At 43.4% G+C, this 72,089-nt stretch overlaps 2 protein-coding genes across 2 annotated transcripts; one reads left to right on the top strand and one right to left on the bottom strand.

Moving 5' to 3' along the window:
* The first annotated feature begins 47,083 nt into the window (after positions 1 to 47,083).
* SOX11 (SRY-box transcription factor 11) lies at positions 47,084 to 56,056 on the top strand. The gene has a single exon (XM_033176642.1). The coding sequence runs from the start codon at positions 47,416 to 47,418 to the stop codon at positions 48,739 to 48,741; it is 1,326 nt and encodes a 441-aa protein (XP_033032533.1). The 5' UTR covers positions 47,084 to 47,415; the 3' UTR covers positions 48,742 to 56,056.
* Positions 50,934 to 52,422, bottom strand: LOC117062876 (translation initiation factor IF-2-like). The gene is made up of 3 exons (XM_033176754.1): positions 52,394 to 52,422; positions 52,131 to 52,310; positions 50,934 to 51,708 (listed from the first exon to the last, which is right to left on the bottom strand). Exons 1-3 carry the CDS (start codon positions 52,420 to 52,422, stop codon positions 50,943 to 50,945), a joined length of 975 nt encoding a protein of 324 aa, XP_033032645.1. The 3' UTR covers positions 50,934 to 50,942.
* Positions 56,057 to 72,089: the final 16,033 nt, after the last annotated feature.

The following is a 72,089-nucleotide window of genomic DNA, read 5'->3' as shown; positions in this document are numbered from 1 at the left end:
TTGGCGGGAACGTAAATTAGTTCAACCTCTATGGAAAATAGTATGAAGATTTCTCAAAGAACTGAAAACAGAACTACCATTTGCCCAGAAATATTCATAACTGGACACCTACCCAAAGGAAAACAAATCATTATACGACAATACCATGACAATAGCAAAGTCATGGAACCAACCTAAGTCCAACCTATGTGTCCATCAATAATTGATTGGATAAAGAAAATATGATATGTATACACACCATGTAATACTACACCACTATAAAAAAGAATGAAATCATGTTCGTTGAAGCAACATGGATGGAGGTGGAGACCATTATTCTAAGTGAATTAACTCAAACAGAAAATAAAATACTGCAAGTTCTCACCTACAAGTGGGAGATAAATAATTGGTACCCATGGGCATAAAAATGGAAATAATAGACACTGAGGTTCCCCAAAGGGGAGAGGATGTGAGGGTTGAAAAACTATCTATTAGGTACCATATTCATTATTTGGGTAATGGGTGAACCAGGAGCCCAGTCCTCACCAGTATGCAGTATACCCATGTAACAAACATTCACATGTACCCTTGAATCTAAAATAAAATAAATATTTTTTAAATGACTGGAATGTATGAAAAAGGAAACAAAGAACATTTCTAAAGAAAGATGCAAAAAATAAATTTTTAAATGCTATGGCTGTTCACTGTTTTGAAATAGCTAAAGTAGGTATTAGTGAATCCAAAGATCAGTCAGAAGAAATTATGCAGAATGCATCACAGCGAAACACAGAGGTAGTGAGACATTTTACCATATTTTTACTTGGATTCCTAAACAAAGAGGAGAAAAAACGTAGAACAGAGACGATATTTGTAAGTAATATTTTAAGATAATGACTGATTCCCTACATCAAGGGAAAGCCAGTGGGAAGTTCCTAAATCTACAGAGGTTAAACAAACATAAAACTACACTTGAACATGTCATGGTGAGTTGGATGAACCAAAAATAAAGGTAAAACGAAAGAAACAACCACACACATGCATAAATCCACAAGGTAGTGAATAAAACAGCTTACTTTCAAGGTGGCAGAATGGCATTGACCACCAGGTACTCAACAGAAATGATGAAAGACGGATGCCAGAAGAATGAGATCTCCAAAGTGCTAATAAAAAATAATTGCCAACCTAGCATTTCTAGGACCCACTTTTTAAGGGTAGGATGAAATGGAGACATTCTTGGGCAAACAAAAAAAGAGAGTTTATCTGCAGCATAACTTCAGAAAAAATGTAATTAAATCAGAGAAAAAGATGAGGATCAAGAAGGTAGGAAACATGCAAAAATCATGACAAATAGCTTTTGCCATTAAGAAAAAGATGAAACTAATCAATTCCACAAAGCAAGTCAAGAATAACTCGTGAATTAGAGGGAGCAGAAAAGGAGTCGCCATCTTCAAAGGTACTCGTTTTCAGGAGATGTATACAATTTTTGGAAAAACTTGTATTTGAAAAGTTAAGTATGCATTTCGCAATTTTCAGAGAATAAAAGAACAGCAGCAAAATACTTATAAACTAGGGAAGGAAGAATATTGAATAAGAAAATAATCTGTACCAAAAATGCCACATTTAAGTACTATGTTTATTTTGTTAAATTAATTTAAATTTAAAAAATTTATCTTCAGTCTATGCAATAATATTTGTGAAATTTTGACTCTGGTGTGTAAATTAAATTGTTTACTCCATTGAATGCTTTGTCATTTTTGTAATACTTTGATTATCTTCATCTAAATATTCAAACATCACCTCTTAACACAACCGGTGGTACACTCTCCATGATTTAGATACGGTGATGTGACTGGGGTTGAAACTTGAGAGAAACTAGCCTCAATAACAGGACCCAGGGATAACCATCTAGTTCTTCAAAGAAGAGCCTTAAGCCCTCTGGGGGTCCACACTGTTGGTTGCTCACTAATCAAAGATGTGCCCTGCCCCTAGTTTTCTCCTCCCTGACTCAAGTTCATGTCATTCAACTCACTGCCGGGTTCACGGACTCAAGGTGTTCTGCCCTGCTTGTGCTGATTGGCTGTCCACCAGTTACCAAAAGCTGAAGTTGATTCAACCACGTGAAATTTCTACAAGACCCTACCCCTCTTTGGGTTCCCATCACATTGTCACTACCGCCAGATGTCATCAGCTTGAGAGAATCAGTGGTGGTCCACAGGAGCATCTTGTTGTCCCTTCCTAAATGACACCAAGACCACTCTTCTCCCTAAATCAGTGCTCCCAACCACAATACCCGCCTTGGCTTCACTTGTGTTCCTAGCAAGCCATCAAAACTAGCACCAAGGCTCTCTCGAGGAAGCTATAAATATATATGTTTTCCTTTTTTTCTGTCTTTAAAGGATGAGTTCACACAAACAGACCTGTGTACACCCGACCCCAAGGTATCAATCTGGATCCCTTCCCAGGATCCTTTGAAATTTTCCATTCGTAGTACTAAGGAAAAAAAAGCAAACTCTGAAGCCCGGCCCTTCCCTCTTCTATTCTGGAGCAGGCAGTTGATGGGCTGCAAATGGGGCTGCTGAGCTTCAGGGTGGAAATGAAAGCCAGTGCCTTGTGCTCCTTGTGATGTGAAACCTGTTGAAGTTGCACAGGGAAATGAGAGTTTTCATTGGACACAGGGCAAAAAGCAAGCAGGATGCTTTTCATGGACAGAAGCTGCATCTGTCTAAACTTCAGCCATTCAATTAACAAACATTTCATGATCATCAGTTATTGCTATGAAAGGTAGATTCTGAGGGTAAAACAAGGAACAGAATGAGAATGCCCCACTCCCATATGGCACATATAAAAGCATGAAAGTCCATATGAATCGTTTTTGAAACAGAAGGCCCATGACATTGTCTGCTGAGTCCACATTGGCCCTCGTTTGTGGATACCAGCACATCTTAAAATTATCTGAAATGTTCAGTTGTGAGCCCCCTCCCCCGATGTGGTTAGGCTTTGTGTCCCCACCCGAATCTCATCTTGAATTGTAATCCCTATAATCCCTATAATCCCTATTTGTCAAAGGAGAGACCAGGTGGAGGTAGTTGAATCATGGGGGTGGTTTCCCCCATGCTGTTCTCATGATAGTGAGTGAGTTCTCACAAGATCTGATGGTTTTATAAGGAGCTCTTTCCCCTTTGCTGGGCACTTCTCCTTCCTGCCGCCTTGTGAAGAAGGTGCCTTGCTTCCCCTTCACCTTCCACCATGATTGTAAGTTTCCTGAGGCCTCCCCAGCCATGCTGAACTGTGAGTCAATTGAAACTCTCTCTCTTATAAATTATCCTGTCTCAGGCAGCTCTTTATTGCAGTATGAAAATGGACTAATACAGTGAGAAAAAATAGCTCTGGAGGGCTGGGTTACATTCAGGACATGTACTAAATATTTTAATGCATTTTTTTAGCAAGCATGTAAAATGCCTCCCCCAAGGCTTTAAACTGTCTTTCTACTTCCCTAGAAGTTTCCCCATCAAAAGAGGAAATAAATATTGAAGCTAGAAAAGGGTTGTCCCCTTCAAAGTAAGTAAGGGCATGCTTCATGACAGGCATATCTTTCTTTAGACAGTGGGGGAGGACACATAATTCTTTCACCTAAAAAAAATGTTACAAAACAGCAACCTATGGAACAAAAACATGGAATTAATGCATCTCCTGAAATAACTTCTCTGTAGTCCTGAGGGTGGTGTTTTGTTTGGCTTGTTGTCCTTCGCACCTTTTTATACCCTCCAAGGATCCTCCTCATTCTGTCACAGCCAGGGCTCCTGGAGAAGGCTGTCAACATTGAAGGGCCCAGATCCCTTCTACCACTTTTTCTTGTGCTTCCCATGTGTTTGTAACTGTGAATCTTCTGCTTTTCAAACAACTCTTCTGCCTTTTGTATGGGTATACATCAAAGGGGAAAATCAGGGCCTCTTCACACTACTCTGGCAAAATCAACCTGAACTGCTGGATTATAGGTCTTGACATCTGGAGCTGCCTGCTTGAGCCCTGGCAGATCTGGAGGCTTGGGGCTATTTCTTTGACTCAGGAAGTATTTCTGCTTCCCACGCAGGACCTCTGTTGTCTCCTCCCCACTCCTCCTCCCCTGATCTCAGGACTCTTAGATGTAGCCCAGGTTTGCTTCCACACAACTGACATTGGCAGTGCACGGTCTTCTCCCATCTAAGCCCTCAGATCTCCACGCCTGTGCCTATGACAGGTGCCACCTACACCTATGTTGCCAAGCCTGACTCCTCCTCCATGGCCCCTCCTGCCCCCGCAACCTGTCGGTTCTGCCTCCTTTTTGCCTGCCTCCTGCCTATCTTTACTTCACTGATTTCTTTGGCTGGAAAATATTTCTACAACTTTCCCTCCCACACTCACCTGGGGCTATGACATCAATGTGGGCACTGGTTGGGCCTCGCCCCTGTCCTCCTAACAAGGACAACCTACAGGCCCAGGAGGCCATTATCTGTGGTTTTGAATTTCTAGTGTCTCGCACTGTACTGGCCCAGAGAGGAACTCAAATATGGAAAACTGAAGTGATTGCTTTCTGCATGTGTTATCTATGCACCCATGCATAAGTCAGTCAAACTTACTGAATCTTCATTTACTCTTCTGTAAAAGGGGAAGTAATCAAAGAAATGCACCTTTATTAACAACAAGAGGATAGCATAGTTTGTCTTTTAAGCTGATCAAGATATTCTGAAATAAAAATAATAATCTCTGTTTTCAAGGGTACAGGACTTGAGTAGTTACACCAAGACAGTAAAGATGCATATTTTAGGAACTTAGTGGAGGATAATTTGACAATACACATCTAAATGTTTACATTGTACATACCCTTTGACTGACACTCTACTGTTAGAAATTTGTACTAAGGAAATAATCAGACACACAACATAAGCATTTAGCTATAGGAATACCGGTCAAAGAATTGGTGATCATACTCAAAAATTAGAAACAATCTAAATATGCAATAAGAAAATATTTAAAATAAATTATATTGCATTCATCTGATGTAATATTACACAGACATTTAGAAAACTCTTGTAGTCAAAGGATAAGTAGGTTATCTTTGGCACATTAAATGAGTAAGACTGATACTAAGTTGATATACCGATTGTGATATAATTTTCTTTGGTTTTTAAACATTTTTATATACATAAGGAAAAAGATTGAAAACTTATGAAACCAAAATATTCACAGTTTGGTTATCACAGTCTAGTGTGATTGTGGGTATTTTTTATTGTTTTAATTTTATATTTTTCTGTTCAAAGTTCCATTGCTTATTTAATTAAAAAAAAACCTTTAAAATCATATGACCATCACAGAAAAAAATATCATTAGGCAATATTGCCATGACTATAGACCTTTCTCCCTACAACTGTTGTTTCTAAATGCCATGAAGGAATTTAGACTCTCAAGCTATTTCTGGCCTGGGCAGTGCCGGGCTATATCTTACTCTCTGTGGGAGGACGAGTGTGTGAGTTCCATGGTATTTAGGAACCCAGATATCATTCTTTTGCAGCCTCTCCATCAGCACGAAGGCCACGTTTGTGCTGTGACAGGAATTTGAAATATGAGTTATTTCTTATTACTTGTGTATTGGATTTCAAAAATGCACAAGCTCCACACCGCATGCATTTAAAGAACCTCTTTCAAGATATCTTGCACTCAAAAAACATCGGAGCTCAAAATGTCCATTAAGAAAGAGAAACTATCCACGTCCATGGCATTTTTGGGTTTAAAATACTTTTCACATGAATGTAAAGACAAAATTACAAATTCTTGTCTATTCAAATTGAATGGAGTAACTCTGTCCACAGAAGAAAGTGGTCAGGCCACACTCAGAAGAGGCTGAGTTCTCCTGTGGGATGTGGAGCTGCCAGTCTCAGTGACCCCACAGGCCATGGGCTCCTCTGTGCGGCACACATGTCCCACACCAACTCCCTGTTTTCCTGACAAGGAAGCTAAACTTTTGATGAGTCCAAAATCACGCAGAGAGGAATCAGGAGGATGTCCCTCTATCTCCAAAACCATGCTCACTCTAAAGATGGGGAAATTAAATTACAGCATGCATAAGTAAAATGTATTGAATATTACTGGCAATAATTACAGATTTCCATCCCTCAAAGGAAGCCATGTCCATCCATATGCAAAACTGACACCATTAGGAAAAGAATGTGATTAAGCCAAATTATACTATGGGAAGATTGTCACGATGCATAACCAAGTACCTCTGCATCATCAACGCCAATCTCAGGGCAGGGAGCCGTGAGGCTATACACAGGGCAAATCACACCATGGAAACTCCCTCGATAACCCCTATCATTGAATCCCACCCCGAACTGCTCCTGCAAGACTCTGCTTGCCTCCTGTGCCTCTACCCACCTCCAAACCCTTCCCATTGCCCCGACCAGCACTGAGCTTCTTTGCAGTTCTTCCTCTGCTCTGCACCCTTCAGACAGGATCTTTCCTTCATCTCCTTCTTTCCTGCCTGATGCTCCAAAGAGCCCTTGTTACAATATTAGATACTAATAGCAATGTCTCAGGGAAGTCGCATACATGGCATGCCAAAATAGAGAAAGTAAATTGAGATAATAAAGTCAGGCCGGGCGCGGTGGCTCATGCCTGCAATTCCAGCACTTTGGGAGGCCGAGGCGGGCGGATCACGAGATCGGGAGATCGAGCCCATCCTGGCTAAAACGTGAAACCCCGTCTCTACTAAAAACTGAAAAAATTAGCCGGGCATGGTGGCGGGCGCCTGTAGTCCCAGCTACTCGGGAGGCTGAGGCAGGAGAATGGCGTGAACCCGGGAGGCGGAGCTTGCAATGAACCGAGATCGCGCCACTGCACTCCAGTCTGGGCGACAGAGACGCCATCTCAAAATACTACTACTACTACTACTAATCAAGTTAAAACAACAGAAACCTCTAAATAGCCTTTAAAATATAGTAAAATCAGTGCACGAAGCTTCAAATTTTGCTCTTTAGGAAGCGCCTCAAATCCTTATTCAGAAACTATGTATTTTTACTTTAAATGCAATGTTTTAGGTCCTCATTTTCCCCTTTAATGTTTAACATAATTGCATTGAACCTTATAGTCTTGTGAAAAAAAACAAGCAATTCTTTACCTTTCTTTTGTCTATAATACATTTGATGTGTATATGAATTTTTATAGATAGCTGGATCTGAAATTTTGTGAAGCAATACTATTTAAATATTTGTGCTAAAATCTTTCTACAGATTTCCTTTCTTTATAAATTTTACTTCAGTTAATTCTCATAGTATTTCATACTATATAAGAAATCATATGCATATAGCTCATATTACATATTCAAATACACATATGTATATGCTTTTGAGTAGTGTGTGTAAAATAAAAAATAAAAAAATTACTCCCACTATTATTTCTTATTTAATAGCATGTATAAATGCATTTTTCCGATTTATATTTCTTCTTTATATTTAAATTATATTTTTTGGTGCTGAGATAACTGGCTACCCATATACAGATTAAAACTGAACCCCTTCAGGCCGGGTGTGGTAGCTCAAGCCTATAATCCCAGCACTTTGGGAGGCTGACGTCAGTGGATCATGAGGTCAGGAGATCGAGACCATCCTGGCTAACATGGTAAAACCCTGTCTCTACTAAAAATACAAAAAATTAGCCAGGTGTGGTGGCAAGTGCCTGTAGTCCCAGCTACTCGGGAGGCTGAGGCAGGAGAATGCCATGAACCTGGGACACGGAGCTTGCAGTGAGCTGAGATCGTGCCACTGCACTCTACCCCGGGCAACAGAGTGAGACTCTGTCTCAAAAACAAACAAACAAACAAATAAACCAAAAAAACTGAACCCCTTCCTTACACCATATACAAAAACTAATTCAAGATGAATTAAAGACTTAAATGTAAAACCCAAAACTATGACTAAACTAGAAGACAATCTAGGCAATCCCATTCAGGACACAGGCACAAGTAAAGATTTCATGATGAAGACACCAAAAGCAATTGCAACAAAGGAAAAATTTGACAAATGGGACCTAATTAAACTAAAGAGCTTCTGCACAGCAAAAGAAGCTATCAACAGAGAAACAGACAACCTACAGAATGGGAGAAAATATTTATAAACCATGTATCCAACAAAAATCTATTTTCCAGAATCTATAAAGAACTTAAACAAATTTACAAGAAATCAAACAATCTCAAGACATACATGTGGCCAGCAATCATATGACAAGAAGCTCAACATCACTGATCATTAGAGACCTGCAAGTCAAAACCACAGTGAGATATGCCATCTTACACCAGTCAGAATGGCTATTACTAAAAAGTCAAAAAATAACAGATGCTGGCAAGGTTGTGGAGAAAAACAAATGCTTATATACTGTTGGTAGGAGTGTTAATTAGTTCAACCATTATGGAAGACAATGTGGCAATTCCTCAAAGACCTAAAGACAGAACTACCATTGTACCCAGCAATTCCATTACTGGGTATATACCCAAAGAAATAGAAATCATTTTATTATGAAGACACATGGATGCGTATGTTCATTACAGCACTATTCACAATGACAACGACATGGAATCAACCTAAATGCCCATCAATGATAGCCTGGATAAAGAAAATGTGGCACATACACACCATGGAATAGTATGCAGCCATTAAAAAGAAGGAGATCGTGTCCTTTGCAGGGACATGGATGAAGCTGGAGGCCATCATCCTCAGCAAACTAACACAGGAACCAAAAACCAGACACCATATGTTCTCACTTAGAATGGGGAGCTAAATGATGAGAACACATGGAGACATGGGGGGAAACAACACACACTGGGGCCTGTCGGAGGATGGAGGGTGGGAGGAGGGAGAGAATCACACAAAATAACTAACAAGTAATTGGCTTAATACCTGGGTGACGAAATAATCTGTACAAAAAACCCCCATGACACAAATTTACCTATGTAACAAACCTGCAGATGTACCCCGAATTTAAGTGACACTACATTAAAAAGTTAAATAACAATTAAAAGTTACATGAACTAAAATATTATCAATTATTTCAATGATAGTTTTCTTAAATCCTGTATATATCCCAGGGAGTCAGAGCTATACAGTAGCTACAATAGGGTGGGAAGCATTTCTTTTTCAGACAAAAATAACAAAAATCTCTTTCTTAGTTACTGGTAGTTGCATTTATTATAATTAGGGGAATACTAAGAAGAGTTCATGCACCATCCACACCACCCACTCTTCTTCCTGCACAGATTCTTCAGGGCTCCATGTTTCTGAAATGGGAACAATGCCTTCCATGTACACGAGGGGACAGAGTTCAACGGCAGTAACCACAGTAGCTGAATGCAAGAGGTGCAAATACTGCCAGTGCAAATACTGCCAGCAGCTCTTCTCTCGAAAAGAGTTGTAGTGAAGAAGAGAGAGGAGAAAACAAAAGCCGCCCTGTTGCAAGGACAGAGGAGAAGGACACAGTTATTTCTGCTTTAAAGACTGGTGACTCATGCCTGTAATCTCAGCACTTTGGAGACCAAAGTGGGCAGATCACTTGAGGTCAAGAGTTCAAGACCAGCCTTGGCCAACATGGTGAAACCCTGTCTCTACTAAAAACACAAACATTACCCAGGCATGGTGGTAGGAGTGCAAATTAATTCAATCATTGTGGAAGACAATGTGGCAATTCCTCAAAGACCCAAAGACAGAACTACAAATGGACCTAGCAATCCCATTACTGTGTACACACCCAAAGGAATGGAAATCATTTTATTATGAAGACACATGGATGCGTATGTTCATTACAGCACTATTCACAATGACAACGACATGGAATCAACCTAAATGCCCATCAATGATAGCCTGGATAAAGAAAATGTGGCACATACACACCATGGAATAGTATGCAGCCATTAAAAAGAAGGAGATCGTGTCCTTTGCAGGGACATGGATGAAGCTGGAGGCCATCATCCTCAGCAAACTAACACAGGAACCAAAAACCAGACACCATATGTTCTCACTTAGAATGGGGAGCTAAATGATGAGAACACATGGAGACATGGGGGGAAACAACACACACTGGGGCCTGTCGGAGGATGGAGGGTGGGAGGAGGGAGAGAATCACACAAAATAACTAACAAGTAATTGGCTTAATACCTGGGTGACGAAATAATCTGTACAAAAAACCCCCATGACACAATTTACCTATGTAACAAACCTGCAGATGTACCCCGAATTTAAGTGACACTACATTAAAAAGTTAAATAACAATTTAAAAGTTACATGAACTAAAATATTATCAATTATTTCAATGATAGTTTTCTTAAATCCTGTATATATCCCAGGGAGTCAGAGCTATACAGTAGCTACAATAGGGTGGGAAGCATTTCTTTTTCAGACAAAAATAACAAAAATCTCTTTCTTAGTTACTGGTAGTTGCATTTATTATAATTAGGGGAATACTAAGAAGAGTTCATGCACCATCCACACCACCCACTCTTCTTCCTGCACAGATTCTTCAGGGCTCCATGTTTCTGAAATGGGAACAATGCCTTCCATGTACACGAGGGGACAGAGTTCAACGGCAGTAACCACAGTAGCTGAATGCAAGAGGTGCAAATACTGCCAGTGCAAATACTGCCAGTGCAAATACTGCCAGTGCAAATACTGCCAGTGCAAATACTGCCAGTGCAAATACTGCCAGTGCAAATACTGCCAGTGCAAATACTGCCAGCAGCTCTTCTCTCGAAAAGAGTTGTAGTGAAGAAGAGAGAGGAGAAAACAAAAGCCGCCCTGTTGCAAGGACAGAGGAGAAGGACACAGTTATTTCTGCTTTAAAGACTGGTGACTCATGCCTGTAATCTCAGCACTTTGGAGACCAAAGTGGGCAGATCACTTGAGGTCAAGAGTTCAAGACCAGCCTTGGCCAACATGGTGAAACCCTGTCTCTACTAAAAACACAAACATTACCCAGGCATGGTGGTAGGAGTGCAAATTAATTCAATCATTGTGGAAGACAATGTGGCAATTCCTCAAAGACCCAAAGACAGAACTACAAATGGACCTAGCAATCCCATTACTGTGTACACACCCAAAGGAATGGAAATCATTTTATTATGAAAACACATGGACACGTATGTACATGCCTATAGTCCCAGCTACTCAAAAGGCTGAGGCAGGATAATCACTTGAACCCGAGAGGCAGAGATTGCAGTGAGTCAAGATTGTGTCACTGTACTTCAGCCCAGCTGACAGAGCAATATTCCATCTAAAAAGAGACAGAGAGAAAAAAGAAAGAAGAAATGATGAAATAAAGAAAAAAAAGAAAGAAATTAGTTCCCATTCAGCTGTATTTCCTTACTAGAAAGTCAAGAATTAACTAGAATAAGCATACTGAGGTTGACGTTGCAAAAAGCAAACAACAAAAAAAGAACAGCCTAAATCGACCTTCAGTACACCCTGAGGGTTTCTTTCTAATTAATGAGCGCATTTCTTCACCCTCTTTTTTAGAGACAGAGTCTTGCTTTGTGGCCCAGGCGACAGTGCAGTGGCATAATCTTGGCTCACTGCAACCTCCAGCTCCTGTGTTCAAGGGATCTTCCCACCTCAGCTTCTGGAGTAGCGGGAACCACAGGTATGCACCACCACAGTTGGCTAGTTTTTGTAATTTTTGTTGGGATAGTGTTTTGCCATGTGGCCCAGGGTGGTCTTGAACTCCTGGGCTCAAGTGATTCACCCATCTTGGCCTCCCAAAGTGCTGGGATTACAGGCGTGAGCCACTGTGACCAGCCTCTATTATTGTTAACAATTAAACGTGCAACTGATAGCCTTCTGCTAGACCTGGAAATTTTACCATAGTCTGCTTTTCCACTCCAAACAAAAACCCTCCAAATTTTACATTTCTACAACCATGAAACGCTGGAAGGTTTTTTTTTTTTTTTTTGACATGTAGCCAAACAGGCAGACGGTTATTATGAACATTGCTTTTAAGCTGCTCCTGCTCCCTTATACAAATCATTTATCCTAATTTTATTATAAACCACCATATGATATATAGCTTGTTTGCCACAAAACATGCATTTTTCATACACATACACCTTTTCTGTAAATATAGCCCTACAATTTAAAGCACTCTGTAAGTCCTGGAGTTAATGATTTTAGGGGCCAATTATGTGTCTATTTCTTACTTTGATCCAAAATTCATACCAGTCATGTCTTGCTAAATCCTTCCTAAAAGTTAAAAGAAAATCACCTCTTTCCTCCTCATTTTTATAAGTCACACTACAATCTTCTTGATTGTCAGTAATCAAAACTTTGGGTCCTATGGTCACTCATGTCCTTCCCCTACACACCAGTTTTCTCAAAGTCTGTGCACTTCAGTCTTGCATCTGGTGTCCCATTCCTGGCACAGGTCTTGATCATCTCTCAATGGAAATAGCATGTTGACTTCCTATGTGCCTTACACCGCTTTTTAAATTTTTTATTGAAGCATAATAGTTGTACATCGTTTGGGGGTGCATGCGATAATTTGAACATTGATATAATTTGCAAAGATCAAATCAGTGTACCTGCTATATCCATCACCTTAAATATTTGTCCTTTCTTTATGCTAGATATGTTCAAATTATTCTCTTGTATTTTGAAATGTATGTTTGATTACTGTAAACTCTACTCATCCTAAATCTATCTAATGCTAGGTCTTATTTCTTCTCTCAAACTGTACAGTTTTACCCATTAATCAGCTGATCTTCTTCCTCCTTCCCCTCTACCCTTCCTGGCCTCTGATAACCACCAATCTACTCTCTGTCTTCATGAAATTTACCATTTTAGTTCCTACATATGAGTGAGAACATGAAGTATTTGTCCTTTCGTGTCTAGCTTATCTCACTTAACATGACCTCCTGTTCCATCCAACTTGCTACAAATTATAAAATTTTATTCTTTTTATGGCTGAATAATATTCCATTGTGCATATTTACCACATTTTCTCTATTCATTTGTCCAGTGATGGGCACTTAATTTGGTTTCATGTTTTGGCTGTTGTGAATAGTGCTGTGATAAACATGGGAGTGCAGGCATCTCTGCCACATATTGATTTCCTTTCTTTTGGATATATATTCAGTAACAGAAATGCTGGGTCATATGGTAGTTTTTTTGTTTTAGTTTTTGGATGAACCTCCGTACTGTTCTCCATAGTGGTTTTACTCATTTACGTTTTCACCAGTAGTGCTCAAGCAATCCCCTTTCTCTGCATTCTCACCAGTGTCTGTTATTGCCTGTCTTTTTTGATAAAAGCTATTCTAACTGGGCTGAGATCATATCTCATTGTGGTTTTGATTTGCATTTCTCTGATAACTAGTGATGTTGAACATTACTTCATATACCCTTTGAATATTCGTATGTCTTCTTTGGAAAAATTCTATTCAGATTTTCCCCCATTTTTTAATCTGATTTTCCTATTGAGTTTTGAGTTTTTTATATTAAATATATTCTGGTTATTAATCCCTTGTCAGATGGGTAATTTGCAAATATTTTCTCCCATTCTGAGGGTTGTCTCTTCACCTTATCATTTTCTTTGTTCTGCAAAAGTTTTTCAGCTTAATGTAATCCCATTTGTCTAGTTTTGCTTTGGTTGTCTGTACATTTGAGGTCTTACATAGAAAATCTTTGCCCAGACCAATGTCCTGGAGCATTTCCCCAAAGTTTTATTCTAGTAGTTTCACAGTTTGGGCTTCTAGATGTAAGGGTTAAATACATTTTGATTTTATTTTTGTATATGGTGAGAGATAGGGTTTCATTCTCCTGCATATAGTGATCCAGTTTTCCCAGCACCATTTGGTGAAGACCGTCCTTTCCCATTGTATGTTCTTGGTGGGTTCATCCAAGATGAGTTGGCTGTAAATTCTTGGATTTATATCTGGGTTCAAAGTCATCCACAAAGGTTAGAATTAACTTCTTCCAAATTTCTGTTAGTGTGGATATTTTAACTTACTCTTAAGAATTACTGATGTTTTTAATGGCAATTGGAATGAGGAATCCTTTCCAGAAGGTTTTCAACTGACTTTGCCCAGGTCCATCAGAGGAATCCCTATGAACAGCAGCTATAGCCTTACAAAATGTGTTCCTTAAATAGTAAGACTTCAATGCCAAAATTATGTCTTGTTACCTGGGCCACAGAGTAAATGTTGTGTCAGAGGCAGGAAAACAACATCAGGGACCTTGCACATCTATGTTGTAGACCTTAAGTGACCAGGTGCCCTGCCAATGAGCAGTTATGTTTTGAAAGGAATCTATATCTCAGAGCAGCAGGTCTCAACAGCGGGCTTATAATATTCACTAAACCATACTGTAAAGAGATGTGCTGATATATAGGCCTTTTGTTCCATTTCCAGAGGACAAGAGGGTTGATTTAGCATAATTCTTAAGGAACCCTAAGGTTTTCAGAATGTTAAATGAGCCTCGGTTACAACTTATAGTCACCAGATGCATTAGCCTCTAACAAGAGAGTCAGCCTGTGCTTTGAAGATTTGAAGCCAGGTATTGACTTCTCCTCTCTAGCTACTAAAGTCTTAGATGTTATCTTCTTCCAAAAGGAGGCTGTTTCATCCACACCAAAAATCAGTGATTGATGTAGCCACCTTCACCAATTATCTTAAGTAGATCTCCTGGATAACTTGCCACAGCTTCTACATTAGCACTTGCTGTTTCACCTTGCACTTTTATGTCCTGGAAACAGATTCATTCCTTAAACCTCATGAACCAATCTTGCTAGCTTCAAACGTTTCTTCTGTGGCTTCCTCACCTCTCTCAGCCTTCATAGAATTGAAGAAAGTTAGGGCCTTGCTCTGGATTAGGCTTTGGTTTAAGGGACATGTATTAGGCCATTACTATAAAGAAATACCTAATGATGGGAAATGTACAAAGAAAAGAGATTTAATTGGCTCATGGTTCTGCAGGCTGTACAGGAAGCATAGCACTGGCACCTGCTTCTAGGGAGGCCTCAGGAAGCTTGTCATTATGGCAGAAGGTGAATGGGGAATAGGCTGATCACACAGAACTGAAGCAAGAGCATGGCATGGGAGGTGTCATATACTTTTAAACAACCAGATCTTATAAGAAGTTGCTATCACAAGGAGAGCACCAAGTGGGTGGTGCTGAACCATTCATGAGAAACCTGCTCCCATGATCCAGTCATCTCCTACCAGGCCCCACCTCCAATACCGGGGATTATAATATTCAGCATGAGACTGCATCTTCAACATGAGACTGGGGCAGGGACACATATCCCAACTATAATACGAAGGCTGAGGCTTGTTTGATCTTCCATCCAGGCCACTAGAGCTTGCTTCATGTCAGCAATGAGGCTGTTTCACTTTCTTATCTTTCCTATGTGCACTGGAGTAGCATTTTTAATTTACCTTAAGAATTTTTTTCCTTTGCAGCCAGGTACAGAAGCACGTGCCTGTAGCCCAGGCTACTTGGGAGGCTGAGGGGGGAGGATCACTTGAGCCCAGGAATTTGAGGCCAGCCTGGACAACATAGCAATACTCCATCTCCAAAACAAAGACAAAACAAAAAAACCTTTTTCTTTTTATTCAAAACTTGGCTGTTTGTCACAAGAGGCCTAGCCTTTGCTCTCTCTTGGTTTTCAACATGCCTTCCTTACTAAGCTAATCATTTCTAGCTTTTGATTTAAAATGAGACACATGCAACTCTTCCTTTCACTTGGAGACCTAGAGGCAACTATAGAATAACAATTGGCCTGATTTTAATATCGCTATGTTTCAACAAATAGAGAGGCCCAAGGGAAGGGAGGGAAATGGGGGAGCAGCCTGTAAGTGGACTAGTCACAATGTACAGATGTATCAATTACATTTGCTGAATGATACAGGCACAGTTTGTTGTGCCCCAAAACAATAACAATAATAACATCAAAGATCATTGATCACAGATATGATATGACAGACATGATACTAATAAAAAAGCTTGAAATATTGCAAGAATTACCAAAATGTGACACAGAGACAAGAAGTGAGTCCATGCTTTTAGAAAACTGGTGAGAATAGATTTGCTCAAAACAGGGTTGCCACAAACCTCCAATTTGTAAAAAGAAAAAAATATATAGTATCTGCAATGCACAATAAAGTGAGGCACACTAGAACAAAGTATTCCTGTAAGAACTGAATCTGTAGTTTACATGAGGGTTAACTCTTTTTGTATTACATTCCATGGATTTTGACAAATAGATAATGTCCACCGTTATAGTACCATTGAGATGACTTACTGCCCCACAAACCTGCGCTCCACCTCTTCATCCCTCCTTCTCCACTACTCGCCAGTAACCACACATCTTTTTAGTGTCTCTAGCCTCTTCCAGAACATCATATAGTTGGAATCAGACAGTGGGTAGCCTTTTCAGACTAGTTTCTGTCGCTTAGTACAATGCACTTAAGGTTTCCCATGTCTTTTGGTGGTTTGCTAGTTCATTTATTTTTATCACTGAATACTATTCCATGGTGTGGATGTACCACAGTTTGTCTATCAATTCACCTATTGGAGGGCATCATGGTTGTTTTCAATTTGGGGCAATTATAAATAAAGCTCCTATAAACATTCATGCACAGGTTTTTGTATGAACAAAATAATTCAACTCATTTGGGTAAATACCCAGGAGTGATGAGAAGGTAGAGCATAAGGGATTTTTAGTACAGTGAAACTATTGTATCATATTGTAATGGTGCATGCATGACATTTTGTATTTGTCAAAACCCACAGAAAGTACTGTACAACACAGAGTGAATCCTATCAGAAACTGTGTTACATTAATAATAATGTGTCGACATTGGTTTATCAATTGCAACAAATGTGCCACACCAATGCAAGGAGAAACCATGTCTTGAGAAGGGTATGGAAACTCTCTGTACTACCTATTCCATTTTTCTATAAGTTCTATAAACTTAAAGCTGCTCTAAAAATAAGGTCTATTAATTTTAGAAATGAATATGTGAAGTTGATAGTCCAAGAAACTCAAATATGCGATCTTTTCTTGTAACTGATGCCAGTAATAGATTCTGTCCATCCTCATCATTAATGATTCCCAAAATATGCACCTGCTAGAAGAATCAGGCTCAAGCAAAACCATGAGAAAGCTTTTCTGAGATCTCTCTTCCTTTTGACAGTTCCTTAGTTATGAAAACTTTGGTGACTTTGATAATGTCCCTTCTGTCTTTTACTGCAATTTGATTTAATTGCTAAAAATAAAAAGTTCCAACATTTATAAAAAAACCTACCAAATACCAAAGACTGTTAGGTGGTTTGCGTATGTTATCTCTGACTCTTATGACAACATTTTGAATTCAGTAGCATTACCACCACTTGACAGGTTGAGAAACTGAGCCAAAGAAATTAAGGAACTTGCCCAGGGTTATGCTGCTAGCAGAAGACAATTCAAGAAAGTAAACCCAACTATGATTGCAAAACCTTCCTAATATCTCCACAAAACCTAAGGACCCAATGCCTTTCAACATTATCTCAAATGATATTATTTGATATAAGAGCCAGTGAACATATAAATATGAAAAATACCACAAAGCTAGCATGTCTTGTTCATAAAGTCATAGAAACTAGAGAGCAAACTTCTCATGTTATACTTATGGAAAACCCAGAAATATTAGTTAACTGGATTGTCTAACACTCAGAAGGTGCCTGGAAGGAGAGGCAAGATGGGAGCTCAATTTCATTGATACTAAACCCATTGTTTTTCCCATGAAGTAAGTGGTCTCTCTAGAGACCTCATCATCACCGCAATCATCTTTCAGGTTTACAGTGAGTTACCTAGTCAGGCTTGAACTTTCATTTGTTTCCACATTTAAAAATAATATTTTACATCCCTCTAAAGCAACCATCTCTTCTGAAATAACAGAAAAAGAAAAAGGATTTGCAGACCATTCTTCAGAGACTATAAATTTCCCTTGAAGTATTAACACAATCTATTAGGCCATATTACAGTCAATTGTGCAGAAGAAGAAAACCTATTCAACAACATTATTTAATGGCATTTTGATGTGCTATTTGCTAGACACAATGATGAATGCAGGGGTTGAGCAATAAAGTGGTATGGAAAGCAAACAGCTCTCCTGTGATGTTTACTTCCCAGGCTTAAATGAGCTCAGTGCTCACAAATGATTTGCCTTGACATTGGAATCCAATTGGAGTCTGGAATTACTGTAACTGTTTTCGGCTTGGGTGATTTAATCAGCAAATCTTCAATAGTGTACTATGCATGTACTGAACTGATTCCAGATTGAGCAGCCTGATTTATACACACTACTTGCAGACGACCATTTGTGGGAGGCTCACTAGCATCTGTTCGCCAGCATCTTTATAAGGCAGATGCCCGTGGTAATGTGTCAGAACAATTGAAGTCTATGCTTTGTATCAGTAAACCCAAACAAAGAGGCATACATAGGAGATGCTTCAAGGGACACGATTTTTGTTGATGGTGATGTTTTACGAGTTTTAAATAAATCTAAAATCATTCATTCACTTTAATTTAACTAATAATTCTGTGCACTTGCACTATGATCAAGCATTGTGCTAGACCCAGAGAAGTAAGGGCAGAAGGCAGAGAAAATGAGAGGGAGTTAAGAAGTGGCTCCTCCAAGCATAGAATAAAACTGTCAGGTCATATCAATCAGTTGAACACAATCCAAAAAAGAGAAGCCTCAAAACGCTAGGACCCCTGATCACCATTGGAATGCGGGTTTCTCACATCTGTGTGGTGGAAGGAGCCATTCAAAACACTCTCAGAGATTTATTTTTTTCTGGTCACTGTGTTTTATTTTATTTTACTTTAAATTCTTGGATACGTGTGCAGAATGTGCAGGTTTGTTACACAGGGATACATGTGCCATAGTGGTTTGCTGCACCTATGAGGGTCGCTGTATTTTATAGTCACTACTCCCACCCCTGCTTCTCATGCTATTTGGTGGATGAAATGCCCCCTCCTAGCCTGCTAGAAGAGAGATATCAGGGTCCAAAAAAGGACATAGCCTAGCAGGCTCCTCCTGGCTTTGAGTTCTGAGGTCCTAATGCCTTGGAGAAACATGGGAGACAGGAGACAAAATGTTCAGGAAACGGGGTGTGACAAGAGTGGCTTTCTCTTTTCTCCTGATCATGCCACATCCCCACTGTTAGGAAGATTCTCTAAGGTTTAGAAAGGGAAGAGAAAAGGTGGAAGTGAAGTTGTGGATGATGGAGGATCCTGTGCCCCGATTTCTAGCAGAAACCCCACGGATGCACCAAAGCCAGGACAAGGATTAACTCGAAATTGGATTGAGGGAGACGGGGCTTCAGATAGCGCTGACAAGATGTTTGTGCTTTGGTGTTGCACAGAGAGGCAGGAAGATCCCACTTGTGTGGCAACTGGTATGGGAGAGAGTGACCATCCCTGGGAGCATAAGGGAAAACACAGAGGCAATCTCGGGTGGCTGACAGCAGGACTGAGTGTAGTCATGACGGTCTCAGCAGACATGACTTGTCAGCTTGAGTGACTTCAGGACTAGATACATCTTCCCCCAATGCCTTACAACATTTGTTCATAGACTTCTAGTCCAGCCATAGGGAGAAAGAGGATCCTAAATATCTGAGATTAAGTTTATGCCAGCTTAGTTAAATGAAAACTCAAAAAAAATTTACCTTGAATTATGGAAAAGCAAGAAGAAATTAGTATTTCTTGGAGCATCTCTGTTATGGAGTGAGACAAAGAGCTATTATACCTGATGGGTAAGTTTCAAGGAACTCCAAAAAATTAAAGTTTCAAGTCCTTTTTCCATCTCACCCCCCCCAAAAAAAAGTCATTAAAAAAATTCCTTCTGTAAAAATTTTTGAGAAGTATCCTCCTTATGCCTTTAAACAGCTCAAAAAGAGGAAAACAGCAGTGGAAACAATTTCAGATAGAATTAGTTTTGGAAGAGGATGTCATCCTGAAAAGTGCTTGGCTTTGCAGACTCCAATCGATGGAGCCAGCCCCGGGCCTTTCCCTGACCAGCTGCCCACATAACCCACTGCAGGTGGCTGTGTCCTCACTGTGACGCAGCTGGGCAGTGAGCTCTGCCCTGAAAAGGTCCCTGTGTGGATCCAGACCCCCTCCACGTGCTCCACCCACTCCTCTGAGGACACTTGTGGGCAGAGGTTTACAGGAGTCAGGGGCCTCTCTCTGTGCAGGAACTCCAGCATCACTTAGGATTCTTAGAGAAACAGAACCAGTGGGATAATAGAGACAGACGCAATAGGGAAACTTATTTTTGAAGGAATTGGCTCACATGATTGGAGTCAGCCAGTCTGAAAAGTACAGGGCAGCCTGGAGACCCAGGGAAGAGCTGATGTCATCAAGGGCACCTGAAGGCAGAGTCCCCTCTTCTCCAGGGACCTCAGTCTCTTTTCCTTTCAATGCCTTCAACTGGTGGAAGGCTCATATGCTTTACCCAGAGTTCACTGATTTAAATGTTAATTACATCTGAAAAATGCCTTCCCAGCCACATTTAGTCTGGTGTTTGACCAAGCATCTGGGAACCATGGCCTAGTCAAGTCGAAGCCATGCAATGAGCTACTGTGACGTGGAGACAGAGCTGGAGCCCCTGCTGCTGCTCTTGGTCACAGCCATAGCAACACTCACTATCCTCATGTTCTGTTTCCTCTCTAGCTCCCCCTGCTCAGTCCTGCCTGCTGGCCTCAGTGACTCTCCTCCCTCCTCACACCCTCATCAGCCTCTAGCCATGCACCTTCTTAGACCAGGGTTACTGTCTGTCTGTAGTTAGGATCCCATTCAGCCAAGAAGCATCAAAAGGTGCCCAGGTAGATCCCTGGTGTTCAAGGGTCTCCTCTTGTCCCCATCCTAAAGCTCTGTGAACCACATCTGAAAGACACCCTTCAACCATCAGCCCTGGACTACGGAGGAGAGATTCCCCCACACTTGTAGTGATGCTAGTGCCACTCGCTCCTGGAAACTGATGGGTCCTGGGCCTTCCCATGGAGCAGAAGTATGCACATCCTTCCTGCTATGCAGTCCAGTGTCATGCTCCCAAAGATTAATTCTATATGGTGGTAGTGGTCATAATGATGATAATGGAGGTGATGCAGAATAAAGAAATTAGTTCCCATTCAGCTGAGGCATGGTGACTCATGCCTGTAATACCAGCACTTTAAGAGGCCAAGGAGGAAGATCACTTGAGGTCAGGAGTTGGAGACCAGCCTGACCAAAACGGAGAAACGCCATGTCCACTAAAAATACAAAAATTAGCTGGACATGGTGGTGTGTTCCTGTAGTCCTAGCTACTTGGGAGGCTGAGGCAGGGGAATCACTTAAACCTGGGAAGTGGAGGTTGCAGTGAGCTGAGATTGTACCACTGCATCCAGTTTGGGTGACAGAGTGAGAGTTCATTTCAAGAGAAAGAAGGAAAGAAAGAAAGAGAAAGAGAGGGAGAGAAGAAAGAAAGAAAGAAAGAAAGAAAGAAAGAAAGAAAGAAAGGAAGGAAGGAAGGAAGGAAGGAAGGAAGGAAGAGAGAGGGAGAGAGAGAGAGAGAGGCAGGGAGGGAGGAAGGAAAGGAAGGGAAGGGAAGGGAAGGAAAGGAAGGGAAGGGAGGAAAGGAAGGAGGGAGGGAGGGAGGGAAGGAGGGAGGGAAGGGAGGGAGGGAGGAAGGAAGGAAGGGAGAGAGAGAGAAAGAAAGAGAGAAAGAAAGAAAGAAAGAGAGAAAAAAGAAAGAAAGAAGAAAGAAAGAAAGAAAGAAAGAAAGAAAGAAAGAAAGGAGGTTCCCATTCAGATATATTTGCTCGCTTCTAAAATTCAAGAATTAACTAGAATAAGCATACTGAGGCCTGGCACAGATGGTCACCCTTTCGCTTGGAAGGAAAGTAAGTTATTTTCATTAAATCCAGTTTATCAGATAACCTCAGGTATGTGAAATTTAACTCCAGTTTACTCACCAAAAAAGAGAAGTCAAGTAAATGCAATAGAAACAATCTAAAATGACTGTGACCCCTTTCTGCAAGATTGCATGTTAACATGTAGACAATTTTATCCAACAACTTTGATATTCTTTAAGCCTAAATGTTTCTTTATGAAGAGAGCCTTGACACAGATATGGAGCTATCCGGGGAGCACACAGAACCCTCAAGAACTGACAACAGTCAGCATAAGTTACGCAATGACGTTGTCATAAAACCCATGGTAAATTTTGGTAGCGATGATAAAAGATTACTCCAAATCTTCTACCCTCACGTAGTAATTAGTATTAAAGGGTTTCCTAGGTTGGCAGATTTTTTTCCTGTGGTAGATTTAATTTACAGATGGTTTGCTAAAACGAAAAGCAGACATACATTGAAAATCTATAAATGCATTTGTATGTAATGAATTGAAGCTGCTCCTAATTAGTAGAAGAAGAAACATGCAGAAGGTGGAAGGATTTATTTGGCCTTGGACAAAAGCATCTGAATCCATCTTACTTCCTTTAATATGCATGTGCCATGCTTGCAGAGCTCCATGCAAGGGTTGATATCAGAGCTGTGGATTGGAGGTTTTGCACCTCCCTGGGATGATACCTGTTTGTGTCCTTGACAGCTACTGGAAAATCATACAGTCCTGCAAATCCCATGAAAGAGGAATTTAAACACATGTGCTATTACGAGCAGCCATTTTGTAAGAACACCACCAAGAAAATCTTTTTTGTTTCTTCCTATGTCCCCATTTACAAAGAGGCAAATGATTAAATTTGCTTCACCGAATTAAACTTATCCAGCTTCCTGCTGGGTGCTGGGGAGCATTTCTGGAATGCCACCTGCAGGGCAGCTGCTCTTTTCTACATGGCCTGAATATCATTAAATGGCATCAGACTCCTGACATACTGGTGGAAATTTTGACTTGCCACAGGGCTACTCTGGGTTGTGGGGAAGTGGCAAAGGTGTAACAGCCACTTTCTGGGCAGACACAAACACCCCCAGTGGTTAGGTAGAAAAGCCAGTGAGGAATCCGGTGAAAAACCTGACATGAGGATGACTCTGAAAGGAAAGAGAGAGAGAGTGGGAGGGAGGGAGACGGGAGGAAAGAAGAGAGAGAGGTGAAAGAAGGAAGAAGGAAAAAGGAAAGGAGGGAAAAGGGGAGGGAAAAAGGCTGGAAGGGAGGGACGGAGGGAAGGATGAGAAATAGACCCATCCTTCTCTTGCTCTGAAGGTCACACGAAGTGGTAGTCCCTATTTACATGTGAATACACCTGATTTCATCTTTTTTTTGGTTTGTTTTGTTTTTTTTGAGACGAGTCTTTCTTCGTAGACCAGGCTGGAGTACAGTGGCACGATCTCGGCTCACTGCAACCTCTACCTCCCGGGTTCACGCCATTCTTCTGCCTCAGCCTCCCCAGTAGCTGGGACTACAGGTGCCCGCCACCACGCCCAGCTAATTTTTTTGTATTTTTAGTAGAGACAGGGTTTCACCATGTTAGCCAGGATGGTCTCTGTCTCCTGACCTCGTGATCCGCGGGCCTCAGCCTCCCAAAAGGCTGGGATTACAGGCATGAGCCACTGCCTCCGGCCTTGATTTCATCTTAAGGTAATGCTTCTGGATGCCCTCAGAGTATCCAATGAGTGGAAAATGTGTTGTAAATATCCTATTTATGTTTATCTTCATTCAATATTCAGCTCCCCTATGAGTCCTGTGTGTATTTCAGCATCCCAGCCTCACTGGCGAGCTAGGCCTATGTTTCTATGGGAACGGGGGCCTTGGTTTTACGTCCAAGGCAAATCTCCAGCATGATGGTGGGCCACGAGCTCCCTGCCCACAGAATGCTGTGATTTTAGCTTAGCCTAATGCTGACCACATACATTTACAGCCGAGAGTATGGAAGAAGACCACACATCAGAATCTTAACCAAATCTCATAACATGTTACAATTATCCCCTCTTCGTTGTTTGCTCTCTCATAATCTCAGTTAATGAAGATCCTTGTTACTAAGACCTTCAAATTACCAGGGAGAGAAGTGACTGCACCTGAACTTTAATAGAACAGAAGGGCTATAAATAAGCAGGTGCATGCTAGGACTTGGTAAGAAAAAAAAAAGTAAACCAATGTAAGACAAGAAAATCATCTATGTTCTCCGTACTAAAGTACAACTGCATTCACACTAAAATTGTCGACAGTGTGATTGATGGTTAAAATTCCAGACTCTTGGGATATTAAAATGCACTCAATCATTAAGAACAGAAAAATGTGTACTTACATTCACTGTGCTATAATTATCAACAAAATACACTAAATATGCAATATCTAAAATGTATGTAATAAGAGGATTGTTCAGGTCCTGCTAATTTTTAGTTTTATTAACGTTTATATTTCATTCATTGTGGTAGTCACAAAACCATATTCCATAAATGTGAAATGATCGAGGGATGAGAGGATAATTGCACCAGGAACTAATGCAGGAAAACCAGGGCAAAGTCATTACTGTCCAAGAATTTACTCCAGACCAGGAGACAAATTTAAATATTTACTGATATTTGACAACATGACTCCTTTGATTTTGTAAAATATTAAGTACAGATGATTCTTACCGAGTACTGAATAAAGAGCACCCAGGGGCCTCCTTAAATTGGAAATAATACTCTTCCCACCTTCCCCATCTGTTGAAATCCTACTCATCATTCAAACTCAGGATCAAATATCATTTTCTTTTTGAAGCTTTTCTTGGTTTGCTAGTCAGCACTAATCACTGCCTTCCTTGTCTTCCCCAGCAGGTCATTATGAACCTTCCTATGCAAACACTCCCACCATAGAACAGATACACTTAGCCATCTGTATCCCCGACTCTCCTAGATTGTGAAATCCTTGCAGATGGGAACCAAACTTATTGAAAATGCTGCTGTTCCCTCATCTACTAGACAGCATCCTGAACTTGGTAGATATTCAATAAACCTTTGTTAAAATGAATTTTCATATGGGCTCTAGAGCCAGGAAAATTTGAAATGGAGTCAGGCTCTACCACATGTTAGCTGTGTGACATTAGTAAACTGACTCAACTCCTCCAAGCCTTAGTTTCCTTATCTTTAAAGTAGAATTTCTAATCCTGACTCTATTAGGTTGCCATGAGGACTAAGGGAGGTAAATGAAAAAAGCCTCGTGTGTATTGGGCTTAAGAATTTCTTCCTTTTCCTTTCTCTTTACTCTTGTCCCAAGGTAGTACAGTTTAGGAAGATCTCCATGTCCGTTGACACCTGCTACCATAAAGAAATCAACAGGTTCATCTTCTGAAGGAATTGCAGTCTTTCTCTTTCTCTCTTTCTTTCTCTTCCCTCCTTCCCTCCCTCCCTCCCTCCCTCCCTTCCTTCCTTCATACCTTCCTTTTATGACAGGGTCTCACTCTGTTCCCCAGGCTGGAGTGCAGTGGCGCAATCACAATCCCAGCTGACTGCAGCCTCAATCTCACGAGTTCAAGCAATCTTTCCACCTCAGCCTCTTGAGTAGCTGCAACCACAAGCATTCACACCACCACACAGGGATAATTCTTTTCTTTTCTTTTTTTTGGTAGAAACAGGGTTTCACTATGTCACCCAGGTTAATCTCAGACTTCTGGGCTCAAGCAATATGCTCACCTCAGCTTCCCAAGGTGCTAAGTTGGTAGGTGTGAGCCACTGCACCTGGGCTGTTTTTTGTTTGATTGTTTATTTGTTTTTTAATGGAAGTTTTTCTTTTCTATAAAGTCAGGGAAGTTGAAAAGAGTTTAAATTGCCATGAAAGAAATTTCTCGTCCAGTTTTAAGGAATCACTCATCTTCCATGGCCTCTATGATTCTCACCTGTGACAAAATATAGACAGGCACAGTCGATCTTAAGAATATTGGACTTCTCGGCCGGGCGCGGTGGCTCAAGCCTGTAATCCCAGCACTTTGGGAGGCCGAGACGGGCGGATCACGAGGTCAGGAGATCGAGACCATCCTGGCGAACACGGTGAAACCCCGTCTCTACTAAAAAAATACAAAAAATTAGACGGGCGAGATGGCGGGCGCCTGTAGTCCCAGCTACTCGGGAGGCTGAGGCAGGAGAATGGCGTGAACCCGGGAGGCGGAGCTTGCAGTGAGCTGAGATCCGGCCACTGCACTCCAGCCTGGGCGACAGAGCGAGACTCCGTCTCAACAACAACAACAACAACAACGACAAAAAAAAGAATATTGGACTTCTCAGTAGAGATGCAGTGGTCTAAAACAAAAGTCTAAATAGTCCTGACTGTAACAAAAATGGAAGACTGGATGGGCAAGTGAGGTTTGAAAGGTGATACCTGTTCACACTGAGTAATGAGGCTAACTTTCTCTGCTCTCCACTGACCCAGCAGATTTGCCCAGAATCGCCAATATAGAAACTCTACATTTCTGTTCCTTTCTAGAGAGTTCGACCTAAACTCTGCTTATGTAAAAATAGTGCAAAGGACACTCTCCACCGAGGACTGCCTATAACTTTCGTTCCTCAGACATGGTTCAAACCAGACCACTGAGGAGCAGCACCCTACGTGCCACTGCCTTGACCTCTTGGATTTCCGTTTCTCTGTTGCGCAAGAGAATTATCCCATGGACTCACTCACACTGGAATATTAGGAGAAACAGACACGCTTGACCTTGGATTCATTTTTTCGAGCTAGCATGGCAGCTGCTCTTAGCAAAAGTGTTTTCTCATTAACAGATTTCCCAGGGAAAACAATTCTCCCATGTCAGTAGCAAGAATCACTCTTCCGCAGAAGCGCTGGTTTATTTGATGTTCTGGTTGTGGGGCATCGAGGAGCAGGTAGTGCCCCCCTTTTCTTCTCTGGCTCCTGGCTAATTCTCAGCCACACGTTTGGCCTCCTGCTAATCCTAGGCCTCAGAGAACACGTTTTAGGGACCACACTTAAGTTAGATTGTTTTATGGTCTTCTTCTAACCTTACTTTTTCTTTGCCCAGGATTTCTCGCTTTTTTATTTTCATCTATTATTAATTCCATTTTGATGATACGGAAACGTATCTTTTCCTTTAGCCACCAGTGTTTAGGTGGAGCTCCCGCCAGCAGGCTCGGGGCTCAGCTGGGAGGGTAGCTCTGGAAGCAGCCTGGAAAGGAAGGCCCAGTTCTTCGGGGGCCTGGGTTGAATTGTGTCCTCAATTCTGGGGACAGTGGGAATCTAGGAACGGTGTTGGAGCAGGGCAATGTCTCCCGGGGGATCTTTGGTTTCAGGAAGGGCAGCTTGGGTTGCTCCTCAGTAGTGAACACGCACAGGAGCCCCCGGGGAGCGGTGGGACGCACCTCCTGATTCAGCGGGTGAGACGGAGGCCAGGCCCTCTGCATTTCTGGGAAGCTGCCAGATGGTGTCAACGCTGCGGGGGGCCGAATCCTATTTGAATAGCAAGGGCGCAGCCTGAGTGAGGAAGAGACTGGCGGCAAACAGATTGGACAGAAGCGGCTTCATGACACGGGGCAGCCACAGCTTGATCAGCTGCCCCTGTAGCCGGTGGGGTATCCCCGCCCTCCGCTGCCCTGGAAGGAGCCCTTGGCTAGGTCAGGGCCGTGGGAGCCTTGGCCGGGAGCCACCTCCGCCAGGCGCGGCCCCTCCCAGGGGCTCTTCCTGCGTCTCCAGCGCCCACGCCCCGCCCCGCCCCACCTGGCTGCGCTGCACCTGCAGCCGCCGCGCCGACCCGGGACACCTGCCCCTCCACGGCCGCGCAGGCGGAGGATGGCACTGCAGGTGGCGAGGCTGCTGCACTGGGCGTCCGAGGAGGTCTGGGGAAGGAGGCAGCTGGCAGAAGGAAAGCCAGACGGCGGCGGCAGCAGCTTAATAAAGGGGGTCTCCAGAAAACTGTGGTCCAGGCAGGTGGCTGGGAGCCGGGTGAGCCCTTTCGGAGAAGGGGGAGCGCTGCTGTCTTAAAGAGCAGCTGAGCCAAAAACAGAGGCCGGGGGTGGGGGACAGAGGGGTCACCACTGCCTGGACAGTGCTGCGTCCTGCGCAGGACCGGCAGCCCGAGGCGGAGACGAAGGCGGACAGCAGGGACTCCTGGCCTTGCGTCTTGAGAGAGCGCACTTTGGCCTGCATCTACACACACACAGGTTACAGTTGAACTGAAAAGGAGTCGGCTTTTCTGTACAGAAGATAAAATGACTGTAGTGTGTGTGTTTTTTGAAAGAGCTGTTAGAAAGCTAAGTTTTTCTCATTTCAGTGAGAGTTCCCCCTTGGATTGTTTGTGTGTGTGTTCAGTTCAGCCACTGAAATCTCCGTGATTTTTAAAGCCCATTCGCTCCAAAATGAGTCATCCTGAATGATATGTGGCTTAGCATAAAGATCTGTACTTGAGTAGTAAGTTACAGTAGTAGATCCTTCCTTCCTTTCCTCCCTTCTTTCTTTCTCTTTCTTGTTTTCTTTCTTTCTTTCTTTCTTTCTTTCTTTCTTTCTTTCTGTCTGTCTGTCTGTCTGTCTGTCTGTCTTTCTTTCTTTCTTTCTTTTTCTTTTTTCTTTCCTTCTTTCTTTTTCTTTTTTCTTTCTTTCCTTTTCTTTCTTTCTTCTTCCTTTTTTCTTTGTCTTTCTTTTTTTCTTTCCTTTTTCTTTCTTCCTTCCTTTCAAAAATTTGTTACTAAAATTCTTCTTTCCATTCCTTTTCTGTTTCTCTGTCTCTCCTTTTCTTTCTTTCTTGTGTGAAAGGCATAGGGGCAACTAGCTAAGACTGTGAAATTCAAATCTCTTTCTTTCTCTTCTTTATTTCTTTCCTTCCTTCCTTCCTCCTTCCTTCCTTCCTTCCTTCCTCCCTTCCTCCCTTCCTCCCTTCCTTCTTTTCTTCCTTTTTTATTCCTTTCTTTCTTTCTCAAGTATTGCCCAAACATTAAATGCCAGTTATGTATCCCATGGAGATCTCCTTTGAGATTTAACCTCAACAGCTACTCTCATTTTCCATGAGCTGTTGGGTCATGCAGCCCTAGTTGAAGGACTGCATGAGTCTCATTCCTAGGAAATAATTACCTGGGATTTACTATTACATGAACATCAACACACTAGTAAGTATTAATTCTTTAACGTTTCTATTTAAAGAAAACATTACTCAAATGCCAGAAAAGGAGGTTTAGTTTTATTGATTTGGATTAGACAGCTGGTGAAAACATTGAGATTCCTCTGGACATGCATGTAGTATATGGCCGTGGGAATAGGGCAGATTAATGACACTGCAAAAAAGCAAACAACTGCCAAACTTGGAATGTAGCTACACCAAACATGGGAAAATAAGTGTAACGGTCCTGGACACAGTGTCTACCTAGTAATTTAAATGATCTGCAAAATGTATTCACTTTCCCAGACCTCTCTCCCACCTAATCCTAATTCAATCTATCCTACCTCAGGAAATCTTTAATTTGGGATAACTAGACTGAATCCTACTTAGACATTACTGTTAAAAACATCAAGAAAGAGCAAAAAATCTCCTCACCATGCCTGCCACTGTATCAAAATGAAACAAACTAATTGCCTTACTTATGCAAAAGCTGGCCTGGGGAGGGTTCCTTGAGCCCAGGAGTTCAAAACCAGCCTGCATAATATGGCAAGAGCCTATCTCTACATATATATACACATATATATATAATATATATTTACATATTATATATATTATATATATGTATAAAAATTAGCTTGGCACAGTGGCATACACTTGTGGTCCCAGCTACATAGGAGGCTGAGGCAGTAGGATTGCTTGAGTTCAGGAGGTCAAGGCTGCAAGTGAGGTGTGTCCGTGCCACTGCACTCCAGTCTAAGTGACAGAGTGACACTCTCTCTCAAAAAAGGGAGTCTGGGGGATGTGGGGCAGTGCTGATAGACTCAAATTCATTAAGTTGCTCCGAGAAATTCATCCTGGTTTTTAAAAGCATATGTGTAGGTATGGAATCTGTACACAAACATTTCCCAACCTGGATCGTAAACCCTCTTGTTGCCCATGTAAAAACATGCAGACATATGCATGCTGATCCTATATATTTAAGCATAAATGAAGGTCTTTTGAAAATTAAGGAACAAATAATAATTCCTTGCGTTTTCTATATTATGCTGTACTTTACAATACTCTTACAAGCAGTTTTCACCTAGGTCTTTATGCAAATCTAGAGAAAGACAAGGAAGATTTTATCCCTCCAATTTTATAGCTAAAGAGTCTCAAAGCAATTATATCACCTTCCCAAGTCAACTGCCATAAAAAGCAATGACATGATTGGATGCGACTTTGTGTTGGGTGCACTTTTCTCACTTCATGATTCTTGGACACAGGCTATAAGAAAAGACATTAAGGACAAATAGTGTCTGGAGTCGAGCTGAGGTTTTTTTTTTTTTTTTCGAGGAAGAAAAGGGGGCTGTGCAGGTGCAGCGGTGCATGCCTGTAGCCCAGCTACTTGGGAGGCTGAGGCTGGAGGATGGCTTGAGCTCAGGAGTTTGAGGTCAGCCTGGGCAACATAGTGAGACCCCATCTCTACAAAACCAATTTTTTTAAAGAAAACAAAAAGGTGGAAAAGTAAAAACTATCAAGTATGTTTCCTTTCAAAATAAGCATATCTCTTTGCCCAGCCATAGCAGAAAGTACTGTAAAGTAATTCTTAAATGAAGTTATTATCTAAAATATCCTATAGTGTTTCCTTTTAATATCTATATTCATGTTTAACATGTTCTACATGTATATGTGTTTCACCCAACAGAATTATGAGTTCTGTGAGGCAAGAATTCTGAGTTTTCCCCTCTATGTCCCCAGCATTGAAACCAATGTCTGTCACATAATACGTGCCACAACATATAGGTTGAACTGAAGTAGAAACCATGTTTCTTCATTAATTATCTAAACATGGTGGCTGGGACAGAACACACATTTAATAAGCATTTATTTGACAAATAAGTGAATGAATGATTAAAGGATATTGATACTCCCTGTCAGAAAATACCAAGACACACAATGATCTAAAATAATATACAGATGAAGGTTTCTCTTTTCTTATTTAATATAGAATATAGAATAATCAAAATATCCTAGATTCTTGAACAAATCCAATTGGAATGACATTAGCAAGGATTGAACCCATTCCAAACAAGAATGATTCTTAATGGAATTACAAAAACCAATAGGAACTATATCTCTTCTTAAGCAAAAGCGGTCATTTTGTCCTAGTGGCATGAGCAGGAGTCCTCCACGTGCACAACACCCAGCAGGAAGTCCAAGCCTGCAGTGAGCATCTAATTTTGGATCTACACTGCGGTCTTCTCATCATCACATGTTTTATGGACAGAAACAAGTATTACATCAAATATAGTGACTGAGTCCCTGGAGACAGCAATGCGACAGAACTCCCTTAGCTGGCACGCAGATGAAGGAGGGCATTGTGTTTGAGATGGAAATACTGTGAAGTTTGGAGTCACATTGCCTTTCTTCCAACACCAACTTTAGTTAAAAGTGGAAGTGACCACAGATGCTGAAGGACAAAATTCGTCATCTGTGAGGTATTCTGTATTTACTGTATCATTTACTGATGATCCTGTATTTTCTGTCAGCTCTCCATATAGCTGAAATTGCAGAACTTTACAAATAACATAAACAGGACAGAGAGGAAAACGGGCATGATGTAGGCATCATGTGTAGCGTGGCAGTCCAGCATAGTTAGTCATGCCAAGACTGTTCCCTGCTGGCCTTGCCTTGACCCCTGCCACTCCCTGCATAGCGAGGGGCCCCACTCTTTGCAATTATTGCTACTGGAATTCCATGCTGTTGGAATTTCATGTCTTATTTTCAACTAGGCCTGCAGCCTATCCAGAAAACATTTCCAAAGTGGTAGTAGCATTGAATTTTTTTCTCTTTCCTTTCCACCTCTAGCTTCCAGAAAATTCAAAGATCTCTACATAATAAAAACAAAATACTCATGTCTCTAGAAGAGATAGCTAAAATGCTTTCTTTCCTGGGTTCTACCACAATTAGCAAAGTGTCTTGGTCCATTTTTTTAAATATGGTTTATAATCACACAGAAGCTTCATAAAATATTTTTGTATCCTGTTTTCAACCTCACAGTCTCCTTAGATGTAAGTAGGAAGTATGGAGCCATTTTCTCAATGATAAATGAAGGTTCTGAGCCATAAACTCCTGATGGAAAATTCAGTGTACTAAATACTCTGTAGTATTGCCCATATGTAATACCCACATGTTTCAGAGTGCAGGGTGTGTGAAAATAAGTGTCTATAATTTGGTCAGTATCAAACCCCCCAAAACAGTGTTTATGTTCTCTAATTTTGTCCTACTGGTTAATAAAGAATATTTTAAGAAGATGATGTGGTCCCTTTCATTTTTAAATAAGCAACCTAGTTACCATACATTGTCTTTGGATTTGAGGCAGCTTAGTTCTTTGTATGAAGGCAGTTTGCATCGTTCTCATATTTGCGTGTCGGGAAAGTATGATCAAATGTAGACTTATATCAGTGGAGTAGGAGTGTTTCTACTTATCATAAGCTTGGTCTTCGATATGTAGTAGAGAACAGCTCTCTAACCATTTTTGTATGGGGCATGATATTATTCTACAGAGTTGTGGCAATCAGCATTCACAGAGTCAACAAGCTTCAGCTGAGGTAGTTGTGCAAGTAAATGTATGACCAGGAAATACTATAAATATCTTTCCTTTTATACTTCAGATCCTATTCTTCACAGTTAGAACCAAAAATAGACACACTAGTGTTTTACTCCTGTTCTCATTTATTTACCCAGGTTACTATTAGCTATCCCCTTGCCCTCTGGTTACAAGGGGTGAAATAGAAGCATGCTATACGGTATTAGGACAGGCAGGGATAAACCGCGGGAAGAGCATCAAATATGCATGAACAAATGATACAACTCCTCCAAGAGCTGAAATGAGAGAAATGAAGGAAAAACATGTACCTGGCTTTGGAGAATCCTAAAAGATACTTAAAAACTGAGAAGAAATTGGAACTATTGCCTCTCCAAGGTAAGGAATGCCACCCTGCAGTAGATCAGACGTCTATTCATTCCCTGGCTCTGGGGAGCATATTGAGGTGGAAGGTGGAGGATGTCAGCCTGCCCTACCTCCCTCTGGAGCCTATTCACAGACTCATCCGGGATGCACCTGCCTATCAGAGTCATACTTGCTGTGAGATGTCCTCAAATTGGCCACTATCAAGGTTCCAGAAATTCTTTCGAATTCTGTGATTACATGTTTCAATACATACATTTGTATATATTCTTATGGTTTTAGGGACTCCCAGGAATCTTGTTTCCTAAGTGATGGAGAAACCTCCTTGGAAAACTCATTCTAAGGGAAAGAGATTCAAGGTGCTGAAGCTCAGTTGTTGGAAAATATACTACGACTGGAGTAAACTACTGCATCTAAATACAATACATTTTGTGTTACACTAGATTTTCTTCGGGGCCAACCCCTATAGACCCAAGCAAGAGGGAAAAAAAGCCTGAAAGAGTGAATGTTGATTCACTAAAATGTTGATATGATATTGAAAGCATCACACTGCATTACGTGGGAAAATAACAACTAAATTCCAGGTGAAGAGTAGTATAGAGATATCCAGTACAGTGGCCTGGGTAGTGGGTGCGGTCACCATATAAGGTAGGAACAGAATTGTGAGACAGAGAAAGAGGAGAGCCTATGTTCCTTTCTTTTTCTTAACTCTTCTTTTTCCCTTTTCTTCCCATTCCTCCAAAGTGACTTTAACCTTGAGTTTCCTTCTTCATGTCTTCATGACTTCATTTTTTCATTTAGCCAAGCACTAGTGAATACCTGCACAGTACCCAGCACTTAGCTAACCTCAGGGTAGATGTAGATGAACAAAGCATGCCTTTACCTTTAGGAAAACTCACAGTCGATAGCAAAGGCTTCCTTTCAGCCCTAATATCATTTTATAATTCTGCATATAACACCCACAGTAACGGTGACAGCAATGTTGGTGAAGTAAAACACACATTGTCTTGTGTTTGTCAGCTCTTCCTGCCTGCAAAATACACCAGGGAATGGGCTAGAGGAATTTCACTGTGTCACACCATCTTAACACTAAAGCAAGTCTTGTTTTTGGAACTTTTATTTTAAGTTCAGGACTGCATGTGCAGGTTTGTTGCATAGGTAAACTGTCACGGGGTTTGTTGTACACATTATTTTATCACCCAGGTATTAAACCTAGTACTCATTAATTATTTTTCCTGATTCTCTCCCTCCTTCCATCCCCCATCCTCTAATAGGCCCCACTGTGTGTTGTTCCCCTCTGTGAGTTCATGTGTTCTCCTCATTCAGCTCCCGCTTATGAGTGACAGCATGCAGTATTTGGCTTTTTATTCCTGCATTTGTTTGCTGAAGATGATGGCCTCCAGCTCCATCCATGTCCCTCACATTTTTATGACTGCATAGTGTTCCATGGTGTGTATGTACCACATTCCCTTTATCCAGTCTATCATTGATGCCTTTGAGAACAGTGCTGCAGTGAATATACACATTCATGTATCTTTATAATAGAATGATTTATATTGCTTTGGATATATACACAGTAATGGGATTGATGGGTCAAACAGTATTTCCGTCTTTAGGTCTTTGAGGAATCGCCACACTGTCTTCCACAATGGCTGAACTAATTTACACTCCCATCAACAGTTTATTAGCACTAATTTTTCTCTGCAACCTTGTCAGCATATGTTATTTTTTTGTTTTGACTCTTTAGTGATAGCCATTCTGATTGTTGTGAGATAGTATTTCATTGTGGTTTTGATTTGCATTTCTCTAAGGATCAGTGATGTTGAGCTTTTTTTCATATTGCTGTTGGCCGCATGTATGTCTTCTTTTGAAACATGTCTGTTTGTGTCCTTTGCCCACTTTTTAATGGTTTTTTTTTTCTTGTAAATTTGTGTAAGTTTCCTATAGATGCTGGATACTAGACCTTGTTGGATGCATAGTTTGTGAAATTTTTCTCCCAATCTGTAGGTTGTCTGTTTACTCTGTTGATAGATTCTTTTGCTGTGTAAAGCTCTTTCATTTAATTAGATCCTGTTTGTCAATTTTTTCTTTTGTTGCAATTGCTTTTGTCATCTTTGTCATGAAATCTTTGCCTGTTCCTATGTTCAGGATGGCATTGCTCAGGTAGTCCTCCAGGGTTTTCACAGTTTTGGGTTTTTCATTTGAGTCTTTAATCCATCTTGAGTTAATTTTTGTATAGGGTGTAAGGAAGTGGTCCAGCTTCCATCTTCTGCATATAGCTAGCCAGTTATGCCAACACCATTATTTGAATAGGGAACCCTTTCCCCGTTACCTGTTTTTGTCAGGTTTGTTGAAAATCAGATGGTTGTAGGTTTGCAGCCTTATTTGCGGATTTTCTATTCTGTTCCATTGGTCTATGTGTCTGTTTTTGTACCAGCCCCATGCTGTTTTAGTTATTGTAGCCCTGTAGTATAGTTTGAAGTCAGGTGGCATGATGCCTTCGGTTTTGTTCTTTTTTATAGCAAGTATTTATAAATTACCTGGAGGAATCACTTGCACTGGTTGGGAATGTGCTTTATGATATTCTTCAGTCCCCCTAATGCTTCTGTAGGATCTTCCATAAGGCCTACACATGTCAAAGTGAATAGATTTGGTCCCTGGGGAACATGGGGTATAAATATGATTAATGTTATAATAAAGGCATGCATACAGTGCTACAGGGGTTGAAGTGATGAAGCAACAACTCTGCCTAAAATAGGAGACTTAGTCAGAAAATGTAACTTTAAGAACGTTGTATGTGTGCACTGTACCTCAATGATCTTTCCCTTACTGTAGCACAAAGAGAAGAGAGTGAGACATTATCCCCTCTACCCACACGTTACAGCCCCGCCTTACTTAAGTTAATGAGGTTATTGCCTTCGACTTGAATAAGTTGTTAAATCGTACTCTTCAATTTCTCACAGAACGTTGCCTGAGACCCAAAGCCAAGAGGGACAATGCAGTGTGCCTATGCATTTTGAAGCTGTGACCACTATGCACAGTCATGAAATCCTGCTATGTATGTGGTCCCTGGACCTTCCCTCATCCACATCTATCATTGACTTATTGCCTGTAAAAGAGGGACTATTCATAAGAGCCTATATTTGAAATCAACCTAAGTGTCCATCAACAGATAAATGGGTAAAGAAAATGTGGTACATATACACCATGGAATACTATGCAGCCACAAAAAAGAAAGGAATCATGTCCTTTGCAGCAACATGGGTGGAACTGGAGAACATTACGTTAAGTGAAATAAGCCCAGCACAACCAGCACAAAAAGACCAGTTTCACATGTTCTCACTCATTTGTGGGAGCTAAAAATTAAAACAATTGAACTCATGGAGCTAGAGAATAGACGGTTACCAGAGGCTGAGAAGGGTAGCAGGGGTAGGGGATAGTGGAGATGGTTAATGAGCACAAAAATATAGTTAGATAGAACTAATAAGATCCAGTGTTTGATAGCACAACAGGGTGACTACAGCCAACAATAACTTACTGTACATTTTAAAATAATGAAAAGAGTGGAATTGGAATATTCTTAGCCCAAAGAAATGATCTTTCCTTAGGTGATGGACACTCTATTTACCCTGATGTGATTATTATGCATTGTGTGCCTGTATCAAAACATCTTATGTACCTCATAAATTTTACACCTACGATGTACCCACCAAAATTAAAAAATCAAAAAACATTAAAAAGTATGTAAAAGAAAAAGAGGGGTCTATGGTTTGGGGGCTTCTTTTCTGTATTAGTTTGCTAGGGCTGCAGTAATAAATTAACACGCACTGGGTGGTTTAAGCAAAATAAATGTATTCTTTCACAGTTCTGGAGTATGAGATTGCAGTGTTGCCAGGGTGGGTTCCTCCTGGGGCTGTGAGGGAGGATCCCCACCAGATCTCTCCTGGGCTTATTAATGGCCGTCTTCTATCTCTTTATCTTCCTTCCACGCATGGTTCCCTGTGTCTACATTTCCACTTTTTTTTAAAATTGCAACAGTGTCTTGCTTTGTTGTCCAGGCTGGAGTGCAGTGGTGTGTTCTCAGCTAACTGCAACCCCTATCTCCTGGGTTCCAGCAATCCTCCCATTTCAGCTTCCTGAATAGCTGAGATGACAAGCCCACATCACCACACTTGACTAATGTGTGTGTGTGTGAGTGTGTGTGTGTGTATTTTTAGTAGAAATGGGTTTTTACAATGCTGCCCAGGCTGTTCTCTAACTCCTGAGCTCAAGTGACCCTCCTACCTTGGCCTCCCAAAGTGCTGGGATTACAGGTGTGCACCACTGCACCAGGCCTATTTTCAATTTTTATATTGGGTTTGGACCCACCCCATTGGCCTGGTTTTAAGTTGATCATCTGCAAAGGACCCATCTCCAAATAAAGTCCCACTCTGAGGTACTTAGGGGTTAGTTACACTTCAGAGTATTTATTTTGAGAAACATAATTCAACTCATAGCAGCCCATTCTCTGACACTTAAAGATTCCTGTCCTTCTCATATGAAAAATATATTTACCATATCCCAACATCTCCAAAAGCCCGAATGCAGTCCAGCGTCAAGCCTAAGTCCAAAATCTCATCTAAATATCTCATCAAATATGGGTGCAACTCAGGCTTTGATTCGCCCTTTAGCAAAATTCTCTTTCTGCTATGGATCCATGAAAGCAGACTACATATCTACCTCTAAAATACAATGATGGAACAGGCATAGAATAGACATTTCCATTCCATAAGGGGGAGATCAGAAGAGAAAAAAAAAAAGGTCACAAATCCCAAACAAGTCCCAAACCTATCAGGGAAAATTCTCTTCAATTCCAGACGTCAGAAGAATCTTCTCTGGCTAGATTATCTGCCCTCCGGTCCTCTGACCCTTTCATTGTCCCCTCACCCACTCTTGGGGACTTTGTGTGGGAGTCAAGACTTGTCAGCGCCAAGTTGTGGGTTTTCAACTTTGTGGGGAGTGCAGAGGAGACTGGGGTGCACAGAGACTGGAGTAAAACTCTCACCTGAATACGCAATGCTGGGGCCTGGCTAGAGCTGCCCTGGAAGGAGAGAGAGCAGTGGCCTCTCCCACAGTCAGGTGGTTCAAACCCTCTGGATATATCCCTGATATAGAGGGATATATAGAGGCATGTGGTGGAAGGAGGTGGAACACAGTCACCCTGGAATGACCCTGTCAGAGCAGGCGACGTTGCAAGTGATGATATCAAGGGCGTTTACACCTGGGAAGGGCACCCAAAATGGAATCTCAAGGAGTCATCGAGAGATGCAATTCCCCACAACAGAGAAGGTGGCCCTGCTGCGATGGGTTCATTCTTATAATGACCCACCAAGGGGACCCAGCAGCTGGAATCCTGGCATGTCATGGGGCATTTAGCAGCCAAGTGAGAAGCACACAGCATCAGCTATGTGAAGAAAGACCTTTGCCCCTTTCTCTTCCAAGCCCTTCCCGTCCCTCAGCAGCCAGAAGGCAGGATGGAGAGGCAGGAGTATAAAACATCAGAACTGCCACCTTGCCTCTAACTCACAGTCAGCCAAAGCTAGACCTGAGGGACGATCTCTAGGCTGGTGGGAAGAGAATCACAGAGCTGTGTCCTGATCACACCGCACTTCTTCCAGCCTGTCAAACGCACCATTGACACACCCAAGCACAGATCCAAACGGTGCTTGGGACCAAAGGAAAATCATGTTAATTTCTATTATAACATGGACTATCTGCTGCTGTGGGAGAAAAAAATAATGAGGAATCTGATACTGACCCAGGTTAAAAGAGCATTACTGGGTCTGAAGTAGACTGTGGATATCTGTAGGCAACTTGGATTGCTTTATGTGCTTTTCTTGTATTTCACGTTTCTACAGGAAATATGTGCTGCCTTTAAATGGAGGATGAGAAAACAATAAATATCACGAAGTAGCAAAGTCACAATGAAATAACTCTACTTTAAAATATAATAAACCCACAGACTTAAGAGAATGAAGCCAAAATAATTTTCCCTAGTTTATGAATCTATAGCAGTGACGTTTTTCGTCCTGGAAAAACGACATAAGGTTAAGTGCAGAACTGACCTTGGAAGTCATCTAGTCCAAAATGTTCATGCTACAGGTGAGGATTTTAAGGGCCAAAGTGATCAGCCCCTGTTCCTAAGATCACATGGCTGATTCATGTTAGGATGGGGGCAGGAGACAGAGTCTCCCTGGCTCAGACCCCACTTCTCTCACAGGCGTGTCTCTCTAAGAAGAAGCCTGGGTCCTTTTTTTTTTTTTTTTTTTTTTTGAGGTGGAGTCTCGCTCTGTCGCCCGGACTGGAGTACAGTGGCGCAATCTCAGCTCACTGCCAGCTCCGCCTCCCGGGTTTACGCCATTCTCCTGCCTCAGCCTCCGGAGTAGCTGGGACTACAGGCGCCCGCCACCTCGCCCGGCTAGTTTTTTGTATTTTTTAGTAGAGACGGGGTTTCACCGTGTTAGCCAGGATGGTCTCAATCTCCTGACCTCGTGATCCACCCGTCTTGGCCTCCCAAAGTGCTGGGATTACAGGCTTGAGCCACCGCGCCCGGCCTAAACCTGGGCCCTCTTGCCATCCATCCTCCCCACCTCCCACTTGTCTGTAAATACCCTTCGATTTTGCATGGCAGCTAATAGCTACTCTAATGATGACCACAGGTTGGTAGAATTTTTAGTGAACGTCCTCTCCAAGGAAAGGTCACTCTATTTCTTGTTGATGCTACGATTACTTAGACTTTAATGATTACCTGTGCTTCACACATCTCTGCCTATACCTTATATTATTTGGAATAACACAAGTAATGCACGTGTTTTCAAAGCTGACAGGCAGAGACAGAAAGAGCTATTGATGCCTCGAGGACCAGAAAGAAAAACAACAGCAGATACCTAAGTTCAAGAGTCAATTACGGCAAAATTTAGTTGATTACAGGACTCATGGGTCGCGGGGAGAGGGTAAAGCAACCTGGCCACACAGCTTGGTGATTTAGAAAGAGTCCTGGCCAGGGCTTTCCCTCACCGTGTCAAGGTGGAGGGGAGACGCTGCACCTGACAAAGCCAGTGATTCCCTGTTCCCAGTGAGGCCTATCCACAGCCACCTCCTGCACTTGTACTAATCAAGGGCCAGAAATCTACCGGACACATGTTTGCCTGAATTACCAGCTCTCCCTGTCCCCTCTTGTCTGTATCAATGGAAACAATGACACATTCATAGCTATTCACATGGATGTTTTCTCTAGCTAAGAAGTGATTAAGACAAACAAATCAGGATAATAGCCATGTTTTGAAGAAATCCGATTTGGCAAATTTTAAAACTGTGCTTTCAAAATTGACTATCCATTCTTTTTTATATTACACTTCCAAACACACACGCATACACACTTACAATCACACATTTGGAACCATACATGTCTTCTTTGGTGTATAAGACAAAGATGCTGATACAAAGGAAACAGTGTCTCCAGGAGACACTGGCTCCTCTCCCTTCATGTGTAGACTGCAACTCTAGGACTTGCACTCCAGCACTGGTGTAGGCTCTGCCTCTGTGTTTGATTTAGATGGCAGAGGGCAGGAGCAATCTCCCCACCCCAGGCCCTGAAGCGCCCCGCACTCTTTTTTGGAGCTGAGAAAGTACCACAGCAGCTGAGACAGCAGGCCACACTGGGTGATGGTGCAGCTTGCTCAACAAGAAAAATAACTGTTTGGAGGGAAATTATTTAACTCCATTTAAAAATTCCCTGCATTGTCTAGTTAAATGTCTTTTTTAAGAACATATTCCTCCCACTGAAAAATGGTTGAATAAATATATTTTAATAAAAATAAGGTTTATTTAAACTGTAAAAGATAGGAAGTTCTAGCCAATGCCTGGTGAACAGGAACAGTGTGAACATGTGAAACAGTGTGATCTGAAACCACAGACATCCCTCTTGGAGTTAGCTCCAATGTTGCATGTGTATATTCTGTGTGTGTATGTCTGTGTGTGTGTGTGTGTATTCATTTGCGTGCTGGGTCATGATATAAAAATGCATTTCATGTGTCAGGTCATAGTCAAAATAAGTTTGGAAGCCCCTGCCCTGTGCTATCCTGCCCTACTGATCCTCTGTGTTTTCCTTAATTGTGACAAAGATGAAACTACAGACGCAGAAAGAGAAGAGTCATGCTTGTTTGCATTGCAAAGGGAAGTGGATTTTGTCCTAATGGTGAAGGGCCTCCCGAGCAAACCTGACGTTGGCAAGTCCCATGGTCCCTGTTGCATGTTGGAATGAATAGTCTGTCTGCAGAGTGGAAACAGGGAGATCAGTTTGGTGACCATAACTAAAAAGTGTGTAGAGCATAGAGGAAAGCTGAAACATACACTGAGGGTCAAAACACGCAGGAGGAAGTGAACTTAGGAGTGACTGGAGTGGGAGAATTGCCTGAGCTTACTGGGGTATGTGAGCAAATATGAAAATCCCTTCATACAGTAATAGTGTACACAATAGTGACAGTATGCCAGGAACTCTTTCAGGCACAGAAGAAGAAATATTAAAATAATAAAAGACTCCATTTGTAAACATCCTATTGTGCGTAGCACTGTTCTAAGCACTTCATATGTATTTAATCATTATAGCAATTCTAACAAATCAAGCAGGACCTGGACTGTGTCTCTGCATGCGTGGGGGAGGCGGGGAGAGAGAGTGTGTGCGCGCGTGCACATGATGGAATGATTACTGGTATCCTATTTTACAGACTGGAAAATGAAGTCACAGGAAAAGTTAAATAACTTGTGCAAAAGACACTATCAAGAGAATGAGAAAACAAGCCACAGACTAGGGGAAGTTATTTGCAAAAGACATGTCTGAGAAAGGACTGTTACCCAAAATATACAAAGAAATCTTAAAGCTTCACAATAAGCACATGAAAAACCTGACGAAAAGATGGGCGGAAAACCTGAAGATACATATTACTAAAGAAGATATACAGAGGGCAAGTAAACATTTGAAAAGATAGTCCATCTCATATGCCACTAGGGAAATGTAAATTACAACGACAATGTGATAGCACTTCACACCGAGTAGAATGGCTAAAATCTAAAATAGTGATGACACCAAATTCTGGAATAGATGTAGAACAGTAGAAACTCCCATTCATCGCTGTTGGGAATGCAAATTGGCATAGTCACTTGGGAAGACAGTTTGAAAGTTTGCTATGAAATTATACAACCCCTTACCACACGATAGAGCAGTCTCACTCTTTGGTATTTACCCAAGCAAGTTGAACACTTACATCTACACACAAACCTGCACAAGGATGCTTATAACAGATTTTGTTCATCATTGCCAAAACATGGAAGCAGCCATGATGTCCTTCTGTAGGAGGATGGATAAACTGTGGTATATTCAGACAATAGAATGTTATTTATTGCCAAAAAGAAATTAGCTATGAAGCCATAAAAAGACATGGAAGAACATAAAATGCATATTGTTAAGTTAAGGAAGCCAATCTGAAAAAGCTACATACTGTATGGTTCCATATATTTGACATTCTGGAAAAGGCAAAACTATTGCCATGGCAAAATAATCAGTTGTTACCAAGGGCTGGGAGGGGTGAAGGATGAATAGTGGGGTGGAGCATAGATGATTAGGGCCATGAAAATAATCTGCATGACACTATAATGATGGATATCTGCCATTATACACTTATCCAAATCCACAGAATGTACAACACCAAGAGTGAGCCTAATGTGAACTATGCACATTGGATGATTATGATGTGTCAATGTGGATGCACTGATCATAAGAAATGTACCACTGTAGTGGGGCATATTGACAGTGGGGGTGATTGTGTATGTGTGGGGATAGAGACTATGTGGAAGGCTCTGTACTTTCCATTCATGTTTGCTGTGAACCTCAAACTGCTCTAGAAAATAAAGTCTATTTAAAAAACAGAATATACATCTCATACGAATAGTTTGAAAAGACATGAATTTTGGAGGCAGTACTTTTGTGGAATTCTCTGGGCATTGATAACTAAAAGTCAAGTGCTACATGGTGAGAGCCACCAGGGGAAAAAGAAAAGATATTGGAACCAGAATTTTCAATCCGAGGCAGAATGCTTCAGAGCCATAACTCTGAACACCTAAGCCAGTGTTTTTCAAACTTCAGTGGTGCCTCATTAATAGTGCAATTCAGTGGGTTTTAACTAGCATTTAAAGAAATGGAATGGAATAGAATAGAATAAAAAATAGTGCGAATTGCACATAAAAGAGAGATATCGATTTGTGACACTTTGGTTTCTGCTTTATATGTGTATAGCATGAGCACCGAGTCATGATGTAAAAAGGTGTTTTATAAAATAGGTCACGATCAAAATAAATTTCAAAGCTGCTGCCCTGTGCTGTACTGCCCAACTGCTCTGGCTTTAATGGATCACACTCTCTAGTGGGTAATTCAGAGAATAAATGAGTTAAAAGATTAACAACATTATTTTAGCTATTGAAGCATGTTCTGATGAACCAAACAGGGTAACAGCATCCACTGGTTCATTGTGTGTGTGTGTGTGTGTGTGTGTGTGTGTGTTCAAGGTAGGATTGTTCAATCTATACTAATTACCAGGTCTAAGGAACACTTAAGAAGGAATGTCCAGTAGACAGAAGATACCCAGATCCAAATTCGGGATTTAGGGCTGAAGCTGAGATAAATAGATATAGCTAACAATGAGGAGTGAACTCGTTTCAGGAGACTAGGTAAAGCGAGAAAAAAGGAAAGGATCCTACCTTATAACTTCATTTCAGAGATGGGGAATGCATGTGGTTGGAATGCTTCTAAAAATGGTGTTCAATCAATCAAATAAGTCAAATATTTACCCAGTGATATTTTTAGCATATTATTTGCTTAGAAAAATGCTTCTTACCTAAGAAAAAGGGACAATTCTTACTCTGGCTGTGTTATAATTTTAAGAGATATCATGAAATATCTCTTTATGTAATAGTCCTTTTACATGAAGTTTTCTTTATAAAGATGGAATTATGAAAAGACAAAAATCTCAGTAAAAATAGAGTCATTTGTGACTCTAATCAGATGTGACTCTTAAGACTCTGAATATTATGCATCCAACAATGTTTATGGTTAATAAACAAACTACATATCTTGCTTATAAATAAGTACATAGACAGACAGACACACAACGATGAAGTGAATATTGGCTCTAAAAAGATAACCAATGGTCCTAGTTATGATATACATTCAGTGGTTTAAAAAAACAGTAGACATATTTCCATTTTACTAAATTTGATTTTCAAGAGGTGCATTATTAAAGGCCATATTTTCTATTTGGTAGCCTAAAATTCCTCTAAATAGTTGGTTACTGTTAATGTGGCGAACACTTGTTTTCAGAAGTAACTATTATTTCTGTAAGAAGCATGCATACTCTCAGACATGTTCCCATATTTTTAAAAAATGTTATACTTACTTAAAAATTTTCCCTTAGGGAGCAAAAAGTAACGTATACAGATTATTATTTTTTTCATTACTCGCTCGACTACGTCTAACAACATTAAATATGTGGGGTGAGTCCATGCTACAAAATAGCAATCTAGTTAATCTTTTGTGAAAATTGCCTGGCTTCTCCTACATTACAGGGGGATTCAGCTGTAGTACCCGCCTGTACCGCCTTCAGTGCCTGCTTTAGCAACCCCAATCTTTGCTTTATCTTCTTCAACAAATGGCTCATGTTGCCTTGAACAGAAATTACGTTTCTTGTTCGAAAGAGCAGATTTTAACTTTTATTTCCTCTAAAAAGATCGCAGCACTATGAGAATAAAATCTTTTATTTTCACTCCCACTATATTCAGATCATTCTCATTTTAAAGCTAAGCATGATTTTTGCTATAGCATAAAGATAGCAAATAAATATGGAATTTGCCAAAGATTTTCAAATGCATTCTCTTTCCGAGGCCAAAATGGTAGGTGCTCTCACACTTTGCAAGCAAATAATGAAGCTGAGCTGAAACATTTCAATCCCTTTTACAGAGTGGATTTGCCCTGCAGTTGTGGGGAGGTGGGTGTAGATTCACCTTGTGCTCCACCCCACCCTCCCTCCCGTGGTGTTCCCAATAGCTGAAAAACGTGTGAGGTAAGAGAAAAACAAGACCTAGTGCTCGCCGTGCGGGAGTGAAGATGAATTTTCACACACTGCCTTGGATTTTAGACATCTCCAGACTTTAAGTCACCCAGTATGAATGACTGTAAATTCTTTTGGTTCCTATGGCCCTGAAAAAAATTGCCAGCATTACCAAGATTTAAATTGGTCTGAATATTCCAAGTACTGAATGCAGTGTTTTTCTTTAGGATGAGTAGGGGAAGTGGGTGACGGGGGCGGGAATGGGTTATCGCGATGGCGGTAATTTTTTCAAATAATGAAAAGATGGTATTATTTTATGATATTAGAGTCCTCAGAGAAGATCCAATACTTAAGGAATGTAGTATTATTTGCAGGAGGGCACCTGAAAGGAAGCAGATTTGGATAGTTTTCCCAGTCCTACACGGCTGATCTATCTGGTGAAGGGATCCGGGCAGTGTCTTAAGAACTGCTCAAAGTTCCCAGATACCCAGCGCTGGGGGGTGTGGAGAAGGCGAGGATGGCGACAGACAATACCTAGGAAGCGGTGGTGTTCTTTAATTGCCCCCAGAATATCTGTAGAGGTAGCAGGGACTCAATAAAGAAACACAAAGGAGACGAACACGGCGCGATCGCCGGGGTGCGCGGCTGCTCTGTGGGGCCCAGCGCGCGCCCGGTCGCGGCTCCCCGGCCGCCAGCGCACCTTTCCACCTCCAGGGGAAATATTTAGACTGGAAACTCGAGTGCACCTTATTTTTCTCTTTGGTTTATGAGTGACCCAGAAGGCTTCTAGCTCACACTCGCAGGATTTCAGGACGAGACTGCCGGAGAAGAGCTGGCGACCGAGGATGGGGGAAGGACAAAGAGGAAGAGGAGGCCTGGGAAGGAGAAAGGAGCGGCGGAGGGGCGGGGAGAGGAGGGGAGGAGGGGGCGGGGAGAGGAGGAGCGGGGAGCAGAGGGAGAAGGGAAGGAGGGCGCCGGGCCCCTCGCGGGGACGCCGGGCGGGGCGCGGGCGTGCTGGAGCCTGCGGGACCCAGACCCCGCTCCGGAGCCAGCCCTGGGAGTGGCCAGCTTGAACCCGAGGGCCCCGCAGACCGTTACTCCGGCCCCCGCCCGGGGCGGGGCTCGCGGGGGCGCGGCGCAACCCAACCCGCACAGCCGCGTCCCCAAACACCACCGAGGAGGGAAAACAGACGGAGAAAAAGGACAAAACAGAAAAATGCAAACGGGGGAGGGAGCTCACCGCCTCTCGAGCTTTTAAATTGATTTCTTTGCCTTACAAAAAGGGAGAAAAGGAAAAGGAGAGCAGAACCCACGTGCCGGGAAGGTTGTTGTCTTCAAGCGCCACCTTCCGTCGGCCAGGGCCGCCGCGGGGCTACCGGGCGGGCTCGGGGCCGGGACGCCGGGGAGCGGCCGAGCCCCGCGGGGGACACGCCGGTGAGCAGCTGCGCCCACCCCGGGGCAGGCCGGGCGCGGCGGACTCCGAGCCGGGCAGAGGCCGCAGTCTCAGGCTGGGCGCGTACCCGAGTGTGTGCACAAGGGGAGTGAGCGCGCGCCGTCCGCTGTCGCCGTCGGGCCTCCGGGGACTGGGCACAAAGGTGCGCGGGGCCTCTCCCGGGACCCGGTCCTCGGTTCGCGCCGGCGCCCGGCCCAGCCCGGTTCGCCCTTGGCCGCCCGCTCCCCGTGGTGCCGCGCGCCGCTTCCGAGCATCCCGGGGAGAGGCGCATCTGTGCACACACGCGGATTTTTTAAAAATAACATATTTCTAGACATACCTCCTCTCCCCCCCACCCCCATCTTTGCAAAAGCAGCCCGGAGGGAGGGGTGGAGGGGCGGGGCCTCCGAGTTAATAAAGGGAGATGGGCGGAGCCGGCCCCCAGCCATTGGCTAGCCGGGGGAGTGATGTCACCCATATGACACCGTGATAACTAGTTGAGAGAGAGACCTCAACTTTTTGCAGAAGGAGCGCGCGCGCCTGGGTGAGCTCGGGGTCCGGCTCTTGCGGTGGGAGCCACGAGCCGGAGAGAGGGGTCCCGGGCTGCCTCGACCGCCGTCGCCACCGCCTCTCCTGTCGCGACCGCAGCTCCCAGCGCGCCGGCGGCCGTCGCCGCCGAAGCCACCGCAGCCGCTGTGTGCAGCCTGGAAGGGGGGGCGGGGGGGAGGGGGGGAGCCGAGAAAGCGGGGTGCCGAGGACTTTGCAACTTGCCCAGGAAGGTGGAGGGGTGGGAGGGGGAGGGGGACCTCCGCACGAGACCCAGTGGCCCGGGTTGGAGCGTCCAGCCCCGCAGCGGATCATGGTGCAGCAGGCGGAGAGCTTGGAAGCGGAGAGCAACCTGCCCCGGGAGGCGCTGGACACGGAGGAGGGCGAATTCATGGCTTGCAGCCCGGTGGCCCTGGACGAGAGCGACCCAGACTGGTGCAAGACGGCGTCGGGCCACATCAAGCGGCCGATGAACGCTTTCATGGTGTGGTCCAAGATCGAACGCAGGAAGATCATGGAGCAGTCTCCAGACATGCACAACGCCGAGATCTCCAAGAGGCTGGGCAAGCGCTGGAAAATGCTGAAGGACAGCGAGAAGATCCCGTTCATCCGGGAGGCGGAGCGGCTGCGACTCAAGCACATGGCCGACTACCCCGACTACAAGTACCGGCCCCGGAAAAAGCCCAAAATGGACCCCTCGGCCAAGCCCAGCGCCAGCCAGAGCCCGGAGAAGAGCGCGGCCGGCGGCGGCGGCGGGAGCGCGAGCGGCGGCGCGGGTGGTGCCAAGACCTCCAAGGGCTCCAGCAAGAAATGCGGAAAGCTCAAGGCCCCAGCGGCCGCCGGCGCCAAGGCCGGCGCGGGCAAGGCGGCCCAAGCCGGGGACTACGGGGGCGCGGGCGACGACTACGTGCTGGGCAGCCTGCGCGTGAGCGGCGCGGGCGGCGGCGGCGGGGGCAAGACGGTCAAGTGCGTGTTTCTGGATGAGGACGACGACGACGACGACGACGACGACGAGCTGCAGCTGCAGATCAAGCAGGAGCCGGACGAGGAGGACGAGGAACCGCCGCACCAGCAGCTCCTGCAGCCGCCGGGGCAGCAGCCGTCGCAGCTGCTGAGACGCTACAACGTCGCCAAAGTGCCCGCCAGCCCCACGCTGAGCAGCTCCGCGGAGTCCCCCGAGGGCGCAAGCCTCTACGACGAGGTGCGGGCCGGCGCGACCTCGGGCGCCGGGGGCGGCAGCCGCCTCTACTACAGCTTCAAGAACATCACCAAGCAGCACCCGCCGCCGCTCGCGCAGCCCGCGCTGTCGCCTGGGTCCTCGCGCTCCGTGTCCACCTCCTCGTCCAGCAGCAGCGGCAGCAGCAGCGGTAGCAGCGGCGAGGACGCCGACGACCTGATGTTCGACCTGAGCTTGAATTTCTCCCAAAGCGCGCACAGCGCCAGCGAGCAGCAGCTGGGGGGCGGCGCGGCGGCCGGGAACCTGTCCCTGTCGCTGGTGGATAAGGATTTGGATTCGTTCAGCGAGGGCAGCCTAGGCTCCCACTTCGAGTTCCCCGACTACTGCACGCCGGAGCTGAGCGAGATGATCGCGGGGGACTGGCTGGAGGCGAACTTCTCCGACCTGGTGTTCACGTATTGAAAGGGGCGCCCGCTGCTCGCTCTTTCTCTCGGCGGGTGCAGAGCTGGGTTCCTTGGGAGGAAGTTGTAGTGGTGATGATGATGATGATGATGATGATGATGGTGGTGTTGATGGTGGCGGTGGTAGGGTGGAGGGGAGAGAAGAAGATGCTGATGATATTGATAAGATGTCGTGACGCAAAGAAATTGGAAAACATGATGAAAATTTTGGTGGAGTTAAAGTGAAATGAGTAGTTTTTAAACATTTTTCCTGTCCTTTATTTGTTCCCCCCTCCCTTCCTTTATCGTGTCTCAAGGTAGTTGCATACCTAGTCTGGAGTTGTGATTTTTTTCCCAAAAAATGTGTTTTTGTAATTACTATTTCTTTTTCCTGAAATTCGTGATTACAACAAAGGCAGAGGGGGCGGGGCGGGGGAGGGGAGGTAGGACCCGCTCCGGAAGGCGCTGTTTGAAGCTTGTCGGTCTTTGAAGTCTGGAAGACGTCTGCAGAGGACCCTTTTGGCAGCACAACTGTTACTCTAGGGAGTTGGTGGAGATTTTTTTTTTTTTTTTCTTAAGAGAACTTAAGGAACTGGTGATTTTTTTTTAACAACAACAAAAAAAGGGACCATTGCAACTTTTGTTAATTTAATTTTTTTTTTTTTTTTTGGAGGGAGAAAACTGATGTCTTCTATGCATCCGATTCTTAACAAAACTGCAGGGAGCTTGAAAAAATGCAGACTGTACAAACGCTTACAAAAAAAAAAAAAACTGTGAACTGACTTAAGATCAGAGTTTACTTTTCAGATCAAATTGTTTATGGTTTTACAAATGTGATTTCTACTTGCCAACTTTTTTTTTGTAACTTGTTCCCTTATACCTCCTTGATTGAATACCAGACAGCCTAGACCTCAGTACAAAAGGTATTGAAACATTTTTGATACATAACAGACCTCAGTCTTTTTTAAAAATTAATATATTTTCAGGCGTATTTTTGTACAGTGAAAAGGGAACATTCTTGCTGTGTTTTTTCAGTAAGACTTTCAGGCACTTCTTCCCTTTTGATTTCTTTTTTTTCCTCTGTTTTTTAGCATGCAAGTATGTTGGTACGTTATGTCCTGGTTTAAAAAGGATTAAAATTTTAAAATAATCCTTGCATCTAAAGGCCTTGTGGTTTAAAAAAAAAAAAGCAAACTTTTTTTTGTACAGCTATAGTAGAGATTTGTTCAATATTTGTAGGTAAAGATTTATTGAAAATGGTGATATAGACCTCAGAGCTGTTATCTTAGTTTAAAGATTGTATATGTACTGTACTATAGTAGGACTTTATGTATCTCATACGCTGTGATGTGGATGGGGCCCCAGATGGAAGGTTTGAAACTGGATTCTCGATTTTTAGCAAAAAAGAAAAAAAAGGCACATAGTTTAAAAAGTTTCTCATTTTGTGCAATATAATCTAAATAAAGTACAGACCATCTGCATATTTTGTAGCAAATGGTGGCAAAGCAGACTCAATGCACTGTCGACATCATTGCCTGTTTTTTTTTTTTTTTTTTTTTTTGTGCTGGAAGTCTGTATCTTGACAATTTTAATAAATCAGCTGGAACTGATAGAAACTCGCATCGCCAATAGTCTCTATGGAAGTCAAAGTGGAGGTCCCGTTGTCGCAGAGCATTCGGTGGTGAGGCTGTTGTGTGCGCGGAGGGGGGAGGTGGCCGGAGAGAATTCTACATTTAGGGGGTTAGGCTGAAAAGTGTTCAATTGGCAGGCTGATTTCTTTTACCTCTTCCGCTGGTTGTGAAAGACAGGGGAAGGGTGTTCTTTCTCTCTGCCCTCCCTTTCCATCTCCAGCTCCCCATTTCCTTTCTCACCTCCTCCACTCCCTGCCTCTTCTCCCCACCCACCCTGGCGGGCGGGCAGCGCGGAGGCTCGAGAGCTGGCCGGGGAGGGGCGGACGGAGGGGCCTGGATAGCCAGCTCGCTTGGTCGGGGTCCTGTTAGCTGGGGCTTGTGTGTTCTCTGCGGCGGGCCGCGTCCCCGCTGAACCTCGCGGTGACAGCCGCCCTGGGCAGCGAGCGCTCGGGGCACTTCTATCCCCGCCTCTCAAAGGGTGGGGACAGCCGTTTCCAGATTTGAATTTTTTCTGTTCTTTATTTTTAACGCTGCATCTTCGCGTGTGCTCAGAGCTGGTTGTTGGCGGAGAACGCGGCGCAGTTTTTGACCTCTAGCGGTGAAGGGGGAAGGGGAAGAGAAGTGGTCGGTGTCTGTTTCCTTCTGTCCCCGGGGCCGTGGAGCTGTCGGAGGGAAGAAGGACGGTGCGGGGAGGCAGGGAGCGCGGGGCGCGGCGGGACCCAGGCTGGGAGCGGGAGGGAGGTGGGAGTTGGGGGAGGACGCGGCAGGCTGGCCGAGGGCACCCCGAGCAACATGGCACGGCCTCTGTGCCATCCGAGTCGCGGCCTCCGGGGTGCCGGGGAGGGCCGAACCACTGGTGAGGGCGTGGGGAGCAGGAGGTGGCAGAGGGCGCCTGGGCGGTCGCCCGGGACGCAAAAGGCAGAGCCCTGCCGCTCTGCGTCCCGGTGCCTGGCTCTTCTTGCCTCGCCACCGCGTGCTCCTGGGCGCGCCCCGCCGCGGGCCCTGGAGGGGCGTGGAGATACCAGCGCTGGCGTCCCGGGCCCGCGGGCCGGGGAGGGAAGCCTCGGGGCTGCGGGGTGAGAGGAAGAAAGCAAACCCGGGAAGCAGGCGGCCGCCGCACCCGCGCACCCCGGGCCCTCACCACGCCCTCCCCGCGCGCCGGCTCAGGGGCTGCCCCGGAATCAGCTCCCCGGGGGCCGCCACAACAAAGGTGGATCCCCATCTTGATTGTTCTCCAGGAGCCTCTTGGGGGCTCGGGCGGCGGCGAGGGCGCGACCCATCCCGCTGGCTCTCCCTGCTCGCTGAGCGCCTTTTGCCTGTCCACACCCCCTCGCTCCCCACCATTTTTCCTGACCGGCCTGTGTCCCCAAGCCCTCGCGGCAGGCCAGGGCAGGCGATCGCGGCCGGGCACGCGCGCCCCGGGCTCCCGCCCCCCTTCTGAGCCTCCTCCGCCTCTTTCCGCTGGGGCTGGGAGGAGGGAGGCTGGGAGGCTGCTCGGGGCCCAGCGTGCCAGCCCCGGAGTTCAGCCTCTTGAGCTGCGGCGCCTGCAGCGGAGGAGGTTTGCAGTGGCTAATTGAAACTCGCTGCAAAATCACCACGACTCTTTCACCTACTGAAATGATTGACCGAGGTCTGGCCTTCCATTTTTACTGAGATTTGGCGAGACCGAATGGAAGCGTCCGCACAGTAACTGCAGCTGCTAGGCCAAAGGGGCCCGAGCGCCCTTCCCTCCTCCCCCTCCCGCTTGCTTTTGCCTTACTAGATCTTACCACCACCTCACCCCCGGCCCCGCGACTGCGAACTCGGGCCTCTCACCCGCCCCGCAGCCTCCCGCTCTGGGCGAGCCTCCTCCCCAGCCCCCACCCCTGGGATGCGAAGCCAGCAAGCTTTTGCTGCAGATGGACAGGTTTCTTTTCTGTGGCTTTTTCCTTTCGATAAACCATCAGATTTCAGTAGTACACTTGGGAAAAGAAGGGGCTGATGGCGTTAACCAGGTTCTCAGTATAGAACTGGATTTCTGGAGTTGTTTACCTTACCCCTCACCCCCTCAACATGTAGACTAATGCAGCCATTGGTGGTACATTTATTTTAGCCACGAATAATTAAACCAGCGGTTTACAATTGACACTTGCTCCGTGCTGGTGATTTTATGTGGCAGCCCTCTGCTGCAGTTCCGAAACTTGTTGACAACGTAAACCCATTGATAGGCTGATCTATGTATTTTGAAAACCTGAAAACTTGGCATGTATTTTATGTTTTAATCATAGATGAATCTTGGACATCTTCTGTGGTGAAGTGGAAACTTAAGTAAATTAGTAAAGTAATAATTTGGCCTCAGAATGGGAAGAGATAGTCAAGATTTTTTTTTTTTAAAGCCATGTGGCCTAACTTGATAGAAAAATAAAAGTAATTGGTTGGCAACCTAAATTTAAAACCTGTTAGAACTCAGGACAGGCGCTTCAATGCGCTTTTTAACAATATTTAAGGCTGTTTTGATGAGTGCATTGTGAGAATCATCTTAATGAATTCTTTTTTGAATGTCTAAAACATAATATAATATACAAGGTATTCTTGCCACTGGATAGTCTTCAATAAAAGTTTAATTGATTTTTTTGTTGTTGTTGTTGGTCTCTTAAGTAAGTCTTATTTTTAACTAAGCATTGACAGAATATCTTAAAATGGTAACCTGGGGGTGGGGGGTGGGCGCTGTGTGCACGGCAGCCTAGCCAGTGGGGATCCTGCTGTTTATTATAAGTAGTTCACAGACTCTGATGGCATTTTGGTAAGCTTTCCATCTTTAAGAAATTGAACCAGCATTCTCTTATTAATTCTTTAAACTGTGGAAGTAATTTCCAGTTCTTACACTCTGATATGCATCCCTTTTATTTAAAAAAAAATGCTAATAAAAGGCAGTGTACTTAAACTGTGCTTTGCAAATATTATGTATGTTATGAATGACTACAGACACTGGGCAAATTATTTGTAGAATGATTATCCTTTAGCTAGAGAAAGAAATCATTACAACTCTTTTGGGCAGAGATGTTTCTTTTTAATGTTAATTAAGGGGAAGGGATTTAAATATGCATAAATGTAGCAGTCAGGGTGATTTAGTTGTTTTTTTCTTGAAAGAAAAAGACTCAAAAGACAAGACTTATTTTTCTCTTCTCTGGGAGTTGAAATCATAATCATCTGATACTAGCACAGTACAAGAAATTTACATTTGTTTTTACTTCAGAATTTAAGTGACTTTTGCCCAAGGAATTTGAGAAATAAGGCAAATAAGTTGCTCTATTTTAAAGTAGTCATTCAATATAAATATATTATATCAATCTTAACTTTCTTATTCTCTGATATGATTAATAATATGTATATTCTTACTTTTCTTCTAATGGGCATATGTATCCTTGTGGACACTTTGAGAGAGGTTTTCTTGGACTCTCCCATTTATAGAATCTTTATACTCTTTTACTGTGTGGTTCCCTGCTTTTAACAGATTTCTGAGGCAAATATATTTGTGCTTTTTTCTTATGTAGGAAGACCAGCGAAAATAGTTTACTGAGTTGTCAATTTTATCAGTAGATAGGAAACTTTCTTTATTACAGTTTCAGGGAAGATTTTTTCAGGATATTTCTCAGTTATTCTAAGGGCCAAATTTTATAAAATTTCCATTAGGAATGTCAGTTGCAAATACCCTTTGTATAGCCTAAGCCTGTGAGGATAACAAGAATGAGCCTTACCTATCCTAACACAGGAATTTACAAGTTCCCAAAGTAACCGTCTCCATGTAACTCTTGACATACTTTTCTGAGATTTGGCTTATTTTTATTATTGGTTCTTTCTCACTGTTCATTCTATTTGATTTATTCTATAACATCCCCTTTTATTTGATGATCTGGAAAATTCTGCTCTTTGATAACAACTCAGGATTTTTTTGTTCAGTTTTGTTTTTTGCCCCTTCCTGTGGAGCCTACGTTTTCAACCACAATAAAGATGAAACGAAATTTATGAAACTGAGCTCTCTTCCATTTTACTTACTGCTGGCTTTTTTTTCCCCTTGATTCCTACCATATCTTCATTTTTTTTATTGTATTTATTTAACACTACCTATATCCATTAGCTGCCTAATTAGTTTTATCTGTTCCATGTGGATGCAGTGAGTTTATAAGAGAATTTCACAAACAAGTAGTTTTTTAGTGAACTTAAAATAAACAGAATTTTAAAGGAGACCTATTTTTATACTCAATAAAAGCACAAAAGTGCAGAAAGTATAAAATGGCTTACAAAGGGAGACACAAGTTCATAATGTTCCGTGTATAAAAGTAATAACTTTATTGGGTAGAGATATTCATACAAGATCTAGCACCTCTGCCAGTGCACAGATAGGACTGTTTTAAATGATTTGGGAACTTCTAGTTGCCTGCAGTTGCAAACAGAGAACTTCTCTACAGAGAAACAAACCACTAAAAGCAATATGATCGAGTTGAGATGTGGTTTCCAACGAGCAATTGGTGAATTTAAGCAACCTGGATGTGCATATGTGGAGGCTCCCGTCTCACTGTTTGATCAAACTTCTTTTATGTAGTCACGTAGACTCCATTTTCTCTGCTGTGAAAATGACTAAATAAAGCAATATGACAAAAAGTTTAAAAAGGCATCAAAAATAGGATTTCCTCTAGGCTCCTCGAAGAGATTTCTTTAATACGATACTTGTCTTACTTTCTTCGACACATTACATTTCCCCTTCCAAAAAAAGCAGAACAACTGGAAGTAATTTATCATATAAAGAATTTTGATCAAATAGATATTGACAAAGGGCCCTCTGTCACATTTTTCTTCATCCAGCTTTTGTTCAAAAACAGTATGCCTCCTCCCTTGAATCACATAGGGAGAAACGTTATACGCCATTCTCATTAATTTCCCATTTTGTCTACTTTTACTCTTGTACATATGTTGTGGGTTTAAGAGTCTTTTGCATTTGTTCTGTGACACCTTTTTTTGAATTGACTGTTTTAAAACGGAGGCCTATTTTTTCCGGTTTGGGACTCCTAGTGGTTATGGCATCCCATAATGCTTCGTGACGGCCACCAGGACAGAACCACCTGATGTTTTAGAGCAGTTTTCAGCATGACACTGTTAACAAGTGTGTATTTTCCAAGGCCACATGAAACTTACTTTCTTAGCCACTCCAGGTTTGGGAGCAGAAAAGCTGAAAAACCCTTTTGTGTAGAAGTCTGAGTGGTTTGTGGGGGGGACCTTTTTTAGAGTTTGCATGCCAGCGCACGACCTATTGCTGTGAAACAGAGAGAGGGTAAAGCTACCTGAGGCAGTGCGCTGGAGGATGAAGTGTTTGATAGCACTAGGGGGGAAAGAAAATGCATGGCAAAGTTTCGTCTTCTCGTAGACTATCTAGCATGCAGAGTGTAGTGTGTTGAAACGGTGTATGACATTGCTGTATCAAAGTTGTAAAATTAAGCATTATTTATTGAAAACTATGTATTTTTTTGTAAAAACCTGATCACATAGAGAATATCAGTGGCTTGTGCTTGTGCTTCAATCGAACCAGCTTCTTGACCCACCCCCCCTTGGTATGCAGTGTTAATGCTCAGGGTTGAAAATAGTACACTCCAATGTCTCTTTTGCAAGAGTTTTTCACAGAGGATTACATTTGTTCAAAAGACTCTAATAAAATTGTGTGATCAATCTTCACTTGTGGTTTTTATGTGACTTTTTTCTAGTTTTGCATTTGATAACTGCTGTTTAATTCTGAAAATGTTGTCTCAAACCAGATGTTAGGGACAGGCTTGAAGATTCCTGATGTCTCAGCACCCAGCGCGGCTGTCAGCCTCGGCAGGAGGAAGCCCACGGAAAGTGAGTTTTCTGGGCAGGTTGGAGAGCTACTGACAGTGGGAATGCGTATGGTGATCACATCTCGATATATTAAACTGGCCGATAGAGCCAATAAAACCACAGACAAAGTGTAGAGGGGTAGATTAACATTTTTTGTCAGAAATGTTTGAAGTAGAAAACGAAGGAAAAATATCAGGAGCAATTGCTGCTATTGAATTCAATGCCAGCAAACTCCATTCCTTGGTGTCTTTTTTTTTCCTATAAACAATTTACAGTGTAAATGTATTTTGACATAGAAATCATTCTGTATTGAGATTCTTGATATAAAATGCTTTTATGAAAGCCTGTAAGTGATCCTTGGAATTATTATCAGATTTTTTAAAAGATGTGTTTACATGGTGAGTGTGTGTTGCATATTAAATTTGGTTTTGTAGAAATGTTTGTGTTGTATTCCAAAAAAAACTCTCAAAGTGTGCAATTAACACAACCACTCTTAGGTTCTTGGTTATGTCAATTTCCACTACCAACCAAAGAACAAATATCAGACCTGTCTATGGCAACTGTTTCTAATAGTAATATCATTTATTCAATGTTTTGACCTCATTTCAGAATATTTTTGAATGTCTTTCATCTTGGTAGGATTTTCTTTTTATAGCTTTTGAAGGAAACAAAACATAGACCCTGTAGAATTTTTATCTAGCAAAGAAGGTCCTTGCAGTGAACACTAATAGATCCTCAATATGTGTCAAATTCCCCATTGGGACTCCTTGTACTATTTGCTATACAATTTACCTTTCAGTGATGTGGTGTTTTTCTTAAAGAGATTTTTTTCTAAAATGTAATAAATTTATTGACCCCTTTGGTTAAAATGTCACTGATATAATTTTTAAGAAAACAAAATGTTGAAACATTGATCTTCTCCCAGTAAATCTAGGAGTGAGGGGAAGAGTTGATGGGATCTTTCCTTCAGTGATAGCTCATCTATAAATGTCCTAAATATAGTCTCCTCTCACACAATGTCACGATCCAAATATGGATAGTAATAGCCTTGTCAGAGAATATGCCGGTTCTCCACAAAAGTCACTTCTTTCATAAAATGAATAGCTTGGTGAACTTGAAAAAATTGAATCCTGATTATAACATTGGTCAGAGCACATACTATTTCATTAGAAATGCCGTTCTTTCGGTGTTTTGAGAACATGGAGGTCCTAGCAGAGCAGCTCTTCGTGCCACTTTATATTCAGTCTTTTGATAGCACTGAACTGCAGAGCTACACATTCTGTGACCTATGATCAAACAGACAACTGGATCTAACATGAGATCTCACTTTTTCTAGTTCATGAGAAAAAGTTAGGAGAGAGAAGATTTTTGACCCTTTAAAGATTTCTTTCTGTTAAATCATCACCAAGGTGCATTTAGCTTGTGTTTAAATACCACGGGTGCCAGTCATTTCTGCTATCCTTATTCTGTTCTGAAGGATTTTGCAAACTCACATTTCCAGCTGGATTAAATGACCATGTTCCGCTCAGTGCCCCTTGGCTACTAACCAAAGAGCAGCTCAAGGACTATAGGCTTGCTCAGAACCGGGACTCACTCAGTCTGTCCTAAGATTTGAACTGCACTGATAATCAGGCTTCTCAGCCCCAGATTTGCAGTTAAGAAACACACACACAGGCCTAGTTCTTGGTGAGAGTGGAGTTGGGAGGCCAAGAGGAACTCTGAAGCCTGAGGTAGCCACCACAAGCTGAAACGAGGAGGTTGGAAACAGGAGGAAAACCTAGAAAGCAGAGAAATGGTAAGGGAGAACCACAGGAGCCCTGAGAGGAGGAATCTGGGGTATCTGGGAGAGGCGGGCTTTGGCAGCCCTCTGCCCCAGCTCTGTGGGATTTCCTGCAGCAAATCTGTGGCCAGGCTGCTGGCAGACTGGGAGGTATTTGGCTATTCCTTGTTACTAACAAAAACATAATTTTTTATTTGAATGGCAACAAAGCCAGACAAAAAATTACATTCCCTTTGCTCCCTTGCAGAGAGAGATGACCATGTGACATAGTTCCCATCAATGAGGCTTTAGTGAAAGTTTTTCACTGAGCCCTCCAGGAAAACCCCTCCACAGGTAGGCATACATAGTGGGTATGCACCTTTCTGCATTTTTTCTTCCTTCCATCTGGGGTGTAGGTGTAGTGGCTTGAGATGCAGGTGTGATCTTGTGATCAGGAAAGAGGAAAAAGCAATTTCAGATTCCTCGAGCAGCCACGACAAACTTGAGCCACTGAATCACTGCCAACTGCAGCACTGTGTTTGAGTAAGCTACAGTTACTTGGATCTAAATGTAGCCAAACCAAAACTCTAAAAAGCTTCTATTTTCCTGGGATTATTTGAGTGGATTTGTGTTTCTCTTCCCCCACTGAGTAAAACTACAAAGAGTTTAAATAGCTGACTGGAAAATGTTAATACATAGAGAGACTTTAGTAAAACTCATAAAAGGTGATGAAAATATTTTTAAAACAGGTAAAGAGAAAAAGAAAGAGATGTCCGGGCGCGGTGGCTCAAGCCTGTAATCCCAGCACTTTGGGAGGCCGAGGCGGGCGGATCACAAGGTCAGGAGATCGAGACCATCCTGGCTAACACGGTGAAACCCCGTCTCTACTAAAAAAAAATACAAAAAACTAGCCGGGCGAGGTGGCGGGCGCCTGTAGTCCCAGCTACTCGGGAGGCTGAGGCAGGAGAATGGCGTGAACCCAGGAGGCGGAGCTTGCAGTGAGCTGAGATCTGGCCAGTGCACTCCAGCTTGGGTGACAGAGCGAGACTCCGTCTCAAAAAAAAAAAAAAAGAAAGAGATGTCAAGAATTTTTACAATCACAAACAGGACACCGGGTTTCCACTTACATTTCAGGTTTATTTTATATAAATATTTCCATTAAGATTTGTTTGAGAATTGCCTATACATTTGCAGGGCTTCTCAGCTGGATGACGATACAAGATCACTCTTCGTCTTCACATGTCAAGCATTTCCTGATTCCATTGCTAGCATGTACCTCTTCTGGGTGCATAGTTTCTCATTAATCTAATCCTGCCAGATTAAATTAAGCTTCACTTGATTCGGTAGATGGCACCTTCAAAATGAAGGGGCCCTCAGATACTATTTACTCCCATTTTTTCCTAACAGTTAAAAATTTTGGTTTTCCAACTCATAGAGTATTGCAAGCAATAGACATTGAACACCAGGAAGGATGAGAGGGCAAGAGAGGGGTGAGGGGTGAGAAATTACTTATTGGGCACAATGTACATTATTTGGATGATGGTTACAATAAAAGCCCAGTCTTTACAACTACACAATATTTCTATGTAACAAAACTGCACTGGTACCCCTTAAATTTGTACAAAATAAATAAGAAATGAAAGGCCCATATAAGCACGCTTTCTCGAAAAAAGAAAGAAGTATCACAAGTGATATATTTAGAGTGGTGAATTGAGAACCTGAAGAAACAGCCAGAAAAAAAAAAAAGAAAAAGAAAAAGAAAAAATGATTACCAAGGCGGCTATAAAACGCAAACAAAAAGCTAAAAAGTCTGGGATAATTTAGTTTAGAGATAAACAACTCTACTCAAATGACCCCTGGGTGCATCACTGTGTCAGATAATGTTACAAAGATCAGTGTTTATCATATTGACACTAACTTCTCAGAAGACTCTTGCACCATGTTCATTATGGCTATTTACAGAGGCAGGGAAGTATGAAATCTTGCTTAAGTATTCTACTGGACATTTTAAATGGAACTAAGACGTTTAGGAAGAATCACTTTTGCAAAACCCTCTCACTTGACAGTAGTCTCTAAATGAAAGGATTTTTGGTCCAAGAGCTAGCAGAAGATAACACAGGGAAGAAGCCTATGCTTTGTAGGCACTAAAGAGGTGGAACAGAAGACTCCAGTGAAGTCACCCCATGTGGCTGAGATCCTACAGTTCAGTCCAAGTCTGCACAATCCAGAAGATGGAGCAGAAGCAGATGAGATGGCTACAAAACTGGTGGGAAGGAGTAGTGCCAGCCCAGCCCCAAGAAGGGAGGCCAGGGTGGAGGAGCTGAGAAGGGGTGGAGGAGCTGGGCGGCTGGGGTAGAGGAGCTGGGAGGCCGGGTTGGAGGAGCTGGGAGGCTGGGGTGGTGGAGCCCAGGAGGCCAGGATAGAGGATCCAAGGAGGCTGGGGTGGAGGAACTAGGGAGGCTTGGGTGGAGGAGCTAGGATGCAGGGGTGGAGGAGCTGGGGCGACCGGGGTGGAGGAGCTGAGAAGGGGTGCAGGAGCTGGGATGCAGGGGTGGAGGAACTGGGGAGGCCAGGGTAGAAGAGTTGAGACCTAGGTGGAGGAGCTGGGGAGGCTGGGGTGAAGGAGTTGGGAGGCTGGGATGGAGGAACTGGGGGGCAGAGGTGGAGAAGCAGGAAGGCAGGGGTGGAGGAGCAGGGGAGAAAGGGGTAGAGGAATAGGGGAGGCCAGGGTGGAGAAGTTGAGGAGAATGGGGTGGAGGAGCAGAGGAGGCAAGGGTGGAGGAGCAGGGGAGGCCGGGGTGGAGGAGTTGAAAAGGAGTGGAGTAGGGGAGGCCGGGGTGGAGGAGCTGGGGGGTCTGGGTTGGAGGAGCTGGGGGGTCAGAGTGGACTAATAGGGAAGGTTGGAGTGGAAGACCTGTGGAGACTGGGGTGGAGGAGCAAGGAGGCTGGGGTGGAGGAACTGGGGATGCTAGGTTGGAGGAGTTGGGGGGACTTGGATGGAGGAGCAAGGGAGGCAGGGGTGGAGGAGCAGAGGAGGCTGGGGTGGAGGAGCTGAGAAGGGGTGGAGTTGGGGAGGCTGGGGAGGAGGAGCTAGGAGGCCGGGGTGAAGGAGTTGAATCGGCCAGGGTGGAGGAGTTGAAGAGACTAGGGTGGAGGAACTGGGGTGGCCGGGGTGGAGGAGTTGTGGAGACTAGGGTGGAGGAGCAGGGGAAGAAGGGGTGGAGGAGCAGGGGAGGCAGGGGTGGAGCTGGAGGAAACGGGGTGGAGGAGCCGGGGAGACCAGGGTGGAAGAGTTGAGACCTAGGTGGAGGAGCTGGGGAGGCTGGGATAAAGGAGCTGGGAGGCTGGGGTGGAGGAGCTGGGAAGACTCAGGTGGAGAAGCTGAGAGGACCCGGGTGGAGGAGTGGGGGTGGCAGGGGTGGAGGAGCAGGAAGGCTGGGGTGGAGGAGCAGTGGAGAAAGAGGTGGAGGAATAGGGGAGGCCAGGGTGGAGAAATTCATGAGAATGGGGTGGAGGAGCAGGGGAGGCAGGGGTGGAGGAGCTGAGAAGCGGTGGAGTTGGGGAGGCTGGGGTGGAGGAGCTGGGAGGCCAGGGTGGAGGAGTTGAGGAGGCTAGAGTGGAGGAGTTGGGGAGAAAGGGGTGGAGGAACAGGGGAAGAACGGGTGGAGGAGCAGGGGAGACAGGGGTGGAGCTGGGGGTACCGGAGTAGAGGAGCTGGGGATTCCAGTGTGGAGGACTTGAGGAGACCAGGGTGGAGGAGCAGGGCAGGCAGGGTTGGAGGAGTTGAGGGGACCCGGGTGGAGGAGCTGGGGAGGCCAAGGCGGAGGAATTGGGGAGACCAGGGTGGAGGAGTTGGGGAGTCCAGGATGGAGGAACTGGGGAGGCCGGGGTGGAGGAACTGGGGAGGCCGGTATGGAGGAGCTGAGGAGGCCGGGGTAGAGGAGCTAGGGAGGCTAGGTGGAATAGAGGAGATGGGGGTGGAGGAGTTGGGGGGCTGGGGTAGATAAACAGGGAGGCAGGGGTGGAGGAACAGGGTCAGCCTTTCCTGGGGACGGCAGCTGGGACAGCCACACCAGGTAGGGCACACTGGGTGGAGCTGGTGACGGCAGGATGAATTCAACGTGAGTAAAACATGGAATTTGGTTGCGTTTGGAGTAAGGGAAGAACTGGTGTCTGTGAGTCTGATGGCGAACTGGGCAGGTGTGACCTGGAAGGGTGGGCAGGTGGGGCAGGGCGCCCCGGAGGGAGCCAGGAGCCAGTCGCTGCGCACCGAACGTGCCGGTTGTGCCTGGGACTACCCTGGGCAGCGCCGCTCCCGGCCTGCATGGGTCCCGTGGACGGGGCCCTCCTCTCTCCGTGCGTCCTGTCGGTGCCAGGGCGTTGGCGGTCGTGGGAGGTCTTGGGTGCACATGGGCGGTCCAGGGTGTTCTGACGCGGCAAAGGCCTCTCGTGCCTGGAGGAGCCTGAGCTCTGAGGTCTGAATGACTTGGTTTCCGGAATTCCTTCCACTACTTTCGACCACGGGACTCTGGAGCCTTGCTAACCTGCTCCGTGCTTGGGTCTCCTCTAGGTCAAGGAGAGGGTGTGGACGGGAGGAAATCTAAATCCGTGGAGACGTCGCCCTCTGGCTCTAACCTGTGAGAACGGGGTTCCCTCTGCCTAGTGGACCCTGCTCTCCAGAGCCTGGGACCCCGGCAGGTGCCTCAGATGAAGGAGCCGGGAGGAGCCGACTGGCTTTCCTTCCCGCCGGGATCCGCGGAAACGTGTGGTCAGGACCCCGAGCGGCGAACCCTCAAGGGGAAGAAGAGGCCCCGTGGGGAATGCGCACTGTGTCAGGGCTGGCACCAGTTCCGTTCTGGAAAAGAAACTGCAACGAAAAGAGATGGCAGCCGCGACCTCTGCTTTGCATTTCCTTCCTCTTCAGAGCAGAAAATGGGATTTAATAGTTTATTGAGGGGCGGGAGATCCCGGCTAGGGCAGAGTGTAGCCATCGTTTTCGGCTCTGACACACACGAGGGATGTCATCCACATGTGAAATAGATACGAATTTGGACAGATCCAGTGGAAAGAATACGGCAACAGCTTCTTGCAATCACTTCGATAATTCGCAATTGCTCTGTTAACATTGTATCAGGAATGGTGGGTCACTTTGGACTGTTCAGTAGATAAGATAGGCTAAGGGTTAAAGGGTGTTCAGCCTCCCACCCACCAAGAAACACACAGGCGAAACAGTGAGAGGAAGAGTTAGAAGTGATTTTAAATAGACTGTGATTGCTGAAGTAAGTCAATCATCTCCAAACTGTGGTCTGCTTCAATTATTAGTTAGAAATGGCTTGTGAAAGACCTCATAGAAGCCTGCCCCTACCACGATGCATTGAGAAATTGTTTTCTAGTGCAGTGGTCTTTAAAAGCAATTGCTGCCGGGCGCGGTGGCTCCATCCTGTAATCCCAGCACTTTGGGAGGCCGAGACGGGCGGATCACGAGGTCAGGAGATCGAGACCATCCTGGCTAACATGGTGAAACCCCGTCTCTACTAAAAATACAAAAAACTAGCCGGGTGAGGTGGCGGGCGCCTGTAGTCCCAGCTACTCGGGAGGCTGAGGCAGGAGAATGGCGGGAACCCGGGAGGCGGAGCTTGCAGTGAGCTGAGATCCGGCCACTGCACTCCAGTCTGGGCGACAGAGCAAGACTCCATCTCAAAAAAAAAAAAGCAATTGCTACCATCCTCAGAAACTGTGCAGGATCATGTATAGGGATGAAGAAAAACACAAGTCGGAGTGCTTTATTTGTACTGCTTTTCCAGCTTGCAAAAAAATGAAGAGATTATACTTCGTTAACATTTAATGACTAGATTAACAGTTGTACATGGGTATGATTTTTAAAATAATACATATATTAGGGATACCTGTGTAAAAGACTTAATGGATAGAATTACCAGATGAGACTAGATTCCAAGCTTCTGTTCTAGAATAGAGAACAGATTCTGTACTATACTGGAAGGGACAGTGGATGAAGAATCCAAAGAATGCCTTTCAATTCTGGCGAGCTGCCAGGTCAGCTGTGCAGTATTAGATAACTTGATTTACCTTTCTGATCCTCTGTTTTCTCATGCATAAATTGGTGGCTAAACTAGATCATATTGGTGGTTTCTTTTAGGTCCAAAAAATAATGCATTAGTTGCTGTTTATTTGTACTCAGAGTGCCGGCTTGGAGGCACCAGTATAAACTCTGCTTCCACATCTAGGAGGGAGAGCAAATGAACAGATAGGGCAAGACAGTGAGGGTGGGGTCTGTGGAAACAGGGGAAGGCAAGTTTCAACTAAGGATATTCACATTCAAAACATTTAAAATACCCAGTGGATCAAACTGAACGGTCATTGGCCCCCTTACCTTGTTGTTTTGGGGATGGTCAGTGGTTTTGAAGTCACTGGTTACTCTGCTCTGGGACAGAGCTATTGTGAACTTTACAGTGGGGAGAAGAGAAGCAGTTGTCTTCCAGAACAGCAGATTTTCAAACTCAAGTTTTATGTAATGAAAAAAAAAAATGTTTCTTTTTATATTGTTATTTCAGTTGACAAACTTCTTTAACTGAGAAAGCATACCAATATTACAGCATTAATAAGATACTATAATGTTTCAGAAAACATAAATCTGGTTTCTAAACGTACCAAACAAACATTAAAATCACACAATCAAAAGTACAGATTTCTGGGTCTACTTCCCAGAATACAGATTCCATGTGTTTGAAAAAAGCCTGGAGTCTATATCTTTAATCAATGCATTCAACCAACTCAAAAGCTGTTCAGCCACAGACCAGTGGCTGCCACTCATGCCTCTTAAGTCAGTGAAGGAATGACACACACACAATTCTTTTGTCAAAAATCAGTTTCTTTGATCCAAAAAGAAAGTTTTCTATTAATACCATAATCTGCTTCACCCCCTCGATAGCTTTGGTCACGCCTCTTTCTTCAAAATTTTGTTGTGCGTGAAGCTTTAGGTGTTGTTGAGCACACACAGATGAAAGATGGTTCCTGTCTCCAGGGGCTTGTAGTAGCCCGATGGGTGAGAGCCGAGTTTGAGAGGCACATCTGCAATGCTCACCTGCACACTGAGAGCTGGGACTGAGGTGAACAAGGCCCCAGCCCAGGCAGGCAGCCCTGGCTAGGGAGGCAGGAAAAATGCCTGAGTCTTGAACATACATGGAAGGAAAAGGACAGAGGTAAACTCTCCAGGCAGCAACTGGCAAGGAGTTGGAGACAGTGAATGTGGCCCTGGAGCTGTACAGAGTGGGAGAATAGCAAGGCACAATGCAGATAGCCAGGACATATGTGCTGGCTGCATCCTTGGTCTTGTTCTGACACAGGACACTTGTGTGTAGAGTTGGAGCCTGTTTTTTAAGTCTCTTCTTTTAACTGGCCCCTGCGATTGGACCTGAGACCTATGTTTTACAGATGTGGTCTGAGAGTTGGGGTAAACCAGGTCATATTAAATGCACACCTGGATTTTTCCATTGCTGGCTCACTGACTAACAGTGCTGTAATGGGGGAAAAGTTGAGAAAATAAAGAAAAATGGGAAACCCCAGAGGCCCGTGAATAATCTGAGAAATCCTGAAGATTGAATAAACCTCTGATACAGAAATGGACCTCTCAGTCCATTTTCTCATCTGCAAAGTGGGGCAATCACGCAACACACGCCAGGCACTGACGCCGTAAGGTACAGCCACAAACATGATTGCGGTTTCTTAATAATGGCCAACTATTTATGTCACTCAAGCTTTGTGTGTTTGAAATTTTACCCATCTGTGAAACAGGGATCATCATCCTTGTCTCATAGGGCTGTTCTGTCACTTAATTAATTAACATTTGTAAAGCTTTTTGAGACCTCCTGACTTACATTAACTCTATTAAAACTGGCGAAGCATGATATGAAGCCCTAGAACTAAGGACTAAAAGGAAAGGGGAGAAATGGAGCCATTCATTTTGGGACAGACAACGTGTTTCATGCTTTAACATGCAAAGTGAAGCAGAAGCTGAAGATGGTTCTACAAGAGTTGACAAAGAAGACAATGAAAAGGACATTTGACACACAGTTGTAGGGAGCAGATTAAAAACAAAAAAAAAAACTACACCCTCTATAATTATATTAATTCTGGGGAATTATTTCTTCAGGATCGTTGATGGAAGGCTTCTCAGAATTGGAATGTCAATACAGGCACGTCGAAGAGATAGGAAGAACAGGAGGAGGTGATATTGTTCATCAAAATGATTTATCATGCTAATGAGATACAATTTGTCAGCGACAGTGATGTTTACACACTTCAGACAAAAAGAAGAATGAAAAACACAAGTGCACTTCCCATATGAGACCGTCACCCATTGACTTGGAGTACACTCAAACAAGAACAGAAGGTGGCTTCAGAAGAACCAAAGCCCAGATCATGCATGTTGAATGCCAAGGTCAATGGGAAATTATGTAAAATGGAAAAACATGCAAGGAATTGGCCAAGCACAGAGAACAGAGTTAACCCTGTCACACAGGAACCCAAATGAGTGACGTCATCAAGGCCCTTTCCGTATGGCTCCATTCCCAGGGGTGGTCCCACATGGACACTTGGATGGCAGACATCGCTCAGCTGGTGCAGACAGTAGCTTGGGAGGGTAACAAACAGGACACCACAAAGAAGTACAGGAGGCCACAGAAGTATCTTCTTGCTGATAGGAGCCATCATTCCCCCAATCAAATTCCACTGACACAATTACTCTTTAGGGCAGCTCCATTAGAAGGTGTATTCATCAGGGTTCTCGGAAAAAATAGAATCCATGGGATGTGCATGCATATAGAAAGATATTTATTTTAAGGAATTGGTTCACTTGGTTGTGCAGACTTGGTAAGCAAGTCCAAAATTGGATGGGCGAGAATGCCAGGGTGGAGACAGGAGAAAGAGCAGTGGTTTGAGTCTGAACACCATTTGCTGTGGGACTGGGAGGAGCTGAGCTTGCAGATGAAGTTCAAATACAGGCTGCTCACAGGATCTCCTCTTCCTTAGGGGAGCCAGTCCAATCAGATTTACTCAAAGTCCACCTGTTTAAATGTGGGTTTCATCTCCAACACCATCACAGACACATCCAGAATAATGTTTGACCCGCCAAGGTGATGCATAACATAAACCATCACGGGAGGTGAGATATCTGTTATTAAAAGAAGGATACAGTTCAGGCACACTTTTGGAGGCTGAGATAGGAGAATTGCTTGAGCCCAGGAGTTCAGGACCAGCCTGGGCAACATAACGAGACCTCATCTCTACAAATAATTTAAAAATTAGCTGAGGTTGGTGGCCCATGCCTGTAATCCCAGCTACTCAGGAAGCTGAAGCAGAAGGATTGTTTGAGGCCAGGAGGTTGAGGCTGCAGTGAGCCCTGATCATGCCACTGCACTCCAGCCTGGGTGACAGAGTGAGAATCAAGACCCTATCATAAAGAGAGAGAGAGAGAGAGACTTCACTGAATCTTCCTCTTCAAAACAAGCAAACAAGCAAAAAAAAAAAAAAAAAAAAAAAAGAAAGAAACCAGCCCCGAGTAAAGTCTAAATAAAAAAAAGAAGGATATAAATGTGAAAGGGATCTATCCCTGGAAAATTTGGAATTCTGCCTAAAAGAGGAGGTGATGTGATATAAATATTTCCAAATCTTTTTGGACCTGCTGTAACCACTTAAAGAGTACTATATATGATGCTCCCTAACCTGACATTCAAGCTTCAACTACCTGGTACTAAATAATTTCCCCAAAGTCAACTTGTTTTTACTTTCATTTTGGGGAAGCACTCATTCTGTGACATCTGTCTCTATTTATTGCCCCTTGCAATATAACCCCTGGCTTCTTTTTTTCCCTTTTTCTTTACGCATCTCTTCAGGGCCTGGGCAGGTAGGATGCTGTTGTAGAAATAAGCCTGACAAGGAAACAATCACGATGGCACTTACTGGGTGTCAGGCACCACTCTTTGTGTGTTCACATTAAATAGCTTGTTTAGTCTATGCTACAATCCAGCGAAGAAGGGCTTGTTGTCTTCCAATTTTGCAGAGAAGGACTCAATAATTTGCTGGAGGTCCTACATTGTATAAGTCCATTCTCTCACTGCTATTACTAAATACCTGAGACTGGATAATTTGTAAAGAAGAGAGGTTTAATTGACTCATGATTCTGCAGCTTGTACAGGAAGCATGGCAGCATCAGCTTCTGGGGAGGCCTCAGGGAGCTTTTACTCATGATGGAAGGCAAAGTGGGAACAGGTGTCTTCACATGGCCAAAGCAAGAGGACGAGAGAGAGAGGAGGGGGCACACACCTTTAAAATGACCAGATCTCACGAGCACTCACTTACTATCACAAGAACAGTATCAACAGGGAAATTTGCCTCCATGAGCCAATCACCTCCCACCTGGCCTCACCTCCAACACTGAGGATTATAATGCAACATGCGATTTGGCTGGGGACACAGATCAGACAATATCCCACAGCTAGTCAGTGGCAGAGCTGAGGATTGGACCCAGGCAGTCTGGCTTCTGCACACTTACTCAGAATCCAACTTTCTCCCTAACATGAACTAATGCTATTCCGTGACTTTGGAGAGAATTAATTATGTGATTCTATAGTATGGAGAGTTGGACTGTAGGAGATTCTAAATCCCGTATTTTTCATGAAGCTATCTGTGATGGATATTGTGACCACAAGCTGAACATGTCTCAACTAAGTAATTCCAACCACTGATCTCTCCAACCTCCTTCCACACACCTTTCGAAGCTGTGGTATTTGGCCTTTGCCAGCATTATTAGTATAACACCATCGACTGTCTACAGCATTGGTCAGAGCTAGGCAGGCAGCCTGATTCAGGCCAAGGAGGGAAGCTTGCTCACCCCTTCCGGATGGTAAACTGGGAATTTTTGAAGCCTGGAGTGGCTGCATCCATTTGGCCATCAGAGGGAAAGCCAGATTGAAGTGAATCTAATGCCCTAAATGGCAAAGAAGAAAAACCAGATGTGTTGACATCTTTAGGCCTCCAGGGCAAAGGAACCTAAAGCCACCTACTTCTAAACTTCTTGGGTGAGCCTGTATGTCCCAGTCCTTGGTTCAGCCAGTTTGAGTTGGGCTTGCTATTGAGAGAATTCCAATAAATCCTAATCACTCAACCTGTGGTAATCTGTATTTTTTCTTAGAGCCTTATTAACTATTTAACCCATCACTAATTTAGTATAATTGTATACTGTCATTTGCCATGGATAGTGGTATTTACCACCAGGTGTTTCATATCAGAATTGTGCCTTATTCTGCCATGGAAATTGTAAACTAAGATTCTTTATTTCTTCCAAGAATCTATGATAGTAGTTACTTATTAATTATGGCAAGAGTGAGTTTTGGAGACCATCTAATATAAACAAACCATCTTTTCCTAAATAAATCCAGGGTAGCAGGTAAAAGCAATGGAGTAGGATTGCTTTTAATGTGTACGATTTTAAAATTCAGGTAATTCTATCCAATCTTAAGGACTGGATGGGGATAGAAATGTCATCGGTTGTTAAAACAAAATCTTACAATTAGACAATAGTCTCAAGCTCGGACCTGAGTTATTTGGGCCAGTTATGCCAATAACAATAAAAGCTACAATATAATAAGTATCTTCAATGTACCAAACATATACATATACAAATACGATGTACCAAACGTACGCATATATATGTATATATTATTTCTGTAGCTATTTTTCTACCTTCATAAAACTGGTATTACTTACTTTTATGAACACGTTGCATATCCTGACTTGCCTACAGCAGTACAGATAATTAGATGGCAGAACCAATACCCAAACCTACATCCTCTCAGGTCTACAGCATGTGTTTCATCTACTAGATCTCACCAGCACTGCACATGCCCTAAATGATCATCTGCCTGTTACGATATTACTTCCTTCTTTAAAACTTTCTATGGCTGTGATTTGGGGAGTAAGTTCTTAAGTATTTATGGCATGAATGGATGAGCTGAGGAATACCATATTCTGCCTTTCATGTACATGAAAGTAAATCCCACCAAAAAAGAGATTTTAAGGTTTGTTTTTCTTCAGAAAGAAGCTACTATTGCAAGATTTACCTAACTGCTAAAAGATGCATGCCTTCCAGAATGTGTGTATGATGCTGACAGCTGTCTACTTCAGCACTTCATTTTCCAGGAAGGAACAACCAAGAACTTTTAGAGAAAATATTGGGAAATCCAGATTGGACCCCCATTTCTATTTTCAAGCACTAAATACCTAGAAGACAGCTCCTCCATTTCTAACTGGTCTACCCTTGAAAACCCCAAACAGAAAAAAAGTTTGGCAGCTTTTTTAATAGTAGTTTAAGATTTATATATATTATATATATTTTCCCTTGAAAGGTAAGGTTTCAAATATGCTAAGAAAAGAAAATAATTCTAGCCCTATTGCAGTTATGGATTGTAGTTCTATTAGCTTTGGGGTTTTGTTGGTGGTCATGGTGATTTTTCTTTTAGTTTGTAAAGGCTTCTAATATTATATGTAATGGATTTTAGTGATTATTTTTTTAAAAAATATGCAAAAAACTCATTTATTTTATTTCCTAGATAGATAACTATTAATATATTAATGTAGCTATAAATTTACTGTACCATAGATAGAAAACTAGTATTGAATACACGATGTAGGTAAATAATAAAGTAAGACAATATGATGGCTTACAATAGAAAAGTAAAAATACTAATGGCTATGCACATAATTCTATTTGAACTTCTCTAATTATTCCACAAAGAAGTCATAGGAAACAGCAGACACAGCATTGAGTAATGGCTGGATACTGAATGTGACTCTTGCTACTTTTGAAATATTTGGCTTTCCCATTAGCGATATTCAACAAATGCTAATAAAATATTTATTAGCTATTACTTTTCCTGACCTATTAGTGGAGTTCACTAATGGACTCGGGCTTCCTAATTGGAGAGCTGTATATCTCTCTAGCATCTAAGCCAGTACTGCTCGTGCATGGGGTGTCTGCAATATTTTCTGAACTACAAGTTCATGTGAGTTTCCAGGTCACATTTGGTACTGAACTGAACGCTGTCATGAAGCATACGCACCTCGTCTCTCTAGTGGCAAGAAGTAGAAATCAATTCTGGTTAACGAATGGAAAACAAAACTTATTTGAGACGTGTGGATCACTTGAGGTCAGGAGTTCGAGAACAGCCTGGCCAACATGGTGAAACCCCGTCTCTAGTAAAAATATTTAAAAAGTAGCCGATGTGGTGGCAGATGCCTGTAATCCCAGCTACTTGGGAGGTTGAGGCAGCAGAATCACTGGAACCCAGGTGGCAGAGGTTACACTGAACTGAGATCACACCCTTGCATTCCAGCCTGGGCAACAACGAGACTCCATCTCAAAAAAAAAACACAAAACAAGCAAACGAACAAAAAAGCCAGAAAACAAAGTTATTGAACAATAGAAACTTTAGGAAGGCTGCAGACCCTGGTACGAAAACAAGGAGTCCAGATACAGCCAGCACCACTCCAGAAAATCTTGCCACAAAAGCAATTCTATGGGCCAGCCTGGCTGCTGTGACAGTCACCAGTGCCGCAGCTGGAACCCTCTGTGTCAGGACTAGATACAGACCCTTACCTGGTCCTTGCAGCTGTCACTACCTTGGAAATGTGTCACTGCACCACCCACCATCATGGAATTCCTCCACAGGTCTGATCGACATTCAGAATAAGTGCAACTGATTGGCTGGGAACCTGGTCTTTTTTTCAGCTTCTAATAGTGATAGTCAGGCTTTTCCCTCCTCTTTCAACACTACCCCCGCCCAATACTTACAAGGTAGGGAATTTCCTAAAGATAGGAAGAGGATTTTAATGCTGGGAGAAATAAAAAACAGGTAGACAAATGTTGTATGTTTGTGCCTGTGTGTATGTGCACATATATGAACTCACACATTCACATGATCACACATATATAATTTATGCTATCATAATACATATTATTTATATATAATTTATGCTATCATATATTTTGTATGTTATACATATCATACGTATATTTTATATATATGTAAAATATATATATTGTGTATATATATATAT

The sequence above is a fragment of the Trachypithecus francoisi genome, unplaced genomic scaffold, assembly GCF_009764315.1.
Source record: "Trachypithecus francoisi isolate TF-2019V2 unplaced genomic scaffold, Tfra_2.0 Lachesis_group17, whole genome shotgun sequence".
Classification (NCBI taxonomy): Eukaryota; Metazoa; Chordata; class Mammalia; order Primates; family Cercopithecidae; genus Trachypithecus; species Trachypithecus francoisi.
The sequence above is the reverse complement of the archived record's forward strand: the minus strand, read 5'-3'. Positions and strand labels throughout refer to the sequence as shown.

What these genes read in the sequence shown, in the direction of transcription:
- LOC117062876 (XM_033176754.1), bottom strand. Translation starts at nt 52,422, where the DNA reads ATGGCTGCATTAGTCTACATGTTGAGGGG. An exon ending in TTAGTCTACATGTTGAGGGG is followed by an intron (nt 52,311 to 52,393) that starts GTGAGGGGTAAG and finishes TCTTTTCCCAAG; the next exon opens with TGTACTACTGAAATCTGATG. An exon ending in TCGCAGTCGCGGGGCCGGGG is followed by an intron (nt 51,709 to 52,130) that starts GTGAGGTGGTGG and finishes TTGGGGACACAG; the next exon opens with GCCGGTCAGGAAAAATGGTG.
- SOX11 (XM_033176642.1), top strand. Translation starts at nt 47,416, where the DNA reads ATGGTGCAGCAGGCGGAGAGCTTGGAAGCGGAGAGCAACCTGCCCCGG.